Source organism: Humulus lupulus, chromosome 3, assembly GCF_963169125.1.
Source record: "Humulus lupulus chromosome 3, drHumLupu1.1, whole genome shotgun sequence".
Classification (NCBI taxonomy): Eukaryota; Viridiplantae; Streptophyta; class Magnoliopsida; order Rosales; family Cannabaceae; genus Humulus; species Humulus lupulus.
Window position 1 is genome coordinate 19,140,717 of NC_084795.1, and position 71,185 is coordinate 19,211,901.

The 71,185-nt window shown below is 37.1% G+C and overlaps 6 protein-coding genes across 8 annotated transcripts; all 6 read right to left on the bottom strand.

Moving 5' to 3' along the window:
• Positions 1-21,627: 21,627 nt before the first annotated feature.
• Positions 21,628-23,438, bottom strand: LOC133822268 (very-long-chain 3-oxoacyl-CoA reductase 1-like). Its single transcript, XM_062254551.1, has 3 exons — positions 22,744-23,438; positions 22,356-22,425; positions 21,628-22,205 (listed from the first exon to the last, which is right to left on the bottom strand). Exons 1-3 carry the CDS (start codon positions 23,358-23,360, stop codon positions 21,930-21,932), a joined length of 963 nt encoding a protein of 320 aa, XP_062110535.1. The 5' UTR covers positions 23,361-23,438; the 3' UTR covers positions 21,628-21,929.
• A 14,815-nt stretch (positions 23,439-38,253) lies between these two features.
• LOC133822270 (very-long-chain 3-oxoacyl-CoA reductase-like protein At1g24470) lies at positions 38,254-42,521 on the bottom strand. Its single transcript, XM_062254553.1, has 3 exons — positions 41,718-42,521; positions 39,719-39,788; positions 38,254-38,742 (listed from the first exon to the last, which is right to left on the bottom strand). Exons 1-3 carry the CDS (start codon positions 42,359-42,361, stop codon positions 38,491-38,493), a joined length of 966 nt encoding a protein of 321 aa, XP_062110537.1. The 5' UTR covers positions 42,362-42,521; the 3' UTR covers positions 38,254-38,490.
• An 843-nt stretch (positions 42,522-43,364) lies between these two features.
• On the bottom strand, positions 43,365-48,011 carry LOC133822269 (regulator of G-protein signaling 1). Its single transcript, XM_062254552.1, has 11 exons — positions 47,519-48,011; positions 46,454-46,574; positions 46,285-46,348; positions 46,079-46,163; positions 45,910-45,983; positions 45,552-45,743; positions 45,048-45,136; positions 44,704-44,942; positions 44,363-44,487; positions 44,017-44,138; positions 43,365-43,905 (listed from the first exon to the last, which is right to left on the bottom strand). Exons 1-11 carry the CDS (start codon positions 47,593-47,595, stop codon positions 43,708-43,710), a joined length of 1,386 nt encoding a protein of 461 aa, XP_062110536.1. The 5' UTR covers positions 47,596-48,011; the 3' UTR covers positions 43,365-43,707.
• Positions 48,012-48,096: 85 nt separating this feature from the next.
• Positions 48,097-49,344, bottom strand: LOC133822272 (protein NOI4-like). 3 transcript variants are annotated; one of them, XM_062254557.1, is made up of 3 exons: positions 48,939-49,344; positions 48,536-48,742; positions 48,097-48,445 (listed from the first exon to the last, which is right to left on the bottom strand). In XM_062254557.1, the coding sequence occupies exons 1-3, from the start codon at positions 48,945-48,947 to the stop codon at positions 48,419-48,421; spliced, it is 243 nt and encodes an 80-aa protein (XP_062110541.1). In that variant the 5' UTR covers positions 48,948-49,344; the 3' UTR covers positions 48,097-48,418. The 3 variants fall into 3 exon arrangements, with proteins under 3 accessions (XP_062110541.1, XP_062110540.1, XP_062110539.1); XM_062254556.1 differs by having other exon boundaries at positions 48,536-48,745; XM_062254555.1 differs by having other exon boundaries at positions 48,536-48,748.
• Positions 49,345-49,480: 136 nt separating this feature from the next.
• Positions 49,481-57,560, bottom strand: LOC133822271 (uncharacterized). Its single transcript, XM_062254554.1, has 8 exons — positions 57,246-57,560; positions 56,723-56,781; positions 56,377-56,631; positions 55,992-56,052; positions 55,555-55,679; positions 50,322-50,384; positions 50,103-50,227; positions 49,481-49,821 (listed from the first exon to the last, which is right to left on the bottom strand). The coding sequence occupies exons 1-8, from the start codon at positions 57,337-57,339 to the stop codon at positions 49,677-49,679; spliced, it is 927 nt and encodes a 308-aa protein (XP_062110538.1). The 5' UTR covers positions 57,340-57,560; the 3' UTR covers positions 49,481-49,676.
• Positions 57,561-58,028: 468 nt separating this feature from the next.
• LOC133823721 (uncharacterized) lies at positions 58,029-59,330 on the bottom strand. Its single transcript, XM_062256566.1, has 3 exons — positions 59,150-59,330; positions 58,779-59,002; positions 58,029-58,730 (listed from the first exon to the last, which is right to left on the bottom strand). The coding sequence occupies exons 1-3, from the start codon at positions 59,328-59,330 to the stop codon at positions 58,029-58,031; spliced, it is 1,107 nt and encodes a 368-aa protein (XP_062112550.1).
• Positions 59,331-71,185: the final 11,855 nt, after the last annotated feature.

Here is a 71,185-nt window from a genome sequence, read left to right on the forward strand (position 1 = left end):
GTCAGATCCTTTAATCAACATGTTGCATAGGCAATCATTTTTCTTCTATTACTGGGATGTCATAACAATCCACTAACTGATCCTGGTCCATAAAAGACCCAGAACATTTCCTAAGGCACCTGAAATATCTTTACCACCCATGGACACTCCTGTCCTTAAGGCACTCTTCAACCTTGGCAAATCTCCACAGAGAAGATACCACAATACCATCGTCCAAGACGATTACCAATCCCATTCAACTAAACCTTTTAATGCACTATTCATCTGATTCACAAACACTTAGCATTAAACCAATTCTCAAGACATATTCAGCACTCGCAGTGCTCTAATCTCATACCAACACAATCCTTTATATAATTTCCTCTCTGTGATCTCTAACTGGTCCTAACCAGATCCAAGATCTACCTTAAAGAATTCCATCTTACTCAGCAACTAAACCTTTAACTCTTATAACTCCGCTGAGCCACTCAAAACAGTGTTTACATCTGATTCTATTTCTAGCACTAATCCAATCACCATTCTAGTCTTCTTTTATAAAAAGAAGCCCTAACAAACCACCTGGAAACACATTCAAAACCCACAGACTAATCCAGTCTGTCCTGATCTCACTAGCACAGTCTAAGTGGTATCCACCACACTAGCTAAGAGTTCCATGCATCTCCCTGCAGCAGAACTCTAGCTCTTACTATAGATATCATAAACATGAAGAACCATGTACCATACCAACTAACACAAGGCTTTCCGCTCTCAAGCCCAAGAATTACTATACTTTCCTTGCCATTCAAGATTACTCTTTAATTACTTAACCAATCCAAACCCTGGATCAAACCAAAGCCTGTCATAACCAACTTTATCAAGATCACTGATGAGTCCTTTCCATAACCCAACTCATCTCTTAAGTTGCCAATACCATATTGCATTTCCATCACAACATAACCATGTGATCATCATATCATCCTTATGCTTCCATATATGAAACAAACAAAAGGACAGCATGGCACCAAAACCAACCATCATAACTTAAAAATCAGAACTAGAAAACTGACCTGCCACCCCTGAGGAACTAGTCTCAGTCTCTGACTGCCTCGGAATAAACACTCGAGTTGGAATCGAGCTGTCTATCCCCTTTTGCTCAAGCTCTCTTAGCCTTGGGCAATCCTTTTTGAAATGTCCAACTATGCCACAAGCGAAACATGACCTTGCTCGGCATTCTCCCAAATGGCGCCTCCTACACCGCGTACATATTGGACGAGTCTTCCAACTTTCATTCTTACTTGCTTCAATGAGGGGAGATACCACTATCTGAGCTTCATGCTCCCTGGCACTCTTTTTCTCAATTATTATACTTTCAACAGCAAGAGCCTTCTCTACCACCTGAGCATAGGTAGAGACTTCATGCACTGGGGCAACTCTAATGCCCTGAGCTATTCCAGGATTCAATCCATGAACAAACCTTTCCTTCCGAGCTATATATGTGGGTATCATATCAAAAGAAAACTTGGCCAACCCATCAAATTTATTAGCATACTCAGCTACTGATGCCTTTCCTTGAACGAGATTCAGAAACTCATTCATCTTAGCTGTCTTAGCTGCATCACAGTAATATTTCTCATTAAACAGTTGTCTAAATTCTTTCCAATCCATCACAACTGTATCTCGTGTCTGGGACACTACCTCCCACCACGTCCGGGCATCATCCGGCAACACATATGACGCACAGATCACTCTATCGTGACCTACCAGCCCCATACTGTCTAGAATGGAATTGATCATGCCTATCCATTGCTCAGCTCTGAATGGATCTTGGCCTCCCTCAAAGACTGGAGGATAATATTCCTGGAATCTTCCACAAAGGAATTCCCATCTATTCTCAACCCTAGGCTAAGCTAAAGCTGATGCCACTCCTGGCATAACAAAGGAAGAGGTACTCCCCAACAGACTCCGCTGTTGCTTCAAATATCTAATCTCTTCCTCATGCCTCTGTAATCTTAATTGCAAATCTGTAAGCGTCTGCTGAAATTTCATAGGTGCAGACGAAGAACTGATACCCTGGCTGTAACTCCCAACCCCTATATAACCATCACCAGGCCTCATTATCTGCCTTGAATATAAACCTGCTGATTAAATCTGCAGTCAATAACTTGACCCCATTAATCACAATAAGCATATCAAGGGTTTTCCCCCACGGGATAAATCTTACCACACCACAATCACAACCACTTGCAGTGCTAGAAACATACCCGTGGCATTCATACATTATTCATAATCCCTGCTCTTTCAATACTCACGCCATGCCTCCAACTCCAGCATGTAAATATCACAATTATATATTCATGGAGCAGGCAATCATATGATCACAATCATATATATATATTCACGGAGCATATAATCACATAGTCAAGAGCCAAGCTCTATCAGAATCTCATGCTCCCTAGTACAATGTGCAGGTAAAGCATTTACATTCTATTTAAGCAGCTATGCACATATCTACATAAATAGTTACCATCCCATGAGTGAAGCTATTTTCAGTGATGAGTGTACATGCCCAGCTTGTTCTCAGGAACCATAAACATTGGCTCGCTCTGATACCAAGTTGTAACGCCCCAACTCCAGGGACCGTTACAATGTGCCTTGTAAACAGTGCTAAACTCGCTAATCGAGTCATTTGGCCCAAATCGTGTAACTAAGTATGATTAGCGGTTTAGGGATTAAAAAGTTTGGTTAAGATAGAACGTTTCATTAGAACGTTTAACTATACATTGGGATCCCGAAAATATAATTTCAGAGTTTATTACAAGAAAATATTTACAACAGGCCGTTCTATGCGACAAAACAGGGTTTAACCCTAGTTCCCCCTTTAAACCTCGGCCGTGGCGGACGAGCAGCTGCATATGTACACGTCATCACCTAAGCTCTCCAACTCAAGGATGGTCCAGCTTTCTTTTGCCTTTACCTGCACCACATAGCACCCGTGAGCCGAAGCCCAGCAAGAAAACACAATATAACATGATATAATATCAACAGTGATTGCATTAATTAAACAGGACCAGCAGTCCAAACAAATAGGTGACTATTACAAAAGTCAATAATATGGGGACGACACCCTTTAGCCATGTGACGATAGGATCACCAGGGCTTAACAAATAAGTGAGCATCTCACTAGCTTTAACATGATAGGTGCATGGTGATTAGTCACCAACATAACCTTCCTCCTGACTCTAGAGTCATAACTATGGAACAGCGTTCCCTAGCCATGTGACAAACAGTCACCGGGGCCATATGCCCTGGCTCTGAATAACTAGTCTCAGACTAGCCAAGCGCTTATAATTTTCATCGACCCTCTGGTCGGTCCAGCATTAATACCCCATATGAGTCATTCAACGCTGATATCGATTAGATCTAATCTTCATTTGGCTCGGCGTTCATGACGCTATGCCACTTCTGACTCTTAGGTCAGTGAAACACGACCAGTGTCCAACCCATTGTGAACTTGACTAATAAATCACAGCTTCACAGATGGATCTAACACCATTTCCGATTCTGACTAATAAGTCAGTGCCATACACAAGTAAGCCATGCCACTAAACATATATCACATGTCCAACATCCATATACAAGGCATTCAACATGCTTACTTAACAAGTACTAGTACAATTAGGACCATGCACGAACACAGAGGCTCAAGCTCTGAACGATATCATACTCAGTATATAAAGCATGTCCTAATCACATGTTTCTCGTGCATCATATGCATTATATTTAACAATCCAACATGCACCAATAATAGCCATGCATGTCATACTTAATATTCAACCAACATGCATCAAGAATAGCCATGCATGTCACATATACACAGGGTGCAGTTTTCTTGCCTCTGGTCTGAGTGAGAGTTAGAACAAGAACGACCCCTGAGAACGATCGATCCTTAATCCTTAGCGGTCACCTAGTCATAACTAAAACAACCTCCAATTAATGAAAATTACCAAAGATAGGGTCTTAACCTAAGCACCACTCTCGGGACCTCGAAACATGCCCACACGGTGAGTAGATTCGATCCCAGGCATTAAGGATTGAAACCCCAAGTCAAAAACCCTTAAAAACACTCAAAACGGGACTTAGAAAGAACAGGGTAGCGCTACAGCGCTCAACCCCTAGCGCCCCAGCGCTATACTCAGAACCACCAACATGCCAAAAAGCCTCCTGAGGAGCGATGTAGCGCCCTAGGATGGGCGCTATAGCGCTACCTCCAGACCAGAGCTTCCCTGAACCGACCTTCTTCACCTCCTTCGATTCTAACCCGATTCCCAAGCTTCCAAATCCCATTCTTGATGCCAAATGAACCCAAAAACCATCCTAACACACCCCAAACATCACAAGCATAAGAACCCTAGCCAAAACTCCAATCAATTCCCAAGTTTCCAACCCAAAAACCAGCTGAAACTTAACTAAGAAAACAGAGCAAAACTAAGAGTTCTAGTGGCTAGAAACTCACATCAATCTCAGCAACACACCCTCTTCAATGGTGGAGCATATCCTAGCTTGGCTAAGCTTGGTTCCTTGGCTTAATTCCTCAAAAGAAGCTTGAAAATCCAAAGAGAAATGAGGAAGAAAAATCTATCGGGAGAGAAGGAGGAGAGGCTCTGTTTTTGGTTACCCTTCTACAGCCTTAATGGCTGATATATATCCTTTGAGGGGAAAGGACCTAAATACCCTTAGGTCTAAAATAAAACCTTAACAGCCACCAAGGGCAAAACCGTCCTTTCGCACGTATTTCATTAATCACAATTAGCACCCTCAAATTCTCGCTATTCTCAATAACCTCAAATACCAATAATTCATATCCCATTACCCTTTAATTCCCGGTAATGTTCTAATCATTAAACTCACCCCGAGCCTCGAACTTAAGCCCGTTATGACTAGACCGAGCACTTGCATTCCATGATCGTCTCATGCCGAATAGCTCGAACCAATCCACCTTATATGCATGTATTTATCATCATATAATAATATAATTCACATAAACATGCACATGATCATTAAATAGCATAATAATTCAATTATGGCCCTCCCAGCCTCCTAATCAAGGTCCTAACCCTTATTAGGAAATTCAGGGCATTACAGTGTAATTTAAAAGAAAATAAATGAGACTTGTTATTAAATTACAATTTTTTTTTTCTTTTTCAAAATCTGAATTTTTTATGCAAAGATTATCACAATTAAAAATAGTGGTGTGGCTTTGGTCTCCTAGCTTCCAATAGTTTTTTTTTTTATTATTATTTAGTATTTTAAGATTTTGAATAGTTGCTAGCTTAAGGCTCTAGTAAATGAGCTGGGTCCCAGGGGCACATGCTCCCTTTAATTTGTTTTTTAAAAATATTGTATTCTAAATTAATTTATATTTTAGTCATTTGATAGATAATTTATACTAAGACACTTCCTTTAGGCTATGTTTGGTAGGAAGATTGTAGAGTAGGATGGATGGAGATGATAGTGACTCTCCTTTATGTTGTTTGGTATTAGGGGTAAAGTTGGAAGCATAGAGAGAAAATTAATTATTAAAATTATCTTTTTATCTATTTAATATAAATATTTATTATTTTTTTAAAAGGGTGTATATGATATTTTATACATTATTTTTTGTCTTTTTTTTTGGTTCCCTCCAAAAATAGAAGGATTGAATTTTTAAGCTTTGGAGGGAGAATGTCTTCCTCTTCATCTCTCCTCTTCATTCCTCTCTCCATCTTGCCAAACAAAAGAATTCAACCTTTTCTCCCACTGCTCTCTCTCCACCCCTCTTCGTTCACCCATCTCTCATCCCTACCAAACATAGTGTTAATATATAAATATTGACATTTTTACTCATTAATTTATATATTATTCATATATGTACGCTTTCAGTTGACTAAACTCTTGGGTTCGCACTGGCTTGAGGCTTGGGTTAAGACCATAGACTCTAAAGAAAAAAAATTGGAATGGAGTTATCCTTGCTTGAGAATGACATCTTCAATATTCTCATGTTTAGAATGATAGTTTTCTTTTTTTAAGCCCGGGAAAGTAGATACAATAGAAATAAGATTATTTAAGTGAAAATTACATGTTATATGAGATTTTTAATAGATTGTGCAAAAATGTAGCTTTTTTTCAAGAAACGTTATTCTGGTTTTTTTTTTTTAAATTTCACTTTTATGGGTTTAGTTTCTCATATTTTTGTATAAAAGTTTGTTTATGCCATATTTTCACTCTTAATCAAGTTTTATTAATTTAGAAGGGTATGTTTGTAATTTAATTAATTTTTTTGAGCTTATTTGATTTTTTTTATATTAATTTCATATAACTATTTTTATATTAAATTTTTCCATGGTTTTTTTGCAATTTTTGTTTTTTTGGTAATATGAATTGTGTTTATTATTATTTTTTATTTATTGTAAACATTTTTTTTTCAGTATAGATATTTATTCTTTTAACAAGCCAAAAGTAAAACACAATTTTATGAATTGTGTTTATTATTATTTTTATTTATTGTAAACATTTATTTTTTATTACCACGTTTTCCTCAATTTTTAATTTACTAACTTGTTTTACTAGCTAATCTATGCCAGTTTCAATTTTATTATTTTTTTGTGGTTCTTGTCTATTTATTCTTTCACTTATTTTATCTATTTTTCATGTAATTTTATTAATAATTCAATTATAGTATTAAGTTGATGGTTTCTAGCTTTATCTTTTTTATGCTTAATGGGGTGGTGTAATTCAAAATAATGCTAGGCATTTTTATCATTTCAAAATGATGCCAAAAGTTTTGCCAGTACCCAAAATGCCCCTGTCACAATTCCCCCCAGTCCATTTTGATTCTCCTTTCTCTCTCTCACACTCTCTCGGTTCATCTGCCCCCCCCCCCCCCCCCCCCGACCGACCCTAACCAAAACCCAACCCCGTCGAAACCTCGTCGAAGCCGCCGTGTTGCCACCGTCGAAGCCCCCTGTCCCTCATCTCTCAATCTCGCTCAAAGATTCTCCCTCTCGCCTCTCGCCGTCCGTCCGTCTCGGTTCTTCCCCCTCACGAGCTCATCCAAAACCCAAGGCCTCTGGGTTTGAGTTTCTCCCTCTCCACGAGCTCATCCCGTCCCTCTTGTTTGACATTACAAAGGTAAGATCTTATTTTTTATTACATTCAATTTGTGTTTCTAGTGTTATATTTTAGGATTTTTTGTGTGTTTGTGTCTAGTTTTGGGTTTGAATCTGGTTTGTTTTGGGTATGTTGAGAGTGAAGTCTGGGATTTTTGTGGGTCTGGTAAGGTTGCTCGATGGTGGTTCGACGGGGTTTTGATGGTGGTTTGATGCATGCTCGATAGGGGTTCGATAGGTTAAGCCGTTAAGGGTTCCAAGTTTAGGCTCGATAAGGTTCAATGCATGCTTGATTGGGTTCGATAGGTTAGGTCATTTGGGGTTCCAGGTTTATGCTTATGTGGGTTTCATGCATGTTCGATGGGGGTTCGATGCATACTCGATGGGGGTTTGATGCATGCTTGATGGGTTGGGTATTTGTTGGGTTCGATGGTGGTCGATGTTGGTTCGATAGGGTAGGCCTTCGGGTTCGATGTTGGTTCGATAGGGTGGCCCATTATGGGTTCCAGGTTTAAACCTAAGAAATTAGATGCATGCTCGATGGGGGTTTGATGCATGCTCGATGGACTGGGTTCTATGTTGGGTTCAATGGTGGTTCGATGCATGCTCAATGGATTGGGTTTTATGTTGGGTTCGATGGTGGTTCGATGCATGCACTAGGGTTGTTCGATGGGTAATTGATAGTGGTTCGATGGTTCATGTATGTTTATTGATGGGTTTTTTACGCGACTTTGTTTAAGTATATTATTTTTTATTTTTATTTTTTGCAGATACCGAAGTTTCTTTTTCCCTTGACAGATCACTTTCCTGGTCGAGTCACATATAGGGGTAATGGTTACTTTAAAACAATCAAGGACAAGTTTGAGGAGCTCGGGTTGATAGAAAGGGTGAAGGAATCCCCTTTCAAACAATTTTTCGTTGCTGAGAAGTTAGACTTCTCTGCATCTCTCATACATCAATTAATGTTGCGCAAGATCAAGTGCATCAAAGAGGATGAGTTGCATTTTCATTAGGGATCTAGACCCAGTAGATTTGGTAGAGGCGAGTTTGCTTTGGTTACGGGGTTGAACTTCAGTTCCAGGCCATCTGAGACTGATTTAAAGAAACGCTTGACTAGTGACCGCTTAATCAAGGAGTACTTTAATGATGAAGAAACAGTGAAGATAATGCATTTGGAGGCTGCTTTAAAAAACTGCACTGTAGTTGAAGATGCCTACAAGCTGGGCCTATGTTTCTTAGTTGAGGGGGTTTTACTTGCACGAGAGGGCAAGTTAAATGTCTGGATAGATTCGCTGAAGATGGTGGAGGACACTGAGTACTTCTTTACTTACCCATGGGTGAAGGTGTCTTTTAACAAGCTTATGGATGCATGCAAAAAATACATGCATCATCAGAAGAGGAACTATGAGAAGAAGAAGGAAGTTAAGGGGAAACAGAAAGAAGCAAAATACAATTTGTATGGTTATGTCCCTGCCTTGTAGCATTGGGCATACGAAGCCATTTAGTAGTTTGCACGTGAGTATGGTATTAACCATGGAAACTAGTTTCCGAGGATGCTCAGTTGGTTGAACAATAAGGAGCGTCCTATTTCGAAGGTCGACCTTGCACCGATGTTCAAGAAGACGAGTGTAAGTTCTTCTATATTATGTCAAAATACAGTATTCTTTGGTGGTTTCAAACTAACTTAATGCTTTGTATTTGATGCAGTTGATTGTGTTGTCCATGTTGAAGCCCTGGTCTTCGGAGATAGATTATTTTAGCGCTCTGACTGAGGGTGATGCTTCCTTGTATCCCGGGTTGGGCCAAGAAGAAGAGGTAGAAATTCCCACTGATTTTGAGAAGGTGGCGGAGATAGCTGCTGAGGTTGCGAAGACAACCAATATTTTTGTTGATGGCCCTGATGATGATACCCTAATCCCCATCGGCCCCACACCCTCGGCCCCGACCCCATCGGTACACCCCAGTCCTGATCAACCTGATTTACGGGAGGTGTTGGTCAGGTTAGAGCGAGTCGAGAGTCATCAGGATTCCATCCTAAAGAACCAGGCGGTCATCATGGATACTGTCAATAAGATCTTGACATTTGTACAAGATCTTCCAGATGATTCTGATTGTGACTCACTTGACCTCCCAGATGATTTTGTCGTACATGACATAGGCACTCCTCCCCCGATAGTACTCACAACAAATCCTGAGACCCCTGGTGTTGCTATTATATAACCTGGGGATGTTGCTGATGTAGAGTTTGAATTAGCCAAGAGGAAAAGACGCAAACCTAAGAAATTTGAAGACTACACCGACTCAACCAGGAAGAAAGCTCGCGTGGATGCGATTGATGACATGCCATTAGTCCTCGACCCTCTAAAGAAGCCACTTGCTACACAGTACAGGACAGTCGGCAAGTGGTTGCTTGGAGATATTCCAAACAAGACGAAGAGGGATGTCCAAACTGGTGTGTATGGTCCGAGTTGGTTTCTAACGATGAAGACACCACAGTTTTGGATCGATGATGGGGTAAGTAATTTTATTAATATCTATTATCTGGTATTAACATGGGGTTCGATGTTGGTTCGATAGGGGTTCGATGTGGGTTCGATAGGGGTTTGATGTTGATTCGATAGGGGTTTGATGTTGGTTCGATGGTTAGAGGCAGATGGTTTGGTTCCAGTAGCTTTAAATTTGATTCGACGATGGGGTTTCGATGGGTAGAGGCAGATGGTTTGGGTTCTAGTAGCTTTAAATGGGGTCTGATAAGGGTTCGATGTTGGTTCGATGGATAGAGGCAGATGGTTTGGTTCTAGTAGCTTTGAATTGGATTCAATGGGGTTTGATAGGGGTTTCGATGGGTAGAGGCAGATGGTTTGGTTCTAGTAGCTTTAAATTGGATTCAATGGAGTTCGATAGGGGTTTGATGGGGTTTTGATGGGTAGAGCCAGATGATTTGGTTCTAGTAGCTTTAAATTAAGGTCGATGGGATTCGATGGGGTTCGATAGAGGTTCGATGGGGTTTCGATGGGTAGAGGCAGATGGTTTGGTTCTAGTAGCATTAAATTTGGTTCGATAGGGTTTCGATGGGTAGAGGTAGATGGTTTTGTTCTAGTAGCTTTAAATTAAATTCGATTGGGTTCGATAAGGATTTGATGGGGTTTCGATGGGTAGAGGCAGATGATTTGGTTCTAGTAGATTTAAATTGAGGTCGATGGGATTCGATGGGGTTTGATAGGGGTTCGATGGGGTTTTGATGGGTAGAGGCAGATGGTTTGGTTCTAGTAGCATTAAATTTGGTTCGATAGGGGTTCGATAGGGTTTCGATGGGTAGAGGCAGATGGTTTGGGTTTTAGTAGCTTTAAATGGGTTCGATAGGGGTTCGATGTTGGTTCGATGGATAGAGGTTGATGGTTTAACAATTGCTTTCCTAGCATTTTTGCAGCATATTGATGCGGCCAAGCATATGCTACATAGGCGTCGACAGTTCTATCTCGGGGTGTATCGGCAAGATGCTGTCGTGATGAATATTATGTTCTCACAAGTGGTACCAGCCCGTTATGATGCATATCAGAATGCCAATGAAGCGGATAAGAAAAGGTTTTTGTGGGATTCAGATGTGATGTCAATGATTACGCGAATTGACAATCAATTTCTGGCGTCGTGGAAGGGAGTAAACACTGTATATTGGTGCCAGAACTTCCTTCAAGCGCATTGGTTTGCAGTTGAAGCCTCCATTTCTACTTGGACTCTGAATGTTTATGATTCAGACGTGGCAGTGATAAGTGATAAACAAAATCCTTTATGAAGTCATGGTCTACTTTGTTCCCATCGTTGTTATTACAGTCACAACTTTTCAAGGACGACCCTCGGTTGATGATTCCACTAGGAGCTAAAAGATGCAAAGAGTTCAACGTGCACCGCATGCCAGTTGATTCAGTACCCCAAACCAAAGTCAAGTAATCAAAATTCTAGTTTTTATTCAAGTTTTTAAATTAAATTCTATGTTGATGTTGTTACTAATGCAGTTTATGTTTCGTTCACAGTGGAGATTGTGGTGTGTACGCCATCAAGCACATCGAGCACTCATTGGATAGGCTACCACTTCACACGATCTGCGATGACAACATGGAGTTGTTCAGAAACAAATGGACAGTTGACTTATGGTATCAGAATGTTAGGCATTGAACATTCTCTTCTTATTATATTTCTTTGCTTAAAATTTAAGTTATTAAGAATTTTTTTTGTATTGAGCATGTAAATCATTAATGACAATTAGCCGTAAAAATCCAAACAACCAAAATTCATTAACGACAATAAAAAAAAATAATAACCTTCAACTTCAAGTTTAAATAAAATACAACAAAAAATAAACTCAAAGTCGAGCTTTGCATGAGGACTTGTTGTGGCCACGACCACCACATCTACTACACTTACGCATTTTCACATTTTTTTCCCCGCCAGATGGCCAATGGTTTGTCCTTGGTCTTCCTAGCTTTGGCTTCTTTGGATGACCAACTTGTTGTTTCTCTATGAGTACACCAACTACCATATTCTTAATGTCATCTGGAAGTATCCAGTCATCCTCGTTCTCAGTTAGGTAAATAGTTTCTTTGTACGAATTCCTCCATGACTCAATGGTGTAAAACGGTGAACACAAAGAGTAAAGGTTCACCCCACGCTCTATAGCTATTGCATCTGCATGGGGACAATGTGTGCCTATGAGTTGGAATACCCCACTTGAGCATGATTTCATCATCAAATTCACCTCAGCATCGCTGTCTGCACCAGTTACATGAAACTCGAATTGGCCAAGGGCATAGACATTCATGAACTTTCCTTTGTCAACATTGTTCGATACATCTGCCTCCATCAGAGTGGATAATTTGGTGGTAGTCTTCTCTGTCACACTACGTCGTTCAGAAAACCAAGATTGTAGTGTGAACCAAATGAATTCCAAAAAAATTGTAACTGGAAAGGTTCTTGCATCCTTGGTCTTGTTGTTGAAGCTTTCAGCGTAGTTGCTTGTCATTATATTTTATCGTTTTCCTGAAAAGAAAGGACGAGTCCACTTATCGAAACCAATTCCCTCCAAATAGGTAGCTATGGGAGGATCCATTCGCTTAATATTTTCAAAATGCTTTAGAAATTCGGTCTTCTTCCATGCATAGGCTGTTGCCCACATTTCACTGCGACAGTGATCAGTCTTGAACTTAGCTTTCACATTCATACTGATGTGATGGTAGCATGCGCCGTGGTAGGCATCGGGAAAGATAGCCTCTAGAGCATGAATAATACTAGCATGCCTATCTGACACGAAAGCTGTAACGTCCTGGATAGCCAAGACCGCTACACTGTGTACTTATAAAGGTGCAGGACTTGCTAATCAAGTCATTTAGTGGAAAACGTGACACAGAAACCACTAATGAACTAGGATTAAAAGGTTTTGGTCTCAAAATGGTACATTTCATATAACTAAACATTTTTACACATGGAATCCCAAAAAGGAATAGCGTTCAAAAGTCAGTTTACAAAATTTCCAGAGTTCAAACAACCATTAGCCACTCTAAGGGCAAAACAGGCGTTTCTGGTTCTCCTGTTCCTGTCTCCCTCTCAATCGTGGCGGCTGAGCAGCTGGTCATGTACATTCTGCTCTCAGAGCTCTCTGAATCAGGGCTGATCAAGCTTGCCCTTGCCTTTACCTGCACCACGAAGCACCCGTGAGCCAAGGCCCAGCAAGAAAACATATCATAATATATAACAAGCAATAATAACATTTGGATAACCCTTAAAGCATATTCATACACTTAACATACCACAGTAATCACAAAGCATGAAGATTCAACCAAAGAATATGCTAATCATCACTCAGCTATACAACATAACAATCCACCAATCAATAATAACAAAAAAAATCACATAATAATCAGGGTCGACGCCTTAGGTCGCACCCTCTGTTTAGCCCACTAACTCCAGCCCGCTTAAACTGAGCTCAGTGCATAATAAGCTGTCCTCAGCTACCAGTGGCCAAGCCGCGCCCTGTACGCTAGTGTAAACTTCGGCACCCTTAGGTCTTTGGTTTACTATTTACATGGCATAATACCATCCTTTCAAAGCATACAAAATAGGGAACCCTTAGTCCCATTATAAATCCATAACCGGGTGCAGTTTTCTTACCTTTGGTTCCCAAGTGTACTGACTACGAGCGATGCCTCTTGAGCACGATCCGATCCCCGAGCCCTAGCTTAATACCCAGTCACAACCAAGATAAGGGATACCATCAATAATCGTAAAAGGGCTTCTAGATAAAGTTCTAATCTCGGGAACATTGAATTCCACCAAACACGGTAGTAGACTCAATCCCGAGCACCCTAGGTAAAATTCCCATGCTTATAGTCCCAAAATCCCAAAATCCCTTAAGGGCTATGGCTCAAGCCACCCATGTCGCGGCATAGCCCCCAAACAGAGCCCATCTAGGCTCAGAACCAGACACGGGCCGTGGCCCTACTCAGACCATGCCGCGGCCCGCCCTCCATCTCCAGCATCCATCAGCTTTAGAGGGTCGCGGATCACCAAGAACTATGCCGCGAACCGACCCCTTCAAACCCAGAAAAACCACCATTTTTTACTCCTAAACCTCACTCAAAACCATCCAAAACTATCCCAATTCCACAACTCAATTATCCCAAAACTTCTCACATGAATCCAGCAACACAACCCAGCTGAAACCTAGTTTAGAAACTCATTAAAAACTCACTTCAATCTCTGAAACTCACATACTCAAAAACATCAAAACCAGTCATGCAAACTCATAATTTAAATTCTAAATTATGAATTGAAGCTTACCTTCTTTGATGAACCAACTTCCTTAACAATTTCTGAGCTAAAACCCAAGCTTTCAAGCCTCAATTCTGCCCTTCAACACCAAAGTTCATAAACACTTCAAAAACCAACTATAACATAGAATTTTAATCACCATGCACAAAGCTTATAACTTACCTTAACTCTGATTGAACTCCTAAGCTGAACAATGATTTAATCCTCTAAAACTCCATCTCAATCCACTGAATTCCAACTGAGTTTTCCCTAGGTTTTATGTAGTGCTCTTAGAGAGAGAAAGGGAGATAGAGGGAAGGTCGGTTCCTTGGTTTCCACTGAGTTCTGAGTTTCTATTTAGTCTATCCTTAGGTAATTAAGTTAATCTCGAGGCTCGGGGTACCGGAAACGTCCCCGAGGGCAAAATGGTAAAATTCCCCAGTATTCCCACCTAGACTTCCTAACCTCAAATATATCTCCAATTATTTATTTCCATAACCCGATAACCTAAATAACCATCCAATACTTAAAATACCCCTTGACTTGCCCAAAGTCAAGTATTAAGCCCCGTTGTGACTTTCCCGCTACCTAGCCCCCTAGGATCGCCTCAAGTCGCATGTTGCAGATTCACCCACATAATAATGTGGTTCTCACAAATATAACATATAATCACATTAACATTTACATAATCATAAAAGCATGCTTATCATATAATCATGCATTAAATCAATAAATTCACACATAAACCAATTATGCCCTCCCGACACACTAATCAAGGCCCTTAAGCCATATTAGTGATTTTGGGTCGTTACAAAAGCCCAGTCATCAACGTCCCCAATGGCTTCCTTCAACTTCGTCATGAAATATTTCCTCGAGTTGTGGTTCTCACTATCCACCAACCCGAACGCAATTGGATATAAATGACTATTCGCATCCAAAGCAACGGCACATAACATATGGCCACCGTACGTATTCTTCAGGAATGTGCCATCCACACATATCACAGGACGACAAAATCTGAATCCCCTCCTACAAACTCCAAGAGAAAAGAAGCAATATAGGAAACGACCATCTTGAGTGACAAAATCAGTAATTGTACCTGGATTCTTTTGCTGCAACATGTGCAAGTAGGATGGAAACTTGCAATACAAATCTTCATATGTCCCCCTAACATACGCAAGTGCCTTCTCTCTACACCTCCATGCCTTTTCATAACTCATATCAATACCAAATTTTTTCTTTATATCCTCCTTTATGTTGTTTTCCATGTAACTGGTCCCATCAACTGCGTATTTGTTCTTTATGAGGTGTCCAACGACCCACGATGCAGCTTGACGATGACCTTTTTGTCGCACTTCTAGTGAGCATGTGTGTACGTTCTTGTATACTGTGATCTCAAACATGGGGGACATTGGTAGTTTTTTCCCTCTCAGTCTTCAACAACAGTCAGGATCTTTGCATGTGATATACCACACGTCAGTACCAGACTTTTTCACCATATACTCAAAGTTATTCTTCATTGCAAATAGAACAACTTTGGTTTTTAAATCAATCTTGTCCTCAAAATTCTTCCCAACATATATTTCTTCCATTGGTGCACCAGATGATGAGGAATGAGTTTTAGCAGATGCCTCAATATCTTCTTTTGTAAACATTGGGGCACTCCATCTGGCGTGATCTTCTCTTGATACAATTGTCTCCTTCCACCCATTGTTATCTTCTGTCCTAGCAGGTTGATAACTGCTTCTAGCAGGTGCTCGGCGTCCTTGAGTTGGGAGGTGTGCTTGTGCAAGAGGCAGTCCTGACTCTTCTTCTACTTGTTGGGCTTGGGAAATGTCTAACTCCTCATTTGAAACATCTGCACTATAATATGAGTCATCCTTGGAACCATCATCATCATCTTCAAAGTAATTACCAACTGGATTATCATTCACATAGGGATCGTACTCATATGCCTCAAGCACACCTGTGGGACCTCCTTGTGGTATATCAAGCTTAATAGTAGCCATCAGATCAGTAACTGGAACAAAAGTGCCCACCTCGCTAAGATGCTTGTAACTGTTACTTGCAGGAGATGGATCGACACTGGTCGTGTCTTTTTTGTTCACACTAGGAGAAGGATCTGATATGACATTCTTCTTAACTGGAGTCACACATAAGACTATCCGTTCTTTCAAGCTTATTCCTAAGAATACACGAACTTGACGATCATTCCTCAATTAAACCGGTGCAAATGGTTGGTCGCCGCATACGTATGACACCTCAAGTTTCAATTCATACACCTCTCTATCCACCTAAAATGTCTCTGCAGTATGTCAAGTAGTTGCAAGTAAGTGACTCATTCTCTACTGGTATCACTTCACCTTCAACATCCTTAAAATACCATTTCCTACCATCTGTTTCCCAAACACCGTTGTAAGAAACAAATACGTAAACAGTAGAACCTGAAATAAAAAAAAACACAAATACAATTAGCTGAAAAGCAGATGGTAGGAAATGGTATTTTAAGGATGCTGAAAACATGACCATCGAGCCTGCATCAAGCAGGCATCGAGCCTCCATCGAGCATGCACGAAATAGTGAGAATGCACATTACCATCGAGTAACAATCAAGCAAGCATGCAACTGTAAAAAATGATGTGCCATCGAGCCTGCATCGAGCAGGAATCAAGCATGCACGAAATAGTGAGAATGCACATTTCCATCGAGCTTGCATCGAGTAGGTATCGAGTACAACATGCAACGTAAAAAATGATGTGACATCGAGCCTGCATCGAGCATCCATTGAGCATGCATGAAATAGTGAGAATGCACATTACCATCGAGCACCCATCAAGTAGGTATCGAGTAACCATCGAGCACAACATGCAACCGTAAAAATTGATGTACCATCGAGCATGCATGAAATAGTGAGAATGCACATTACCATCGAGCACCCATCGAGTAGGTATTGAGTAACCATCGAGCACAACATGCAACCGTAAAAATTGATGTGCCATTGAGCCTGCATCGAGCACAACTCAAACCAAGAAAATTTCCAGAAAACGCAGATCGAAAAAAAAGCCAGAAAAAAACAAAAAATATGTGCAAATATTGCTCAGATCTATTTGAAATGCCCAAAAAGTTTAAAGGAAACATCACTAATCCAAGTATTTAAAAAAAAATTGCTTACCCATAAGATTTTTCTCCAAAATTTCTCAACCCTTACTTTGGTCTTGATCTCTACAAATGGCTTTCGTAGGGGGTTCCTTCGTAGGGGGTTGCTCGACTTCCTTCTACCGTGGTGCTCTTAGTGGCGGTGTGAGGTAAGGTGAGTGAAAGAGAGTGAGGAAGAAACAAGAAGAAGGAAGAGAAGAGGGAAGAGAGGAGGGAAGAGATGAGATAGTTGTGATAGGGGTATTTTGGGTACGCTAAAATGAATTGGCATTATTTTGTAATGATAAAAAGACCTAGCATTATTTTGAATTACACCATCCCATGAAGCATAAAAACTCAAATTTCCCTTTGCTAATAAGGCTTAAGGCCTTGATTAGCGTGCTTGGAGGGCAATAAGTGATTTACTATCTTAATATGTGAATTTGATGAGTATGTGATTAGAAATGCATGTTTAGGTGAATTAAATATGCATGTGGGCCCCATTTGGTTATTAGGGGCATATTTGTAATTTTAGCTCATTGAGGGCATACATGCAATATTTGTGATTATTGTGATCTTTACCACGTGTAAGTGGTGATATATTTGTGATGCACGATCCGAAACAGTCCTGGGGAGCGGTTTAGCTAGAACGTCACAACGGGGTCGAATACTCGACTCAGTGCAAATCAAGGGGTATTTCGAGCATTAGACATTTTACTGGGTTATAGGGTTATGAAAATAAATATTTGGAGATATATTTGAAGTTAGAACGTTTAGGAGGGAATATCGGGGAGATTTACCATTTTTCCATCGGGGACGTTTTTGGTACCCCGAGCCTTGGAGGTAACTTAAGTGACCTAGGATAAGTAAAACAAAACTTAGGAAACACTCAGAACTTGGTAAACCGACCCAAACACCCTTTTCTCTCTCTCTTATTTTCTCTAAACCTTACCAAGGGAAACATTGAAGATTAAGCAAGGAATTTGGGCTCTAAACTTGGGGATTAGCTCAGTTTCAACTTGTGGATTCAAGCAGAGGTTAAGGTAAGCTTTGAACTGTGATTTTAGCCATTATATTATGTAATTATTGGCTGAGTTTTTAGCTTTCTTGAGTCTTTGAAGTTGAAGATTAAATTTGGGATTTGATGAGGTTTTAAGCTAGTTTTTTGTTAGGTTGTGTTGCTGGGACTATTCTAGAACTTTTGTGGTGATTAAATTGGGTTGTTAGATTGATTTTGGGGTAAATTGGCTTGGTTTTAGTTGTGAAAATGGGGAATTTTTCTGGGTTCGAATGGTTGGGCCGCGACATTGTTCTTGGTGAGCCGCGGCCCTCTAGAACGTTTTGGAGGCCAGGAAGAGGGGTGGGACGTGGCGCCCTATAGGTTGGGCCGCGACGCGCGTAGGCTAAAATGGGGGGTTGGGTTTCTGGTTGAGGTGAGCTGTGGCACAATGCCTTGGGGCCGTGACGCTTAGTGGGTTTTTGGACCCCGAGAAAGTTTTAGGCTTGGGAATCCAAAAGTTAAGGCTCGGGATGGATTTTATCACCCAGATTGATAGAATTCAAGGTCTCGGAGATTAGAATTATAACCCAAAGTTATTTAATGGATTAGAACTTGATGGGTGAATGTTGTTGATACTTTGTGACTAGGTTTTCAGCGAGGCTCGGACTAGAGGATTGTGCTCGGGAAGCTTGGGACACAAGTAAGAAAATTATTGTACCTGTAGAGCAGGGCATGGCCCTATAGCTTGTATTGCAGGGCATGGCCTTATGTAATTATGATGTTGGGTGTAGCCCTATTGTGTTATCTTTATATTTGTTTAAGTATTTGTTAAGCTTATGCTATGTGTTGCATATCTATAAATATACGGCAAGGGCCGAGAACGGCAAGGCCGGGTACGACAAAGGGTCGAGAACGACATCAAGCACGTGGAGTGCAAGTCCTAGTACGGCAAGGGGCCAGGAGCGGCGTTAAGCACGCGAAGTGCAAGTCGCTAGGGTGAGACCCTTCTCAGATGCCTGGGACATCCTCACGATGTAGACCGCGAACCCAGAGCCTGGTAAGCGCCTGGGACAGCATGGCCGTTTTTTGTTTAGCCTGTTGGCGGCTTTGTTATATGCTGATTGATAGTTGTGCAAATGTTGATTGCTTGTGTGGAGTTTTCTTGCTGGGTTTCAGCTTACGAGTGCTCTATGGTGCAGGTAAGGGCAAGGGAAAGGCCGATCAACCATGAGTACGGAGAGCGTGAAGCGGTGTGTACATATTCGCCTGCCTGGCTGCCACGACCAGGGGTATTTTTGGGAGATGATGTGTATTAAACCTAATTTTGTCGTCTAGTCGACTTTAATTATATTTTGAGTTGTAAATATTTCTAAACAGTGTTTTGGGATCCCAAATGTATAACGCTTTATAATTTCAATAAATGATTACATTTTCAAATTATATGATTTTTATTACAGTTTAGCTACATTTTTACCTAAAACATCGATTAACGAGTTAATTGCACATTTTAAACTCACTTAGTAATGGCTCTAAGAAGGTCGGGCGTTACGGTTACCCTTTGACTCTTCAAATGTCTTGAACAATGACTTGTCATAGGTGACATGGACGATGGCACATGTGTCATACCACCACCCTTTCACCTTGTCTTGGACCGCATTCACCTCGCTAAGGGTAGCAACTATATTCTCCTCTTGAGTTGCATTCACCTTAGGTCTTTGTTGGTCTTTTCTATGCCTACACTCTCTAGCATAGTGACATTTTTTTCCATACACAAAGCAATGATCTTTCTCTCCCTTAAACTTGTTTGGGTTGATTTTGAACCCAAAGATCTCTCATTACCTTTCTTGCCTTTCCTTTTATCTTTGAAATGTTTTGGTTGTGACACCGCATTTTGTTTAGAAGTCTCTCCATTAGACTCCTCCACAAGTTTGTCTCTACATATAGATTCCTCATTGATTCGAATATGTTTTTGGATTTCCTCCAAAGAATTATCCTCATTTTTTTTAAAGGATTATTTTCCTATAGCTCCTCCAAGTTGGTGGTAATTTTGCCACTATTGCACCAACTTGAAAGGCATCGTGAAGCTCAATCTTCAAAACTTTGAATTTGTTAACAAATTATTTGAAGCTCATGAATTTGAGGAAGAATAGGTTTATCACCTAAAAAGTTGAAATCAATGTATTGAGAAATCAAAAACTTTTTGGTACCTTCCTCCTCCACCTTGAATTTTGTCTCAAGTGCATCCTAAATCTCTTTTGTCGACTTGGTCTCGGTATAGAGGTAATAGAGCCTATCAGATAGAGCTTTGAGGATATGACCCCTGCAAAGAAGATTGTCCTCATCTCTCTTCCTTTTTTTCTCCACCTCTACGGGAGTGTCTTTGTTGGATGGCGCCAGGAGAGGTTCAAGGATGGACTCTAGGATGTAGGCGATCTTGAGAGTGGTCAAAATGAATCTCACTTTGTCTTTCCACCTAGTGAAATCCATCAAACCTATCCAACCTCACTAGGTCTTGGTTCATGATCTTGATGGTCTCACATTCCATTGAAACAAACAAAAGATAAGCTTTTGAATGTTAGAGATATTTAAATTGTCTCAATGGAAAGATGTAAAACTCTTACAACTCTAAGCAAAATAATACAAAAAATAAATTGATGGATTAAATAATATTACAACTCTATAACAAAAAGTACAAGTATATATAGAAAATGATAGATGAAGGAAATACTAGAGAATACAACTCTAGACAATAGATACAAATAAACTAAAAGATTAATAACAAAAGATGAAAATGGAAAAACAACTCTATAGCATAAAGATACAACTAAATATGTAAATAGACAAAGAAGAGATGAAAAAACAATAGAAGAAAAGGAAGAACAAGAACAAAAGAAATACTCTCACTCACACAACCAAAGTGAAGAGTTTGAGGATCACCAACTTGAACAAGGTTTACAACCTTTGTCCAAAATCTTATTTCTCCTATCTCAAGTAGTAAGGGAACTCTCACAAATGAAATAACTTTCTGGAATAAACAAGTCTATGGTGAATTTCTAGCAAAGTGCTCTAGTGGATAGAAATTGATGTGTCCTACAAGTGAGCAATAAGCTCTTATTTATAGATTTTTGAGACACCTTTTGAATTTCAAATTCCATCAACCCTCATGGTTGTTAGCAATGTTTAATGGATGTTTTATGCAATTAAAATAGAGATTTGAAATTTATTTGGTTGTTGGAAACGTTCAAAATTAAATAAAACCGAAGTTTGGAAAAGTTTGTCAACCTCTTTGGTCGCGGCATGGGATAAGCATGCCTGTAGCCGTTGGCTTCTGTTCCCCATGCCGCGACCTGGGACAAGCACTGGCTGCGACCACTGAGCATTTCAGCCACCCGAATTTCCAAACTTTTCCAAAGCATTCCAAACTCATTCCCACTTGATTTTGTAACGTACATACACATTATGGGAGTTAAAATCACATCTCTAACAACCATATCTCTTATGACTTTGACAAATTCAAATCAAAGTGTGTAACATCAAATCTACACATTATTGGATAATATTTAGGAGTTACAAATTCGTAACTGTTTTTGTAACCACAAATATGTTACACATTTGAATATTCATATTATCCAAAAATATAACTCTCATATATATTATGTTATAATATGTGACACATTTATTTAATCTCAACATTATATTATTATATTATAAAGTGGGACACCAAAAAAACCAAAGAGTTTAAAGAGTCCCCCATAATGGGTTTACCTAATCCTTTAAAGAGCTAAAATTTAAAAACAAAATATAATAAAAAGAGCAAGTAAATTCTCATGAAAGTAGGTAAGACTTTCTTTATCATCCTCTAATTTGACTCAACAAGAGTTTTGTGCTGCTGTGCTTTTTTGTTTTGTCTCTTTGAGTTTTGCCACCTTGTTTACGGCAACAAAGTAGGAAAATATGCCCCAATTGAGTAAGGTATCAGGCAATGCATTTGATATGAACCACTGCAAAGAGTGAGACCAGTATGGGGTGCAGAGATGCTCATACCCTATGCTTCTTACACTTGCTTTGCTGTATGTTTCAGGGGATGCTATGAGTATTGATGTTGATTTTAGCTTTGTCATCTTTGTGGCCACAAATACTGGAATCTGCATACATACATAGTTGAAAGGTGAAACCATTTCGAATTATATTCTATTAATATCTGATGTGACATATCTCCTCATGACTTGGTCAATTTGAATCTGTAGCCATTTATTTATTTATATTGATGTCAAGAGAAAAGTAGATGGATTAACCTGACACTGAATGTCAATTCCGCTATGCTTGTATTCTACATAGATGCATCTTGACAACATGGCCAGGTATCTGTGATGAAGCACAAGATTTAGACATAAAAAAATATCAACATTGTCTCACATCGAACAGTTGCGAAGGCATTAATCACATCTATAATACTACTATGGTTAGTATACTCATTGTCAAGTGATTTTGAAATGAAATCATTGATCTAAATATGCTACCATAGTGTTCGAAAAGACCTACCATCTTCCACACTTATTTCCAATTAATGAATCTTAACAAAAGTAAGGTGAAAAAAAGATTGTAGCCAGAAATTAATAGATCAATTTGATAAACCCAGTTATGTAATGGCAAAACAGAAACAGATGAGATGAGAAGACATACGCTTTTGTAGCAGCATAGATGGTGAACAAAGGGTAAGAAGGAACAATAGTAGAGGAAGCAGAGCCAATGTTGACAATGGCACCTTTCTTCTTTCTCAACATACCAGGAAGAACCGAGAGAACCATCCATGTAGCAGACTCCATATTCACCTTGAAAATGTTCTCCATTAGCTCCAAATCGACCTCAAGAAAGAATCTAGGATATGGGTAAGCTAATCCTGCATTATTGACCAAGATTCCAACGTCTAAGCCCTTTATTTCCTTGTCCATAATCTCAACTATTTCTTTCCCACTAGACTTGGCCAAATCAACGACAACGGTTTTCACTTCAACGGATGATGATGATGAGATGATCTCCATGGAAGTGGCTTCGAGTTTGGATGGATTTCGACCCACCAAGACCAAGTTAAGACCCTTTGAGGCTAGCTCGAAAGCCAGGGCTTTGCCTATTCCGTCTGTGGCTCCAGTGACCACGGCCCATGAGCCGTATTCCTTGAGATTCTTTGGGGGTCTCAAGAACATGACCCATACCCACCTCAGGATTTTGATGGAGGACTTCAAAAATGAGATGAAACCTATAGCAGTTACTATTATTATGGTGAAATCTTGAAACTCCATTGTCTGTCTTCTTCTTCTATGTAGTCAAAGATTATAGAGGAATATATCTAGGAAGGAAGAGCACATTAATAAGCTGGGCCTGGGGTGGTTGATGGCGTTTGAGGAAATTACATCATATGTGGGATATGACAGTTTTTATTTTCTCAACTTCCTTATGGTATTTTTTTTGTTTACATTTTTATGGTATTTTTTTCCTGACATTTGTAATATTTTAATTATATACCATATTTTATTTTTTATAAAGTTTAGTAGTTAGTTTTAATATGTTTTGAGGTTATTTTTACAATTTTAATCTATTTGTATTATTTTTTATCATTCATATTTTATAAAGCATTTTTTTACATTATTTTTTGAAAGAAAAAAACAAAGACCTAAGCAGAAAACAATAAACGAATTAATAAAATGCTTTCAACGAATACAGAGCAAGCTTTAACATTTAGTGGAAATTTATATTTCCAACTTAATCTTAGAAACAAATCAATTTTTATCCCTATATATTTAGCAAAAAACTAAAAAATAAATAAATCAATCAGTAAGACCATTTACACGAAAACCACAAAGGTATCATTCTTGAAGATAAAAATTAATGGATGTAATGCTAATCTCAGCAAATTTAAGCTCACCAAAAACTAAAAATTTAGCTAATTGCAGTCATATATTAACCATGGTACTTTATCAATCAACAAGATAAGTTGGTTGCGCTACACATCAGTCAAAGAAAATGTGTGAATATACAATCACATAAAATACCCAGGAAATAATCACAACTCTAGAATAATCAAGCTTTGCAGTACCAACATCCAGAAGCTATTATGATAATCGTATATCAAACAAACAATTTTATATATAAATAGAAGACAGAATGAAATCCAGAAAGCATAAATGGTGAAAGTTCCACAATAAATTGATATATAGGTCCTTCTATTGCAATAAAGATTTATATATATATATAAATATATATACTAAGTATAAAATACTTGCAAATGCATATTATATTTTATATTTTTTTAGAAATGATGTAATATTCAAAAAAATTAATTAGATAATAAATAGCATGATTATTAAAATGTACAACATGATTTAAGTAGAAAGTTGTTGTCGTATTACGTGAAGAATTACTTTGAGGTATCTTTTCAAATAGTGATTGCTTCAATAACATAATATATTAAATCTATAACTGTTTAAAACCAAATTAAATGAAATAATTGAGCTCGACAAATGAAATAATATATTATGTAGTAGTTTAGTTTATGTATAAATAATAAATTGGAATTTGTTAATGTACTGAGAATAATAATAATTTCACTAATATTTGGATTGTTCCTTAAAAGTTCTTGAGATGAAATCACAGTATATTATAACAAAACATTTGAGAAAAATAAAATAAAATTTTTAAATTGTCAATTTGTATAAATATAATATATATTTTTTTAATATTTTCGTAATTTTGTAGGCAAAATTCCAGTATAATAGTAAGCAAAATCCTAATATTACGATCACAGTAAAATTCCAGTATAATAGTAAGCAAAATCCTTGATAATATAGCCATCAAAGTTTCTTGTCATGTAACGATGCAGATTCTGGTGAGAAGTTTCACAGACCTTGTAGAGAATAGAGGTCATGAAGCAACAACTATTTATCAACATATAACACAAAGATGCCAAATAGTGTTGGATTCACATGTTCAGACATATAAATTCAGGTGATAAATCTGAAATATATTCTTTTACAGTGGCAATCACAACAAACAAATAATAAACGATCAATAAGCCAAACTTGACAGCTACATGAAGTTTGGTGCTACCTCAAGTCAGACATCAATGCGTTGAGAAGAGATTTTCTCTTTTCCTCTTTCCTACCTTTTATTGCATAATAAGCTAAGGTAGGAAAGACTGAAAAGGGTGATCAATAGAGATATTGAAGATAAAATCGTTTCTTCAGATGTAAAATAGAAATATTTGAAAGCTCCCCTGCTCTCAGCCAAAATAAAAAACCAAAACACTAACTAAGGCTTTCCCTTCCCCTTTACGGATTTTCCATCGTGGATACTGGACAAAACCATTGAAAACAAGCAACATACAATTCAACATAGTTGCGAACACGTTTCGAAGCAATTTTTCTAAACCATACGCTATACATACAAAATTCTTTTAAGTGAAATTACATAACTTACAAAAGATATCACATATAATTGGCCCTATAAACAAAACGAGAACCATTTTACAAGTCTGTGATCTTTATATACATACAATTATGTTGGATTAGCTTATACAGCATCTTTATGTATTTTCATGTATATCTAATATTAAACAAATTAATACGAGATAGCCTAATACATGTTTTTAAAATTAAATTCAAAGATAAACAAATAATAGAATATTTACAGTATACGCAGCGGAATTAAAGAGTCATTCTTTCAGTTTCTCTAACTCTTGTATCCTCTCTGTCGCAGAGTATTATCAAGAAACTGAACCGATCTTCTATTTTCTTCACAAGAAAATCTTCCAATGTATCCTTAGAACCACCTAGACTAGTGTGTGCAATTCTCAACACATGAGATAGATATAGAAAGAAAGAAAATAACAAGGAGGCTTAGAAAAGGACTTGTGTTTAGAGAGAATCTAAAACTATCAGAAAATCTGACTTGTGACTTATCAAACTTATCTCTAAGCACTCCTTTTATAGACTCAATTAGGTCATTTAATTTAATTAAAAAATCAATAAAATAACAGTCATTTTGAAGCCTTAGGTCGAAATTATCATGGGCTATAGGCCCGTGAAATTTCCCATTTGATTATAAGCCCATTGGACTTAAAATCAAGGCATGTATTATTTTCTATTGATTTAATTAATTAAATAATTATTTAAATCCTTTATCAAATTAATTATTTATAATTTGAACCTTGATTTAAATTTATTTATTAGTTTAGATACCAATTTATCTTAATTAATAAATCTGCCATAATTTCTCTTTTCTTCTCAAAATTACACAACTCTTTGAAACTATCCAAAATTAACCTGGTCAACTTTGATTATTTTAAATTGATAATTAAATCAATTAATTGAGACTATCTAGATGATTTTATCCAGGGTACAATGGGGACCATGGGCCTATGAAATCAAGCTCCAATAAGTTATCATAAATCTAACAAATAAATTTACTAACTTATTAATTCCTCGTGACTCCACTATAGACTTGGAATTGCACTCTTGAATTCATAGAACACTTGTAACACCCCAAGTTGCTAATAAGGTTTAGGACCTTGATTAGCGTGCCTGGAGAGCAATAAGTGAATTAACATATTAATATATGAACTTGAATGAATATGTGATTAGAATGCATGTTTAGGTGGTATAAATATGCATGTGGACCCCGTTTGTATGTTATGGGTAAATTGGTAATCTTAGCCCGCTGAGGGCATAAATGTGTTAATGGTATTATGTGATTTGTACCACGTGAGTGTGGTATTATTAATGAGATGCATGTGCCGAGACGGTCCTAGAGAGCTAGTTAACTCAAAAGTCACAATGAGATTTCATACCCGGCTCGGGAGGAGCCTAGGGGTACTTTGGGGAATTTCGTGAGTTGAGTTGAGAATTTGTGGTTATTGATGATTGAGTAACCTGAGTAACCATTAGTAACTGTTGAGAGTAACAAGTTTAGATGGAAAAATGGTAGAATTGTAATATAGGAGAAAGGACAAGAGTGCCCTTGAGGTTTAGTTAGGAGAGGATAATTATGGGAGGATAGAATAGCAATTTGGCAGGGATTTAGATCACTTCAGCTGAGGGAAAATGATCATTTACGTTATTTCACTTGGGCATGTTTTGTTTATGCTGAAAATTGGGAGAAACCTAGAGGAAAAGAGAAGAAAAGGAAGAAAGCTGAATTTGAAACCTAGGAGGAGGAATCAAGGTGGTTTGAAGTAGTTAAAGCCAAGCAGGGATCAAGATTTGGTCAGAGGTAAGTTTCATCTCTGAAATTTCTGTGTTTAGTAAGATTCTATAGAATTTAGGTTGAAATTGAAAGATGGTTTGTGGCTGGTTTGCTTGGGAATTCAGCTTGTGAAATTAGAAGGCTTAGCTTGGAGCTGGAAGCAAGGTTGAATTCTCCACTTAAGGTAAGGATTCTGTGCAATTATAAGGTTTATTTCTGTTATGGTTTAAGGAATTTGAAGTATGGTTTAGGTTTTGGTCTAAGTTTCTAACTTTCTGGTTTGAACTATTGAGGCATGGAACCAAAGTGTGATTTATGGGAGTGATTGTGTAATTGAGCTGGTTTATGATGTTTATAGGTTGTTAGATGGTTTATTTGTGGTTTTAAATTGGTTTTGGGGTTTAGGTATGTGTTTAGGTTGAATTGGGAGTGCTTTGGCTCGGGGAAAATGCAGGGGAAAACCCAGATTTCTGGGTTCGTGAAGGAGCACCGTGGCCTTGTTCTTTGACGCCGCGGCGCGAGGCTGCTTCAGGGCTGGGGAATGCTCTCTGACTTGCTGGGCGCCACGGCGCTAGGCTATTTTCAGAGCAAGGAATTTTGCAATTTTGAGCTTTTGCTCCGAGGGTTCGGGGGATGTTTCCGATGTATTGTTTTAGGAATTTGGGGATTCCGAGAGTGTGGGATTGGTCCCGGGAAGTGGTTTTGGATTGGTTAGTATTAAAGGATGTTTTATATGTGTTGTGACTAGGTCTTCGGAGAGGCTCAGGTTAGAGGACCGTGCTCGCGGCCTTGGTGCATCGGAAAGCTCGGGATACAGGTAAGAAAACTGTAGCACCCGTAGAGTAGGGCTTGGGCTCATAGTATTGTTGCAGGGCGCGGCCCTAGATTATATCATTGCTAGGACGTAGCTTTAAATGAATGATATATATATTTGAATGTTACTTGAGAATGCTAAATGTGGTAATAGCAGTGTGAACGGCAAAAGGGCCGGGAACGGCGAAGGGCCGAGAACGGCGAAGGCCGAGAACGGCAGTGGGGCCGGGAATACCACTTAGCACATGGAGTGCTTGTGGTTAGGGTGAGACCCCAATGGATACATGGGATATCCTTACGGTGTAGACCGAGATCCCAGGCTTTGGTAACGCTTCTGGGACGGCATGGCCGTATATGTGTTTAAATCTTATGGACTGTCTGATTAGAAATGAGTTATCTGCTATAGTGATTGTATGACATGCATATGTTATGTGCTGTTTGAGTTTTCTTGCTGGGCTTCGGCTCACGGGTGCTCTGTGGTGCAGGTAAGGGCAAAGAGAAAGTCAACTAGCCATGAGTACGAAGAGCGTGGGGGCGGCGCGTACATGTTTGGCCTACCCGACTGCTTTGGTTGGGGGCATTTTTGAGAAATGGCTGTACTAAACTCTGTTTTTGATAATTTGTCAACTGTAAACCTATTTTGAGTTGTAAATATTTTACAAACCTCGTTTTGGGATCCCAAATGTTAAACTATTGGAACTTTTAGTGAAATGGAGTACTTTTAAATATTATAGCCTTGTCTTTTTGTTTAATCACACTTTTGTTCTAAAAACCTCGCTGAGCGAGTTAATTGCACATTTTAAACTCACTTAGTAACGGCTCTAAGGTAATAGGGCGTTACAACGCTCTATAACAAATATAGATACGCTATTAATTATCCATTATTACAACCATAATTGTCACTCAACCCTCTATAGACGGTCTACAATGAGATAGGACTAAAATACCGTTTTACCCCTCATTGTATTTTATCCTTAAAACACTTAGTTCCTTGTAAATGATATTTCAGTAAACTAATTTAATTACTGAAATGAGATCTCTATCATTTAACACCTTGAACCAAACTAAAAGGAAACCATCGTTTTACTTCTTCATCAGATGCTATAAATGTTCATATCTATGATTAACACTCCCACTCAATTATACTACCGAGTTCCCAAGATGTAAGTATGGGCTAGTCCGTAGGGTAAGCTGGTAACGAACAAGTCAAAGAACTCAAATAATACAATCAATTAGAATACTAACCACTCAGAATTGAGATTGAATTGACCTATGGTCAACTATATGATATGACTAGAATAGATAATAACAGTATGTTTACTTATCTTATCAATTGTCAATATCGGTCCAGTCCGATGTAACAAATACATCCGATCTTATCTACTTTGTTAATGTTCTGGAAAGAACATAACACTATAATGTGTAAGTAGATCATATCGTAGATTGGCAAGTCAGTGTAAATCATGGGCACTGACTAATCTTAGGACTAACTTATTTTGAACATATAATTATATTTATATTCCATTGTGATTACGTCACTATAAATAAGATTAGTTATATGCTCGGTATTTAATAGAAGTTTATATTAAACAAATAATCATGAAAATAAAACATGTGAGCAAAGTGATTGACCAAGTAAAAAAATGATTTCTATTATTTCATTGATAATAAAATGATATTACAAAGAATTTGGGTTTTAATTAGGGCATAAAACCCCCCAACAAATGATACATCATTTCATTTGAACAGTTAACGTTTAAATTCGGAAGAATTCAATATCAATTATTTAAACACTTTCAATGCCTCCTTTAAATGCCTAATTGATAAACCCATTTGGGTCGGCGGAAAAAGCATGAATAACCAGCGCATTCAAAGTTAAATTACAATTAAACAAAATTCACAAACAACATTATAAATATGAAAGACTTCAGAACACAGTATAGGAAAGTAAGCACCTTGTCTTCCATAAACCGCTTTACAAATCCAGTATGAAATTATATTGATCTCACAAGATCATTCGGCAAAAAATTAGAGGTTATTTATGCGGAAACGATCACCACCAAACCAAATTCAGAAGGAAAGCATTCTTATTATGAGTTTTTTTATTGATGATTAGAATGCTAAGATGACTTTTTAGTATTTGTATTGTGCCTGTGATTGTCAAATGTTATATCGTTTTGAGTGTATTGTGCCTATAAATATCAAAAGTTGTGTCGTTTTGAGTTGTTGTGGTTTTTATTATTTGAGAGTTTATATTGATGAGAAGAGGTTTGATAAGATAATATTTATGTATTTGTAATGCGTTAGTCAATGCGAAAGGTTGTGTACTCTTGAAAGGATATGTACTTCTGAAGTGTTGTATTGTTTAATTTTTTTTAACATTAATCATTTGATTGTGTAAAGAGGCAATTATTGTATTTTTTGGGAATAGAAGCAATTGTTCAGTTTGAATGACTTATCTAAACTTTAACTTTTTTAGCATATTCTGTTAAATTCATACTAAATTCTGTTAAACATACGAAATTCTGTTAAGTAGACAAAATTCTGTTTGATAGCCATTTATATAATAGGTAAGATAATTCTATACTTCTATTGAGAAAAGTATCACCATTCAAGCAAACCACATTCAAGACAAGTAGAAAACAAATTTAGCATTTCAATACTTCATTAGCTACACGATTACAATCCACATGCCTCTTATATTTGTCAAATCGTTTGCACTAAATAAAACAATCCAGAAAACTCAAGAAAAAAACAAATATACCTTGCCCCAATCAAAGTCGTCACTGTGAAACCAGTACGCCGTCAAGCATGTTGTCGTCCCCCTGTAAAAGCGTGTTTCCATGAAGCTCGGAGCCCCCGACGAAGCTTGTTGCTATAGAGATTTTCAATGCAAAAGTCGTCTCAGCAAAGCCTGTCGACTAGGGAGCTGTTACTCGAGGGACTAGAGGCTAGCGCAGCTGCTGGTTTGCACGCGTTGTAGCCTTTCGAAATCGTCCTCGAGCCCCTAAGTCACGTCCCTCTACCGCTGCAACGTAGAGCCTCGCCTGTTCTGATCGAGCCCTTGCCACCAGACTTTTGCCAACATATCGGTGCCATCCACCCATTAGCCTCTTCCTACGTCCTCTCGTTGTCTATCCTAAGTGAGGGAGAATGAGAGATGAACTCAAAGAAAATGAGAGATAAGAAATTCTTTATGTGGTTGTCGCTGGTAAAATGAGAAAAGAGAGGTGGTAGGGTTTGTGAAATGGTCTTCGGCTTTCACAACTTTTTTTCTTTTTTTAATAATAATAAAACAAAATGAAGAATGAGAATGGGAACGGGCATTCTTCTTTTTTTCATTTCCTATTTAAATTATTAATAAAGCTTTATTTATTTAATTCAATTATTAATTTATTATTATTTTTTAGGTCCTTCTTTGAGCGTCCTCGACACTCTTTTAGGACACTCAAAGTGTGCCCTTAAAAGACTCTATTAACTCAAATTTCCTCACAACCTTTTAGGACCCATATCAGTCATTAGGACTCTCATTGCGTGTCCTAAAAGGTATTTTTTAAGGACTCTCACCGAGTGTCCTAAGAAGTCTAGGAGATGTTTTTAGGGCTCGCATCTAGGCGAGTGCCCTTAAAAAAGTGTCATAAAAACTATTTTTTATAGTAGTGTTAGCACCCACAAACTTGCCCCAAAACGTCTCTAAAGCCTCCAAACTTTTTGGGTACTCTTATACACTCCAAAAAAACACTTTGGATCGAAAAAGATAATTTATAGATGCCTATACCAAAAGTCAACCCGCTCATGTTGACTTTAGTAAAATTGTTATGGTTTTCCACCTCTTTGTGCTTAACTAATTTCACTAGCTATGTATTAAATCAATCATAATAATTCCCTCAATATATTCGTCGTTAATCCCCTAAGTCTATTCGTCGTCCGGTGATCATAAAACAACTAACACCACCAAACAATGATGTAAAAATCATAGGTTTAAGGCACCCCCACTACATTGCCGAACCCGAACAACACCAAGGCAATTAAACCAAATTTCTAGATTTGAAATTTTTTATTTTTTGTCAAAATAGCAACAAAAATCATGAATAGAAGAATCATAATTAAATATATTTATGTTTTAAACATACATACAGTACTATATAGGGTCACAAAGTACATACCCATGAATTTTATATTCAAATAATGATAAAAATATTATGTTCATGGGTTTAATGGGTTAAATTTGTAGGTGAACAACTTGATTCTTGGTGTTGTTTCATAAAAAAATGTAAAAAAAAAAAATTTGATAACAAGAATGTGAAAATTAAGGTTCTATCAGATTTTAGATATAGTGTTTGATAGAGAATGTGAAGAGAGTAAGAGAGAGAGAATGTCCAAAATGGAATTTCAAAAATATAGTTTTGCAATTTTGGACATTGGGAATTATTTTTTAGAAAGGGGTATAAAGAGATGGAGGTTTATGTATAGGATAAGGGAGAGACCTTGGCCCCATTTATTTTTTAAATAATAATTTTCTTTTAACTATGTTTGGTATGGAGGAAAGAAAAATAGAAAGATGGAAAAAATTAAAGAGATAGAAAATAATAGTGATAGAAATGAAAATGTGTTTCTCTTATTTTGGTAGGGGGAGGGAAGTAAAATAAAATAAAAGTGAAATTATAATTGAATAATTTTGTATAATTTTTTTGAAATAAAATTGGCAATTAATTATCATGTATATTATAAAAAGTTTTCTCTCTACTTCTCTCTCCATTTTTGGAAGAACACAAATTGGTGGGTCCCATTACACTACAAGAAAAACAGTCTTTAGCGGCGACCAAAAGTCGCTGCTAATAATACCAATATTAGCGGCGACAAAGCCTGATCGCCGCTAATATCAGACCAGTTAAATCTTTTTTATTAAAAATAGTATTAGCGGCGACATATGTGTGTATAGACTATATATATGTGACTATGTGTAGATGTGTATGTGTGTGTTTATATATATATGTAAATGTGTATATATATATAAGTATGTAAGTATATAGATATACATGTGTGCGGGTGTGTATGGTGTATATGTGTGTGATGTGTATATATATGTTTTATGTATTTAATTTATACGTGTTATAATTTTTTTTTTCATAACTTTGTTTTCTATTTAGGAGAAAATAAATTGGTGTAATTTTTGGAACATTTGTTTTTGGAGCATTTTATTAATTGGTATGTGTCTTTATTTCTTACATTATTATTATTATTATTTACTATTTTTAGATGAGTTTGAATATCCTAAATATTCATCCATAGTGAAATAGGTTATAAGATACACATTGTGTGTTGTGGTGATAAGGGAGGTTATGAACTTGCATGTATTAGTGAAGTAGGTTCTGTGAAATTTGTGTGTGATGCGGAGATATAAGGAAGAAACTTATAGTTTGTTGTTTTAATTATTTGTTTAAATTGTTTAAAAATGGCTAGGGTTTTAGTATAGGGAAGATGCTGCCCAATTTTGTGTAGATTTATAGGGTTGTGGGTCGGGATAGGGTTTTTAAAGGGTTGGGGGTTGGGATAGTGTCTTTATAGGGTTGGGGGTCGGAATAGGGTCTTTATAAGGTCGGGGGTCGGGATAGTGTCTTTATAGGGTCGAGATAGGGACAGTGGCTTTATAGGGTCGGGATAGGGATAATGTCTTTATAGGGTTGGGATAAGGTCTTTATAGGGTCGAGGGTTGGGATAGTGTCTTTATAGAGTCAGGATAGGGATAGTGTCTTTATAGGGTCGAGATAAGTTCTTTATATGGTTGGGGGTTGGGATATGGTCTTTATAGGGTCGGGGGTCGAGATAGTGTCTTTATAGGGACGGGGTTCGGGATAGGTTCTTTATAGGGTCAGGGGTCGGGATAGTGTCTTTATAGGGTTGAGGGTCGGAATGGGGTCTTTATAGGGCCGTGGGTCGGGATAGAGTCTTTATAGGGTCGGGGGTTGGGATAGTGTCTTTATAGGGTCGGGATAAGGTCCTTATAGGGCCGGGGGTCGGGATAGTGTCTTTATAGGGTCGGGATAGAGATATTGTCTTTATAGGATCGGGATAAGGTCGATATAGGGTCGGGATAAGGTCTTTATAGGTTCGGGGGTCGGGATATGGTCTTTATAGGGTCGGGATAGTGTCTTTATAGGGACGGGGGTCGGGATAGGTTCTTTATAGGGCTAGGGGTCAGGATATTGTCTTTATAGGGTTGGGGGTCGGAATAGGGTCTTTATAGGACCGAGGGTCAGGATAGGGTTTTTATAGGGTCGAGATAGGGATAGTGTCTTTATAGGGTCGTGGGCTATAATACAGTAGCTCCACCAAAGAGAAAAGGTTGTGGGCCTGCCGCGGGAAAAAAATTAGACGATAGAAGGCGAGAAGCTGGACATCCATTCACCATAGTGGTTGACCCTATCACGTACAAGGTGGTGGGAACGGAACATGCTGATTTTGTCCATCTTTTGGGCACCCAAGTCACATCAACGGTTCCAAGATATTACAAGGATTGGACTAGTGTCCCAAAACGGTATAAGGACAATGTTATTAGTAAAGTGAAGGTAAAATTTTTAGAATTTAATTTAATAATAATTGTATTATAATTCTAGCACAATTAATATGTTTTCTCTTTATTGTAGCACATCTATCAAATAGATGGGCGACCAGATTATACTGCCCTCATTGACAGTATCGATGTTGAGATGGCTTAGAGATACCGAGATAGGAAAACTAATGGGCATGCCCACTTCAAAAAGTTCTACAAATGACCAGATAATTGGGATGAGGTCCTAAAGATGTCAATGCCGATGAGTGGAAACAAATTTGTGAGTTTTTCAGGAGTCCAGAGTTTATTACGCGCTCCGTGAACAAAATAAACCGAGACCAAATGAAGTACTCTACAACACAAGGCACGAAATCATTAGCGGCCACTCGTCACGAAAAAGTAAGTGAAAAATATTAACTTAATTAAGTTGTATGAATTTATAAGTTCTCTAACATTCTAATTTTATTTATTAGTTGAACCTAAACCTAATTGAGGAATGGAAGGAGTATCACTGGACAAAGAAGAACAATAATTTTGTCAATGAGGATGCTGAACGAGATTATGTAAGTTTAACTTTATTATCAATTCAAATAATTATAATTTCTTTTGTCGCCGCTAATAATCGACCTTAGCGTTGAAATATTACCGGCGACTTTGGATATTATTAGCCATTTTTCTCTTCCACCTCTTTTCTCTCTATCGGAAGAAACATTTTTTTTTTCATTCTCTTCACTTCTCTCCCCAAACTTTTATTTCCTTCATCTTTTCTCTTCTACCAAACATAGGGCATTCGACCCCTAAAATCATATTATTCTCTCAATAGGGCTTGGTTGGCAAAATTTTAAAAGACATTTTTTTAATTTTAAACCTAGAAGCTCTTATGGAGATTAGTTGGATTAACTATCTAAAAGAGTTTTTTACTTTAAAAAAAAAAACTACTTCCCAAGAAACAACAGCTTCTACAAGAAGAACTCCTGGAGCAACAACAATGGAAGCAACTTTAGTGGTGACTTAAGTGACTCCACTTTCGTTTTTTTAATAAATCTAACCAATCAAAAAAAAAGAAAAAAAAATTGAAAAAAAATAGGAAAGCAATGTTGTCTATGCTGGGTAACGTTGCTTGTTTTCTTCTAATAAAACCCCTTCCACCTCCACCTACCTCACTATCTGACAAGCCACTATCTTAGCAACTCTCGTTAGAGTTGCTATGATAAGCCCAAATCTAAAATTGGAAGTTTAGTCAATCACACTCATAAAGTACAAAAACTTTTACATCTGATGAGGTAAAGTAGCTCAAGCTTTAAAATATGGTCTTAAATTAGACCTCCTTCATATGACATGTATAATTGCTTTGTTTTTTTTAACATAATGAATAGTGCATCACTACATTTAGAGAAGACTGTAGCTTTTTCAAAATTTTTTTTTAATTATTTCTCTTTTATTTTCTTTTCTATTTTTCATTTTACATTTTTATCTTTTTTGTTTATATGAATACTTTTTTTAAAAATATATAATATTTAAATAATGTAAAGAAAATATAAAGAAATCTGATTGGTTGTATTCTTTTAAAACTAACATATAATAATGTTAGAATTTTTTTGTTTTGGTGTATTGTAAATATTATATTAGAAGCTCTTTCCTATTAAATTTATATAAATCAAGAACTACATATTTATATTATTGGCGCGGTAATTTCTCGTTTCTAATTTTAAGGCGGCATTGAAGCAGCAGACAAGTTGGCTGGCAGAAATTAATTTGTTGTTTTCAAAATTTTAAAATATTTATCGTTTAAATTATAATTTTATTAAATTTTGTTTCTTTGGCATTATCGTATATGTCCAGCCTATTGTCGTTTTCAATATATGGTATGTAGTTTTCTCTCAGCTATTGGCCTAGCTTCTTCTTCGAGAGTAGTCTTTCTCTCAGCTATTGTACATATATATATATATACACGAGTAATAATATGTGTACCTATAGGAATTTTACTGTAATAACCCTACACCAAACAAAAATCACTCAGTAGTTTCAAGGTCAAAAACCTTTAACACTTCTGCTTTTTGACTAAGAGTCAAAAGGCAAAACGACACAGTTTAATATATATCAGATATAAACCAAAACAAATCAATCTGAAAATCAAAGAACCCCTTTTCTATTGCAACCCGAACCCTAGCAGACCAATACCCCTAAGATCCCCAATCTGAAACTCAGTCCCAAACCCCAGAGATGAAACCCACGAAATTAATCAACCCAGAAAAATTACTCAGTAAACTTAGTTCAATCAAAACCCAACAAACAGAAAAAGAAAAACAGAGAAGAAAACACCCAGAATTTTTCGAGGTTCACCCAAAAATTGGGTTACATCCTCGTTGAGCTGCTCCTTAGATGGAAAGCTCAGATCTTCACTATGAAGTTGCTGTTACAAGGTTTTGGCAATGGATTCCAAGTCACAGATGAATCGACAAGGTAATCCCTTCTCACTGAGCCCTCTGAGTATTATTGTTATTCTCTATTTCTCTTCTTTACAAAAACTCTCTCTAACTCTCTCTCTTGTTTTCTCTGTCTTCTTTCTTTCTCAACTTTCTTTGAGCTCTCTCAGATCTGCTTTCAAGAAGATGATGATGATTTTTTGTACTGCTTCTAGAGCTGTCATAAAGGTATATATAGGGTAAAGTCTTCTGAATAATGTATCTGATAAGACTGTTTTGGGTTTGTTAGAAAAACTGTTAGGATCTTGAGTTTGTTTCTTTGTAACTAATATGTAACAGAGCATGTGAAAAAGTTTCCTCTTTTGTAAGCCTTCGGGCAAGTGAGTTTAAAACTTGTAACTGTATTTTACTTGTAACAGTTTAAGTGGGGATTTATCCAACAGTACCAAAAATATGCACTCAAACACTGTGTATAATATTTGGGTGTATATTTTGGGTGTACATATCATTACTCATATATATACGAGATATAAGCATACAAACAATATAGAATATACACGTTTGTTTAGTTTTATTTATAGAATTTATTGATTATTTTTATTAAATTTATATTAATATCATATAAATTTTAAATAAATATCTTATTTTAATTAAATAATTTACTTATTTTTGTTTAAGTTTATATTTGTTCTATTTTTGAATTTGAGAATGACAACAAGAGATTATATATATTATATGTTTAATATAATATTAAATATTATACATGTATTTTAAATTTAAGTTTCTTGCTAGTTTTTTAAAAAAAGTAATTTGTTGCTAATTCACATTAGATTATGCCCTATATTTAATATGATATTATTATAATAAGTGAGGTTAAGTTTAATTGAATTTTATTTAAGTTATAAAATGTATGATTTTATTATTTTTGAATAATTATCATTGTAAAATATCTCAAAAATATCATATTTTAATTTGTTTAATTATTTATTATTTTAAAATAATTATCATTGTAAAATATCTCAAAAATATCATATTTTAATTTTTTTAATTATTTATTTTATTTTATTTAAGTTTATTGTTTACAAACTATAATTAAATATAAGAATAATCTGTTAAATATAAAAATATTCAATTAAAATTAATATTAAAAAAAATAAAAAACCGTTAAAACCAATCACTTTCGTTATCTCCACATTTATTAGAAGAGATATAATATCACGTGGATTTTACATTAAGTAGTTATTAATTATGAGCATTAATATAAATAACACACATGCAAGTAGTGCGAAGTGTTTATATATATATATATATATAAATATATATAAAATGGATGATGATGATGATGATGATGTGTTATAATTGGTTATTATTAGAGATGATGGATGAGGAGGATGAAGGTTATTATTGTAGATGGATGGAGTCCCTTCTTCTTCGAATAACAACGGCCAAACGCCATGCATTTAGGATATCATCGGAGAGGAGTGAAGCAAAACACCATTGGAGATAGTGTGACCAATAGGGTGTGCACCGATATTCATACCCAATTCTTCTTACTCCAGCTCTTGCATAATCCTCTGCTCTTGGTATAAACATCGATGCTTTCTCTATCGACGCTGCCTTCGACACCATTTGTGTTGCCACATACAATGGTACCTATTATATATACACATATAACATCATCGTATCATTATCATACAACCATACATACATATATATATATATATATATATAATCTCACACATATATGTATCCTAGGTAGAAGCATCCTACGTTTGTTTAGTTTTAAAGTTGTAAACATTGTCAATAATTTTAATAAAAATTAGTTCATTATTATTTTTAAATATATATATAATAGAATGAATTATAGTTTTATAGTATATAGAAATATTTATGTCAATAATGTCTACATATATGACATCTAAACACAATATTGGTATATATATACATATATATATATATTTACCTAGCGTTATACCATATATATAAAATACAATAATATTTAAAAAGAAATTAATAATATAAATAAAATAAGAATAGAAAAGTCATAGTGTAAACAGTAGTATATGTGCATCAACTATTTTTAGTTTCTAATATATCTCGTAATGTCTTTTGGTGAATTTGATGAAAAAAAAGAGTTTCAGTCACTTGATCTATCACACAAATTTATAAGATAAAAAATGATATTACGTCTTTATTATTTTTAAATAAATATGATTTAATTATTTAAATTATCATAAAAATATCATATATATTTTAGTTAATTAATTTATTTTTGTTTATATTTGTTCTAGTTTTAAATTTAGTAATGACAACAAAATATTATATATTATATGTTTAATATAATATTAAGTTTAAGTTTAATTAAATTTTATTTAAGTTAAAAAATATATGATTTTATTATTTTAAAATAATTATCATCGTAAAATATCTCAAAAATATTTTATTTTAATTTTTTTTATTATTTATTTATTTAAATTTAAATAATATTTATAATCTACCATTAAATATAATAATATTTTGTCAAATATAAAAATATTCAGCTGAAATTAACGGAAAAAAAAAATAAAAAACCTTTAAAATTAAAAATTTTCCTTATCTAAGCACTTATTAATATACAGAAGAGATATACCTGACACTGTACATGGATTCCCATGTGCTTGTATTCCACGTAGAGACATCTTGATAGTTGGTCCACGTAACTATACGTAATAATCCACACAATTATTCATGTAAATGTTATATATATATATATATATAGTATATTATGTCTCTGATTTTATATAATATATAAATATTACACAAAATAACGAGTAATTAGTACACATGTCATTACTCATTATATATAGTAACACTTCGTAAGAGCACTCCCATTCGGTGCTCTACTTCATCCTTTAAAATACCTCCTCAAACCACACATTTTTCTATTTTACCTCTAAGTTTTACATTTTACCGTACATCAGATTCTCTATTTTTTTCTCTATATCATTTAAATATTATATTTTCAAACATTTTTTATTCATTTAAAATATTTTTTATAACTATCAATAATATCCTAATATATTTTAATATTATAATATTGGGTTAAAGGATGAATAGTGTACATTAAATATAGCTTTGTACTGTAGCTATATCTAAAAATATTTGTAAAATACATCATCTAATGTATCCCCATTTTTGTTAGTTTTAGCTATTTTTTACATATTTTGGTAATATAACTCACCCAATGTGAGTGCTCTAAGTATTATAATATTTGCACAAAATGTATATAATTCTATAATCTCTTTAACTAGCTCTCTTTATATAATTACTTGCTCATTATTTAATATTAATATTTTTTTATTCTGACACATGTACAAACTTTTATATTATGATTTTCCATTTTCAGCTTAAATAATCACTACTACAAGCATAATGCACACCTAATAATCCTAGATTTTTGTGATTTGATAATATTCATAATAATTATAATAATGCATGCATGTATATTATATGGTTTCACCCATATTGTATACGGCCAGACATAAATTGGATACATAAGTTGGCTGAGAGGACATAGTGTATTTATATATATAAATATTTACAGTACTTGACATTACTTATGGTAGTTGACAACTATATAATAATAATAATTATAAATTATCAGAGAATGAAAAACAAGACATGAGAGATAAGATGCAAATATATATAGAATAATATAATTAATACCGATATATATGTTTTACTAGACAGAGATCAATTTTTTTAACCATATATCACACAACTAATTGGGTACACCTAATAAGCTCTCAAATATTTATTATTCCTTTCTTCATTTTAAATGTTGAGATATGCGTGTCATGAATATATTATGTATATGGTCCTAGCTAGTTCTAGAAAGTATATATATATACATATTTATATATTATGCATATGGTCCTAGTTCAATTTTAGTGGGTATATATTTTCCTCTCTTTTTTTTCTTACACCAATTAATAATCGATCATTAATTTCGAAAGAGAGCTTTTAATTTATGAATGTAGGGCTACCTCATTTGAAATAGATACTAAATATCAATTTTGGAACTAAATTTTGTCCAACTTAAAAAAAAAAAAAATCAATCTCTCGTTCATTCCACAATGGTTAGATCAAAAATTGATCCAACAATTATTAATTATTAAAAAACTAAATACATCAAACTAAAATATTAAAACTACTTAAAATATTTATTCCAAAGCGTACAAAATCCAAAAACCCTTGTATATAAGCTATAGTTTCACTTGAAAACTATTTACTTATTTTCATCATATATATTATCAATTATACTTTCACAAAAAGGCTATGACAATTTATTCTAAAGTTTAAGCAATTCGTTCGGTGCATTTATGATCAACCTGCTCTGCCACTACACTCTATGAAAGTTTTGATATTAACACATATATATAATAATGCATGCAGTTAAAAATTGACTAATTGAAAATAAATAAACAAACAAACAAACAAAAATTATATGTTAAGGAAACCAATAATCTTGTTTTGTTTTAATGGTTCCATACTGATACCATAGAATTATATATATAATATATGCTATACAATATTATGAGAAATTAATAATGATGATGATGACATAGGAGAGGAGAGGAGGGTCTTACGCTTTTGTAGCTGCATATATTGCGTAAAGAGGATGAGAAGGTACAACAATGGCGGCACCAGAGCCAATATTAACGATTGCCCCTCTCTTCCTTTCAATCATACCTGGTAAAACAGCTCTTGTAACCCTAGTAGTACCTTCCAAGTTCACTCTGACGATATTCATCCAAACTTTCTCTTCCACCTCATGGAAGTACCTGGCTGCCGGGTACGTTATGCCAACATTGTTGATCAAAATTCCCACGTCCAACCCTTTCACAGCATTCTCTACAGCCACCACGCCGGCCGCGATATCGCCGGAGAAGTCGAAGACCACCGCCTTTATCTCGGTGCCGGGACATCTCAGCTGAATCTCCTTGGAGACTGTTTGGAGCTTGTTTGAGTTTCGGCCAACTAGAATCAAGTTCAAGCCTTTCTCGGCAAGTTGGATGGCAAAGGCTTTTCCTATGCCGTCAGTGGCTCCTGTGATCATGGCCCATGAGCCATACCTCTTTAGGTTTTTGGAGGATCTGATGAATGTAACGAACACCCATTTGAGCAAAGAGGTGACCCTTTTGAGGGCTATGAAGATGCCTAGACAAGTTATGAGAATGAGCCAAAAGGGCTGTGTTTTGATCAGTAGATGAATATTGTGTATCATCAACATCTTTTCTTTCTTTTTTTTTTTTTTTTTGGCTCTCAACCTTTGATCGGTTTAGAATAACAATAATAATATTAACGATAGTAATATAAGAGATTGGTTGGGGTTTGGTTAATGATGGTGTTCAGCTTCTTTCTATGGATCGTTCTAATAGCTAGGGACCATATAAAAGAAATATATATTTATATATATACTATAACCATGGCAATGCCAACTGTGCTGTAGATAATAAATGCTCTAATTAATAATCAGCATGCAATATACATGTTTATGGTCCAGACCATATATATTATTTAGGCTTTTGATATAGATATATAGTCTATGGATAAAGAAAGATTGGTCCATAAGATTTAATAACAGCACTCTTGAAAAGGAAGAAGAAATGGAAGATTTGTGATGGCTGTGAATGCCACAACAGTTCAGAAGAGATGAGATGGGATTCTTGAACAGAACTCACTAGTCGATAATGACCTAATTACATCAAGTTCGTGCAATTTTTGGGACCAGAAGAAAGTAGGTGGGCAAGTAAGTTATTCACTTGTACGGCTTTCCAAATGTCTCAAGGCAATGAGCGTTGCTATAAAACACCTCAACGTGTTTGACACAGTTGCTTAGCATACAACTTTGTGTGGTGTTGTGTGTGGTGTTGGACATTTTAAATTTATGTGGTGTTGGACGTTGTAAAGTACTCCCTTCCCTTTAATGAGATGCATATAAGATTAAATACAAAAGTGCAGGGTAGTAAGTCCTGTACTTTAAGTAACAATGCTACAGAATGTAGATGTTTGGTAATGGTTGAAGTTGAAGTTGAAGTTGAAGGACAAATACAATTCAATGTGACCGACCAAGTCTTGCCTCATTGGTAGAAATAATTTAGTAGATCCATCACTAAATTGCAAAGCCTGTCAAGTTTTTTTAACTTTACTTTTCAGTGCAAAAGTGTTGTCAGAAACTCTAATGTACCACCACCTATACATGTAAAGGTAAAAGACAGAGAATCAATGCAAAATTTAATACCCAACAGAGACCATCAGGCCAAGTGCTATTATATATGTGAGCATGGTCATAGATGTATAGTTTAATACAGTTCAAGTGGCCTTAAGCTGTATAATCAAGTAATCAATGTTAAATAATCATGTCTGCACAGTTTTTATACATAAAAACATTTTCTTCTTCTTCCTCTTCTTGGTTGCAGGGTTGAGTTCAGTCTCCTTTCTTAGCATTAATCCTTGTTTAAACTTCTTTTTCACCTGTTTGCTTCAGTTGCTCCTGTTGTTGCATCAATCCATGTTATGAAGCCAAATAGAGAAATTCAGGTGAGCTTTGATCATAGGAACTCATGATTTTTGGTGTCAATGATAAGTATCACAACTAGAGCCCTTTGACAAATGTTCTTGATGGAAGGGGTCATCAACTCCATGCACTGCACTCAACCTGGGAGAGTAGCTCCATCCTGTCATCTGCTCTAAATCGCGGTCATTTGATCTCATGCTAGTTTCTTCTTTGAACTTCATGAAGAACATTGATGACCAGTAATCTTTTCCCAAGTTCTTTATAGAGAGGAGCCATAAAAAAAGAGAAGTTTAAACCCCTATTAATAATAGTACTAAGCTTGTTGAAAGAAATGCAATAGAAATTAATGACCAACAGAAATAGTCTACCATTTTCATCAATTGTATTAGCTCATTTAATGCATTGCCAAAAAGATGTGGATCTGCCAGATTGGACGTAGTCAAAATTTCTTGTCGACATCGATGGGATATGTTAACCTCCATTGTTGCTCCTGTATGAGTGATGAAAGTGAAGTGCAACTGTCAGATGAAATATGCCCCGAGGTACTTTGGATTATCAAACAAGGAAGAACACAAAAATCCCACTAAGAAACCAGATAATGCAGTAAAACAACATTTGGAAACTATCCTCAAGAGCAAAACAAATTTGCTCATGAAGTACCAAACAATCACAGACAATTTCTTGCATAGGAAAGATCTTGATAATGCTATGTACCTGGTTTTATGTACTTTTCAATAATATGTCTTGCCATGTAAATCCTTCTAACAGGGTCCTCTACAGGTATTTTACCTAGTTCATGTACCTCATCGTAAAAATGCACACTCTCCCCTGCCAAACAACTGTGGATCAGAAGGAAAAAAGAACAACAAGAATTACATATATGTTCCAGAAAATTTGTCCTTCATTTTGTGTCTTCAAGTGTTTAAGCAGGATCATAGATCCCTGTGTGGTTACATTAAGAACTTCTGAAAACTATGAACCAATGTCTTTCTCTTTTCATCTCAATATGACTTTCCAAAACAAAAACAAAAAAAATTAGGGAGAGAATGTAAGACCTGTCTGCAAATGCCATGAAGGAATGGCGGAACCTTTTGTTAAGAAGAAGTTCGTCTAGTGGCTCGGAAGGATTTATTACTGCACTCAGTTCCCTTTGCAACAGTAGCCCACTGTCAGGTATGCCCAGAGCTTTGCCCATTGAATCAAATTCTAGGGGTTCCCTCCTTCTTAAGCTGATTTGTGAGAGCAGAGGTTGTGAGCTAGATATAGAGAACAAAGTCAATACAAGAATACCTGCCTGAAAAATATACACAATATGTCAAGAAAATACACAAATCGAAGGACTTGAAAGTTTTAAAAATACGGAAGGTACCAAAAGGGGGATAAAAAAGAGAAACCATACCGTAACCAGTAGAAGGAATCTGGAAGCAACTTGAAGCCATGAGATATCATCATGAATTTCATTTAGAATGTAAGCAGCAACCCAAACTCCTGAAACCAATAAAGAAACTAGTTACAGTTAGAGGCCAACATAATAAATTAAGTTACTCATCCTACATGCTTGTGTTAGCACAAAGAGCAATCTTCTCCTTCAAAAATGCTCAATATGTCTTCTTTAAAGGCCTTGTGGTCTCTGAAGCCACACAACAATTTATGGGTTTGAAATTTGCTTCATTTTTCAGACAATATAAGAAAATATAAATCTTGCAATGACCTAGAAATGTCAACTTAAGACCCAATTAGAAAACTTCCTATAACGTAATGTCCTTCTATCCTTGTCTTTGTAATGAGACTGTCAGTGACATTTGATTCCTTGGGTACCACAATTGATTTAGACTAAAATCTATTTGACTATGTTACCAAAAGTAAAAAAGAATCTAGTATGGAGCCAAAAGTAGAAACCTACCGATGGAAGAGGCTGAAACAAGTATTCCATTCCAGAGATCTTTGAGTTCATCAAACCTGAACTCGATATGTCGGATGGCTCCAGTGAAGCCAACCAAAGCAATAACGTATAGAGCGTGGAGTGACGCAACTGGAACTATCCATTGAAATCCCATGTGGCACCGATCATTCAAAGGTTTTCTGATATGCATAACTAGGGCAGAAAAGAACATAGACTTGTTAGAGCCTAGCAAATGTCATGAAAATCATGAAGAAACTAGAAAACATTCATTTCAAGACAAAAACAGAATGGTAATCTTTATAAATTACTCAAGAAACTCTAAATTTGTGAGAGAGAAATTCATCAGAAATATTCTTACATGCAGCGCCAGCAATCCATGGCAACAGAATTAGTGGAAGGAAATTATAAGATCTGATAGGTGGTAGACACCTCCTGAAATTAATATCAGTGATTAAGGGGCAGGTGATCTCAGAGTTCACTCATACAATCCAACAATCATTTCTCTAAGTAGGTAAACAAGTGCTTACTTGACAAAAATGTAATATAATTGGAAGGCCTGTGTTATGCGACAACTCAGCAACAAACCAAAACCAAATAGACCCTCAATCCAGACTGAAAGTAGAAGAGAACTTCAGAAACTTAGGTACAAAAGTAGAAGATATTAATGCAAGTATAACAATGACAAGTAAACAAATTTGAAAGGAATATGGTAACAAAAAAAGCAGTGGTTAACCTGCCCAGACATAGCAAGATTGCCACCAATATCTCTTCTTGTATCTCAGAAAGCTGTCTGAAAGCTGTGTAGAACACAAATTAAGCTTAATATTGTAACCAACATTTAAGGGATGAAGACTATGAAATGATCAATGAAAAAGGCAGCACAAAGAAAATTCATAATGTACCACTATTGACAATATAAGATTAAAGCTAGCAAAAACTTGAATGGTTGGAATCCAGAATCCACTGCCTTTCGAACGAGGAATCTTGTGAACAGCAAAGGGAACAATTAATCGAGACAGAAGCCTGGCAGAAACACCAATAAGTAAAATAAATAAAAAAAGAGATAGAAATTTGGTTTCCCACTTATAAAAAATGATATAGGAGAGCACCCCAGATGATTTGAGCAAAAAAGAATCCAATTCCCAAACATAAAATTGATACTCTTTTTTGCTGAATAACATAAAATCAGTACTTAACCAGTTGTAAAACGTTACACTGCCTTTTCCTAACTGATGATTACAGAACAGAAACTCAAAAGTAAGAAAACAGTAAAATATTTCTTTCTCATGCCAAGTTCGTTTGATTATGGAGTAAAGGATTGTTTTTATCAAAAACCAACCAAAGCCATTACTTTATTTGGTAACCTTGTCCAAATTAATGACCCTTAAGGACCTTAACTTGTTTAACTATTTTTGCTATCGCCGTATTACTATTCCTTTCACATCATCCGCTTTGCCCAACTACATGGCTGGAAGTAATACCACCAAAACATCATCAACGCTTCTTCTGACTAATCTAATCACTTCTTCAAAAACTAGATTTCCATTTTTCTTTCGAAGAAGAGGGTCCTCTTTAATCTAAAGAAAACACAGTAACTAAGTCCAGAACAAATAGAATATTATAAAATAGAAAAATTGAACCACCCTAAGTCCTAACCAACCGCCAGGATTCATAAAAATGATTCAACAAGACAGACCCACTTGGAATAAAAAATCATCTTTGGTGAAAGAAAAAATAATGATAATCTTTATGCAGTCAATTCGATATACAAACACAAAGAAAGAAGTTTCTGCTCAGAAAAAACATAAAAGGGGCTTCTTTTTTCAATCACCAGAATACCAAGAAACCTATTTGGAACTGTTCAGAGGCGAATTTGACTTGATCAGAGAAAGACCCAATTGAAGTTTGTTGAGTTAAACAATAAACAAAGAACACAAAACTAAAACAGTAGAAATAACAAGACGTACAGAATCATGCAAAGGGTCGATATAACAATGGCTATGTAGTCGCTGGGACAGCCTCCTTCAACCGCACAGCTTGCCATTCTATTGCTTTTGAGTTATTCCATCTATGAACTCCTCCTTATCTCTACGCTTCTCTGGTCTCGATTTGATCTAAAACGTGAATCACTCATTGGTTTCCAACAACTTTAGGGAGGAGACCACTGCCCTTTCTCCAAGTTCAAAGCAGCCCAATTTTCAAAACTTAACTTGAAAAAGTGAAAAGAAAAAAAAAAAGGTTTTTGAGCAACCCATTTACAAGTCACGTTTGACTAAGTGGAAAAGTGGACAATACAGTGGGTTTTTGACGACATATGAACATAAAATATTACTGGCCAACCTTGTCTACATGGCTCATTGGAATCATCAATTGACCTTTTTCTTTTCTTTTCAACTTTTTAATATGTAAATTATTTATTTATTCCAAAATCCCAAAGCTTGGTTTGGTTCTTCCAATGGGGGTACCATTTTTTTACTAGGTGGTGTTTGAAGATGATTGCATCAGAAAGCTATCCCATTTATCTATTATAATATGGCCAAAAGGGTAGCACAGGAGAATAAAATATGAATTGAAAATTGTCCCTCATGATCATCATCATCCACATGGCTGATCCTCATTGAAATAGAAAGCAAGAAAGTACAATGTTTGATTTCCCTGACAAAAAATATTCGTCTATTTACATTACTCTCTTCGTATACATTCAACGAAAAGCCTATCAAAAAAATAAGCAATTAACTTCTAATTCATGTAGGTAGAAGCTGTAAAACTTTTTCTGTTTTCCATCTTGATTCCATTGCATTATTTATGTACTCAATATCCCCACCAAGTCTCCTCAGTCGGGGGATATTGCAGGAGGAGCTGACTCATTAACCGCAGCAAAACCACCATTTGCTCTGCATTTCAAATGTACAATTCATCAGTTCAGAACTTCAATTAAGATACCCCTTTGTGAGGTTTTAACTAAGCAATTATAAAGTCATTACCTTTTTTGAGTACTTTGATTCGTGGCTTTGTTTAAGGTCAGCATATTTGGGAGGTAATGCCATTGCTCCGTTCTTGGAATTCCCACCAGTCTTCTTTTCATCTCTAGCTTTGTTGAATATGACAGTAAACCCTTCAGCCGAGGCTGGATCATTCACATCCCATTCCCCAAATTTTGGAAGAGGCCTCCCATTCCCACGCTGCTGCTGCTGCTGCTGCAAATTAACATTAATCAGATTAATGAAAAAACCAGGAAAGGTCAAAACTTTATCATTTTTATCATAAGCCAATCAGACCCTTATTCAATATTCTCTTATATAAAAAAAGTTTAACTTTTTGATCAACATGAAACCAACCAACCCAGAAAAGGTTCCAAAAGAAAGAATGAAGGGAAAAGAAGCTTACAGTTGCCATGATTGGAAAATTGGAGCTGATTCGAATCTTCAATTGGGTAGAGGAAGAAAAGAGCAAAATGATTTAGAAAGACACTGTTTGATTGAAAAAGATAGAGAAGGACAGTCATTTTATAAAGGGCTTTTGGAGGCTTAACGTTCTGTTTTTTTCTTCTGTAATTTTTGGATTCCCACGATATGTACTCGTCTTTAACGCGGGACACAACCTGTCTTCACCACTAAAAATACAATACCACACAAAACAGCAATAATAAAACCAAACAAAGATGGAAACTTTCAAACTATGCGTTTCGAAAGCCATTTTGAAATCCATTGTTTTATTTTAATGAAAAGATTAATGAGTAACATAATAAACGGCCCCACTTTCTTCTACTTCTAACGCGTAAAGTTGTAAGTGAAACTACGGTCTAGAAAAGTATAATACTAAGAAAATTTCATAAACAACGTGGGTTTTTTGTTTTTTCTATGTGATGAAAAGTTAGTCTATGACTATTCTAGGAATATTTTATCAGGGACCAATAACAGAAGGCTAAGTTTGAAGGAATGTAAGACTTGTTTTTATATAATACATGTTTCATGTTTGTGTGTACAGACAGCTTTCTTTGGTGACAAAATGAACAAAGGTTGCTATACATTACATACAAAGCAAGGATGCACTACTGACTGACTAGTTCGAAGCTTGATTTCTTTGCTTTAACTATGTTGTACGCTTCTTGAAATGATTTTCTCACTATTGCTCTGATGAATTTGATTCATTTTCATAGCGCCATAAAATTCCGCCAACCAAGTTGTTCATTGCGTGTGAAGCCATAGGTACAATCAAGCTGGAAGAAAGAAGGGTTGCATAGCCATACATAAGCCCAACAAAAGTTGCCCTGAAAAGCATCAAAATATATGATCGAAACTAGAACTGTGGAAACTTATTAGAGTTTGCAACACTTGGTTGGCATTTAGAAAGACAGTAACACATGGCCTAATAAGATGAATACTCTGTAATTTGACAGTGGCTTCACCTGTCATTCCACAAAATTATAAGAACTAAGGGGACCAGAGACAAGTAAAGCTAAGTGAACTAGCCAATATATGCAGCACAGTCATGGTTTGATAAGGGGAAAAAAAACTACTTCATTATCACTCAAGTTATAAAGATAAGTACCAGACAGCAAACGAATACTTCCGGCCACCTCCAATGTGCAGAACTCCAAACAGGGCAGCAACCACCAAGACACTCTTCCAATCAAATCCGAAAAGTGGCAATAATGCACCACGAAAAAGAAGTTCCTGCACAACCTCATTTCATTATTGAGTATCTATTAAACTTCATTGTTAAATAAAGAAACCAAAACTATTAAAGAAGATAACTTTTTTTGCTTGCCTCGCTAATCCCAGGAAAAAAAGCAACAACCAAGTAATCTAATGGCTGTAGTGATGTAAGGACCTGTATAAGAAAACATGGTCCTGTCAGAATATACACAAGGATGACCAAAAGCAGGAGACAGGAATAAGATGCAGCTATTTAAAATTGATCTCAACTAGGATATGCTTGTTAGAGTTATTATTTGAGGGTATTTTAGTCTTTTCTTAATCATTGTTATTTTATATCTTTTGCCTTATATAAAAGGCTTGGCTTATAAGTTTTGTAACCTAGAATACATTCTCTCTATTTTTGCAATACACTCTAGCCTCCCTTTTCTCTCTTCATCTTTTTGCTATCTCTCATTTGGGTTTTATGGATTGTATCTTTGCATAATTATCATGGTATCAGAGAAGGGTTTATGGAATTGAATTTCTTAAGCGTAACCATAGCTTTTGCGTATTGCAGCAAATTGGGTCGAAGCATCTTTGCAGTAACTCGGTATGTGATTTTCGTGTTCATACTGAAATTTTAGGGTTTCGTCATATTGCAGAATTTGGGAACTTTTGTCTGAGATAGCATTTGGAAATTTGTTTCTGAAATGGCAAGTAATAGAGATGATTCCCTTCAATCCATTAGTGTGAGGTTAGATGGAAAGAATTATTCTTATTGGAACTATGTGATGAAAAAAATTTTGAAAGGGAAAAAGATGTGGGGTTATGTTTCTGGAACTTTGGTTAAACCAACAAATGACAAAGCGGATTATGCAACTTTGCTAGAAAATTGGGAAGTGGATAATTCAAAAATTATTACTTGGATAAACAACTCTGTAGAACACTCCATAGGTACCCAACTAGCCAAGTATGAAACAGCGAAGGAAGTTTGGGACCATCTTGCAAGGCTGTATACTCAGTCTAACTTTGCAAAGCAATATCAATTAGAATCAGATATTAGAGCTCTTGAACAGAAAGATATGAGTATTCAAGAGTTCTATTCAGTTATGACAGATCTATGGGATCAATTGGCCCTTACTGAATCTGCAGAATTACGAGCTTTTGCACCATATATTGCTCGTAGGGAGGAACAACGATTGGTTCAGTTTTTGATGGCACTTCGTGATGACTTTGAGGGACTCTGTGGCTCTATTTTGCATCGTTCTCCACTTCCTTCGGTTGATTCAGTAGTTAGTGAACTATTGGCAGATGAAATTCGTCTTAAGTCTCAAGCAGGAAAAGGCATCCTCCCAGCACCCAGTCCCTCTGTTTTGGTAGTTCCTCCTCGACACTTTACTCACCATGAGAATAAACCTCACACAAAGGTTGGAGTTGATAAATGCAGCTTTTGCAAACAAAAAGGTCACTGGAAGGCTCAGTGTCCTAAATTAGTAAATCGTGCACCCCAGCAACAAAGACATCAACTCAGACCTCCTCAATTCGGTAATCAACCGCCTCATTATGGTAGCCAACCACAGTTTGGCAACCACTCACAACCTCGACCATACCGTCCTCCGCAATTTAATGCCGCTGCTACTGTACCTCCATCTGACTCGTATGATTTTGGGGCCTCATCTTCCAATCCTGCTCTTGCTGCCCTCTCAGAACAGTTTCAGAAGTTTCTTACCATGCAGCCACATGCCATGTCTGCCTCTTCTTCGGTAGGTCAGCCCCCTACTAGCTCTTCAGGTATGACATCCTCTACATGGATTTTAGATTCTGGAGCCTCGCACCATATGTCTCCACATTCGAAATCTTTTGTTTCCTTGTGTCCTGCATCATCTGTGCCTGTCATGACTGCTGATGGTACTCCTATGCCATTAGCAGGTGTTGGTTCTGTTGTCAGTCATCATTTATCGCTTCCTAATGTTTACCATATTCCTAAGCTTTCACTAAACCTTGTATCTGTTGGTCAATTGTGTGATTCTGGTTACTCAGTGTCTTTTTCTTCTACTTCTTGTCATGTGCAGGATCCGCAGTCTCAGAAGCTGATTGGGACCGGCCGTAGGCGGGGGGGTTTATATGTTTTGGATGAGCTGAAATTACCAGTATTTGCAGCTCCTAGTGTTGATCTGTCTTCCTTTCGATTGTCTCCATCATCGTCTAGTTTTTATTTATGGCACTCTCGCCTTGGTCATGTTTCAGCTTCCCGTTTAAGATTCTTAGCTTCTACAGGAACCTTAGGAGATTTGAAAGTTCATGATATTTCTGATTGTAGTGGTTGTAAACTTGCAAAATTTTCTGCTTTACCTTTCAGTAAAAGTACTTCATGTTCTGTTGCACCTTTTGACTTAGTTCATTCTGATGTGTGGGGACCCTCTCCTATTGCTACAAAAGGAGGGTCTAGATATTATGTCTCTTTTGTTGATGATCACACTCGATTTTGTTGGGTTTTTCTAATGAAATGTCGTTCTGATTTCTATGATATTTATGATCGTTTTCGAGCTTATGTAAAAACTCAACATGCTTCTGTTATTAAATGTTTTAGATGTGATCAAGGTGGTGAATATACTTCAAATAAATTCTGTAATTTGCTTGCTTTAGATGGAACTGTGTATCAAACTTCTTGTACAGATACCCCTGAACAAAATGGTGTTGCTGAAAGAAAGCATAGACACATTATTGAAACTGCTCGTTCTCTTTTATTGTCCTCATCTGTGCCTAGTCAGTTTTGGGGAGAAGCAGTTCTCACTGCAGTCAATCTTATTAATAAGATTCCATCTTCAATCACTTCAGGTTTGTCCCCTTTTGAAAAACTATATGGACATATTCCTGATTATTCTTCTTTGAGAGTCTTTGGTTCTACTTGCTTTGTTCTTCGTCCTAGTGTAGAGCGTACAAAACTGTCATCACGCTCTGCACTTTGTGTGTTCCTTGGTTATGGTGATGGCCAAAAAGGATATCGTTGTTTTGATCCAACTTCTCAAAAATTATATGTATCTCGCCATGTTGTTTTTCTTGAGCATATACCCTTCTTTTCTATTCCTGGCACTACTCACAACTTGACCAAATCAGATCTTATTCATATTGATCCTTTTTGCGAGCATACAAGTACCTCTTCTCCTCAAGTTCCTCAAATTGTAGAGTCTGAATCTTCTCCTGCTCCTATAGTCCCTTTTCCACGTCATTACTCTCGCAGGTCTCGAGCTATTGATACTGGTATTTCGCAGGCTGACATTTCTGAAACACCTCCGCCTACAGCTGTTCTAGATCCTTCTGATACTGTAGATCCTCCTCGCTATCATCAGCGCACTCGTAAGTCTACTAAACTACCACATTTTGTTTATTCGTCTTATTCTATCCCTTTCACTTCATTTTTAGCGTCTATTCATTGTCTCTCTGAGCCTTTATCCTATAAAGAAGCAGTTACTGACCCTCTTTGGCAGCATGCTATGAATGAGGAACTTTCAGCTTTGCACAAGACAGATACTTGGGATTTGGTATCTTTACCTCCTGGTAAACATACAATTGGTTCTCGTTGGATTTATAAAATCAAGACCAAGTCTGATGGGTCTGTTGAACGCTACAAAGCTAGATTGGTAGCTAAGGGATTTTCTCAACAGTATGGTATGGATTTTGAGGAAACTTTTGCTCCTGTTGCAAAAATGACTACTGTCCGTGCTCTTATAGCAGTTGCATCTGCTCGTCAGTGGAATATATCTCAGTTGGATGTTAAGAATGCTTTCTTGAATGGCGATTTACATGAAGAGGTCTACATGGTTCCTCCTCCTGGGGTCCCTCACAATCATGGAGAAGTTTGTAAGCTTAAGAAAGCTCTGTATGGTCTCAAACAGGCTCCTCGAGCATGGTTTGAGAAGTTCTCCAATGTTGTTACTTCTCTTGGGTTTCTCTCAAGTAATCATGACTCAGCACTATTTGTTAAGTGTACCAATGCAGGTCGTATTCTCCTTTCCTTATATGTTGATGATATGATCATTACTGGTGATGATTTAGATGGAATTGCAGTGTTAAAGTCTCAATTAGCTTCTCAGTTTGAGATGAAGGATTTGGGACCTCTTCGGTATTTTCTGGGTATTGAAGTTGCCTTCTCCCCAAAAGGCTATCTTCTTTCTCAGTCAAAATACACTTCTGACATTATTGACCGTGCTCGTCTTACAGATACAAAAGTAGTTGCCACTCCTTTTGAGCTCAATGTTCAGTATTCTCCTTCTGATGGCACTCCCTTGCATGATCCTACTTTATATCGCACTATTGTTGGCAGTTTGGTTTATCTCACTATCACTCGCCCCGACATTGCATATGCTGTTCACATTGTTAGTCAATTTGTTGCCTCTCCTACTACTGTTCACTGGGCAGCTGTTCTTCGCATTTTGAGGTATCTTCGGGGTACTATCTTTCAAAGCCTTTTGTTTCCCTCCACTTCTTCCTTGGAGCTGCGTGCATACTCTGATGCTGATCATGGTCGTGATCCCACGGATCGGAAGTCTGTTACTGGTTTCTGTATCTTTTTGGGTGATTCTCTTATTTCTTGGAAAAGTAAGAAACAAACTGTTGTCTCCCAATCTTCCACTGAAGCAGAGTACCGCGCTATGTCATCTACTACCAAAGAAATTGTTTGGTTAAGATGGCTGCTTGTAGATATGGGTGTATGTCATTCTCAACCCACTCCTATGTATTGTGACAATCAGAGTGCCATCCAGATTGCTCACAACTCAGTTTTTCATGAACGCACCAAGCACATTGAGATTGATTGTCACTTCACTCGTCACCACCTGAAGCTTGGCACTATCACTTTGCCTTTTGTTCCTTCTTCTTTACAGATTGCTGACTTTTTTACTAAGTCTCATTCTATTTCTCGTTTTCAATTTCTAGTTGGCAAACTCTCGATGCTTATTGTTGCTGCATCGTGAGTTTGAGGGGGGTGTTAGAGTTATTATTTGAGGGTATTTTAGTCTTTTCTTAATCATTGTTATTTTATATCTTTTGCCTTATATAAAAGGCTTGGCTTATAAGTTTTGTAACCTAGAATACATTCTCTCTATTTTTGCAATACACTCTAGCCTCCCTTTTCTCTCTTCATCTTTTTGCTATCTCTCATTTGGGTTTTATGGATTGTATCTTTGCATAATTATCAATGCTTATGGCTTTCTAAGCAAGTTCAAATTTCTGCAGAAGCATCAACTATCTACAATGGAAATTTAACTATCTGACAGCTGTACAGATTATTGACCATAAACCACATATAATAAGCTCTCATGAGTTTTTCAATAGGGAACTGCTATAACATGTCATGGAGCTACCTGCCGATTGGCAGCTTCACTAGACTCAGCAAAATCTGGCCATGTCTTCAATAAAAGATATCGGCTTGACGATATCACTACAACTAATCCTGTAAGCAACTGAAGATGCCACATCTCAAAATCAACTGTACACAAGGGAAGAAAAAGTGATGCTCTTTAAATGGAAAAGGTTATTCCACTTACTGTTCAAAGGAACCTAGCATTAAACCAGAAGAAAAATGAAAAACCAAAACAAAACAAGAGTTCCACTTGATTCTGCATCAGCCCTGAGTTCTCAAACTTTACTTACAACTAAATAATCAATATCTAGTTAATAAATATTCTCTTATATGTAGTCTTGATTTTTGTCAACAATGCTGAATGTCCCCTCTTATCAAAGAGGATTAAAGTGAATTTTTAAACCAAAAGTTTGCAATAACAGAAATAGTAATACATACATGATACTTTCGAGGAACAATCAAGTATTGGCAATCCTTCTGTTGATGCAAAATGTGATACCTACCCAGTACAAAAGAGGACATTCCAATTAAAAAACAGTTGGTATAGAAAGTCATACCAATACTGCCAATTTATTTTACTCTGAAAAAAGAAAGAAAAGAAAAGAAAACTGTGTAAACAAGAACTCGTAAGCAAATAAAATTTAATTATCAATGGTTAAAAAGAAAAAGGGCATGTTTGGTTTTGCAATTAGCTTTAAATAGTTACCTATGATTGCTTAACCAGGTAAAAGAAAACTCTTTCAAGATGAACTCACGGAGTTGGTCCACATATTATTAATAGAAATTACATTGGATTGTAAGGATACTTGGTAAAAAAACGTACTTGTCGAAGCACTACACCCAAAGCAGCTATCAAGCCAGATGTAACAGTGCATGCCTGAAGTACTGTATCCCTCGACGGAACCATATTCAGTTTTTGTACAGCTGAACTATCAGAAGGGTCAAGTTTTGAGTCATCTTCTAGACCAAATTCATCTTTAGGAGAAATGTCAGCAACACTTTGAAGTGGTTGCCTATTCTTTTTCAATTTCTTCACTGAGTTTCGTCTCGCAAATGCCCTGGGATTACAGGTAAGGCCCTGCAATGCAAGCATTACAGCACATATTTTAAAGAGGAAAATTTAAAAGTTAGAGAAATTTACAAAGAAGATCGGGAAGTTAGAATCTCACTCTGTGAAACCTGGGAAATAAAGCCTTTTGCACATAATAGCTTACTTTAAAAGTCCCACCTGTTCAACTTTCAATCAACTTAAAAAGCAGTCCTTTACCAAAGTAACAAGAACATGTCCATACAGAATAAAGCATGACTATCACACTAGTATTAAAACTTTTATAAGAAAGGAAACTCTACGAGCTACTAGAATGCAAATGAAGCTTACATAGAAAAGACATCCAAAGGTTCAAATTTCCAATTTCTAAGTGAATGTGTTAAAAATACGAACTTTGAGTATTGTTGAGCCAAAACAAGTTCAATAGAGCCATTAAACGTAGCAATTTCCACAGGGACATGCCTTCAACCACACTTATATTTTGTGAAAAGAATTAGCTAAGAGAATTAGCTTAGAAAGGAGTAATCTGGCTTCTCCTACTATTGGACTGGTTAGCTAGCTAGTTAGTTAGTTAGTTAAACTCCTTAAAAGTTAAAACCAAACAAAACCCAGAAAACAAAAAGTAGGGTAATCAGAAAACTGACCTATGAAGGTAGAAGTTATACAATGAGGTGGGTTTGTGGAAGCACCCATGGACATGGTACTGGTCGCCCAATAGTTAAAAGTCAGTGACCTCATACTGAAAACAGCTTCGGGGATCCAAATGGGTTCTTCAACTGAACCCAAAAAAGGAAAAGTAGTCGGACGAGGTTTAAGAAAGAAGAAAGCTGCTTAGTCTCAGAGGTAAGCCGAGTAATGGAAATCTCAGAGGCATTGAAAATGGCTGAGGAAACAAAACCAACGACAACATAACATGAACAAAATTTTTATTAATGTCACATTAACTTTAGTTTATTTGACTGAAATGAAATGAGAGGCCTCAAATTGTTTCTGTTGAATAATGATTATCATATGTCTGTCGTTCTCGTTGGTAGTTTGGATAATTATATAGGGAAATTATACATTAGGGTGTCAAACCAACTAGTAAGAGCATCTCCAATCCAAACTAGTCAAACTATTGCCTAAAATGTTTAAATCAACTAAAAAAATATAATTTTTTATTTTCTCTCTCATCCACCTCACTTTTGGTAACATATTTCTTAAAAATACTCCAATACAATCTACCTTAAAAATTGTCAATCATGGTCTCACATATTATTATTTAATATATCATTTTATAATTATAAATATTATCATACTAAATTTTTTAAATTCATATATTAATATAAATAAATAGTACATGATATTTAAATTAGACTAAATTAAAAAAAAAAACTTATAAAATGACATAATCGTAATTAATCAATCTAACATAATTAAAAAAAAAACTAATTAAAATAATTTCCAAATTTTGACCATATGTGTTCCACCAAGTCTGCTTGAAGATTGCGATGAATATTTCTATCACGAATTTCAGCATTTCTTTGCAGCATTGTCGGGAAGTCAGAAATAGGTCCATGCAATACTTCAACTGTTGGGGTGTCTGTAGGGCCGTCATCATAATTAAAATCAACCAAACTCTCATATGCATCTCTTTCATCCTCGATAATAATATTGTGCAATATGATACATGCATACATAATATCTTTGAGAACATCTCTTTGCCAAAAATGTGCTGGTCCTCGTACAATAGCAAAACGAGATTGAAGTAATCCAAATGCTCGCTCAACATCTTTACGTACCGCTTCTTGGCATTGAGCAAATAATTTTATTTTCTCTCCTTGAGGTAGTGGGATAGTTTTAACAAATGTACCCCACTCTGGATAGATACCATCTGCTAGATAGTACCCCTTGTTGTATTGTGTGCCATTTATTGTAAACTCAACTCTTGGAGCTTGCCCTTGTAAGATTTCAGTGAATAATGGGGATTGATTTAACACGTTCAGATCATTATTGGATCCCGGAACACCAAAAAATGCATGCCATATCCAGAGATCTTGTGATGCAACTACTTCGAGCATGATTGTTGGCCTGCCGTGATCACCTCGCGTGAATTGTCCTTTCCATGCAACTGGGCAATTTTTCCATTCCTAGTGCATACAATCAATGCTTCCCAACATGCCTGGAAAACCACGCACCTCCCCTATTTGAAGTAAGCAACGAATGTCCCCATCATTGGGTCGTCTCAAATATTCAGCACGAAAAATCTCATTCACTCCCCGAACGAAATTTACTAGACATTCAATAGCGGTGGTTTCACCACTTCGAACATACTCATCAACATAATCAGCAGGCGCTCCATATGCTAATATTCGCATTGCAGCGGTGCACTTCTGTAATGGTGAAAGCCCTCTTCTACCGACTGCATCAAACCTCATCTAGAAATACTCCGAATGATTTTCTAGAGCTTGCACTATGCGTAGAAATACGTGTCTATGCATTCTAAATCTTCTTCTAAATTGATAGTCTATATACATCGGTTCATCAGAAAAGTAGTCATCGAACAAACGTTGATGTCCTTCTACATGACCCCTATCAATATGGGCTCTCTTTCTTCCTTGCCTTGTTGAGCTACCCCCATCCTTGAAAGCTTTGAAATATTGATCATCATGATCGTCAGTACACTCTGCAATTATGATATCCTCTAGACTCATATTATCGTATGAATTCGCAGAATTTGGCGAATCCATTGTCGAACTTAGAGTATATGATAGGATTTTTTTTTCTTTGTGATATTGATAATTTGGAAGAAAAATATAATGTGAAAATGAAATTAAGTAAGTGAGTATTTATAGAAAAAAAAATTCTAACGGCAACAAAAAAAAATATGTATATATATTTATATAAAAAATGGTAAGAAAATAAATATATGTATATATATAAAATTATATGTATATATATATTTATATATAAAAAAAAAGAGAAAAAATGAAAAAGAATCGTTGCCTCTGTGAGGCAACCAAGTTAGGTAATGGTCAAAAATTTTAAGAGCTCCAATGCATAAGTTACACTTTGTGTCAGATTTTGGTCAATGGCTACTGCTATAGCTCTCCCCATTGGAGATGCTCTAAGGGCATCTTTGTTTTTGTCCCTTGCGAAATTATAACTAAAATATTTTTATATCACTCTATATATAATAATTACAGCAGTTTTTGAAAAAAATTTAATAATTTACCATGTCAAAAATTAAAGTTAAAAATTGGTAGTTGCAGGAATATATTAAAAAAAAACACGTATAATTAATTATTTAAACTCTATTTTTAGCATTATAATTATTCAAAAAAAATTGAAAATTAATAATATACTGACACCTTATTATACAATTTCCCTAATTATATAATCAATTATAAATTCAAAATATGATTTGATTTTTATTCATTAATTAAAAATGAAACTTTTACTCAATATCCACTTTTTTCACACATCTCATTCATTTGCTTACCATATTTGTTTGTATACTGTGTAAGTTTTTGTTGGGGATGCTTGATTTTTTTACTAAACCTTTTACATTTGAAATTTGATTCTTGTGAGTGGATTTGACAAAACTTTTGTAAATATAATCCTTTTTGTTTATATTCAGTTTAGTTAAAATAAAAATTAAACATTTCATAAACTAAATGATTTAAAAAATATCTTTGTTTAGTTTTAAACTTATCATAATAGTTACATAATTTTCAGCACATCTTTAAACTATAATAATTTAACTAATTATGTCTCGATACTTTTTCTTCTCAATGGAGAAAATAACAATGTTGCTTATGAACTAGCTAAGGAGACACAATAGAAATGAGTTTGTACTTCATGATTATTATCTATGAGAATTGGTCTTTTCTCAATACATATATATGGGTTTATATTTTTTTAGACCCTGTATTTTATCTCATTATCTATTTGGACCTTATGTTTTGACAAATTACTTTTTAGACCCTATGTTTTGTAAAATGGTTGAAATAGAACCATAAACTCAATTTTGATGAAGAAAAAATTGAATATAACAACACAGTTTTTAAGCAAAATGATTTTATTTTTGTTCTGGATTGTTAGTTTGGTAAATTATTTATGATTTTAGTTGAGAAAACATTAACTAAAATCAGAATTAGGGTTCTATTTTAACAATTTTACAAAACATAGGGTCCAAAAAGTAATTTATCAAAACACAAGGTCTAAAAAATATAAACCTATATATATATATATATATATACTGAAAGTTAGTTAACTACTGCTACTCAACTACTCAATCAATTTATCAAATTAAAATCATATTTGACTCATAATCAAGTGCAAGAAAAGATAAAAATGACACAATCATTTTTACATGGTTCGGCCATGATTTCTCACAACCTACTCCATGAGACCTTGTCCAGAGGTGAACCAAATTCACTAAAATAATCAGAGTTATTACAATTACAAACAACAACAAAAACTCAAATTAAAACTCCCTCCTAATTTGATTTATAATCAACAAACAACTCCCTATTTTGTGAAAGTCTTCAAGCAACCAGCCTCCCACTAGTTTTGAACGTGGCAGAACTCCCTCCAGTTGCTAGACTCCCTCCAGCTATTGCTCAAGCTCCCCTTGAGACTTGTCTTGAAATCCCTTCAAGGTTTACACCAGAAATCTTGAGATAAATGGTGAGGAATCACCAAAACGCCATAGGCAATGAACAATGAAGCATCAAGTGCTTCAGACCTTTTACAGAGTGTGTTTCTTGGAGAAGACATTTTTTGGCTACACAAAAAGGTAAGGGAAAAATGAAACAAACGAATATATATGCTAGGGCTAAAACTAGAAAACCAGCTAAGCAAGACATGTGCCGAAAATAGAAATCACGTGCTATTGGGCTTTCAGTGTTATAACATGAAAACAATGTTTAAACATGAAAAACAATGCATGACAAAAATAACACTTACAAACTCCCCCTTTGGCATGCATATGAACAGTGAACTGATTTATATTTTTAGCACACAAAGCTGACAAGAAATAACAGCAGACAGATTTGATAACAGCAACTAACGACTTTAGATAAATTGTCATATCAGGATACCAATAACGAAACCACCTGCTCAAAATACAATCAGATACCAACAAAGAGAATTCAAAAGCAGCAAATAGTAAAAATAGTTCAAACTCAGCTAAAAGGACAATAGACAATGTTAGATAACAAAAGAGAATCTAAAGAAACTCCCCCTCAATGTTCAGAGGGCATGCCAAAGCTGAACCACAACTACTAGGAGGAAGAAGGTGGCTTCTTCTTCTTGCGACGCTTGAGGGTGCCCGGCGGCACAACAAACTCCCCCTGGGGGCAGCAGCAGGAGGCACGGACTGGGTGACAGCAGGCTGGGAACCAGTGGCAATAGTACTAGGGACTTGCTCCCCTTGAGATGGTGGTGCTTCCTCAAAAGAGTCATCAGCAGCGGAGGATGGAACTGAGAGAGGAGGTAGACCAAGGTGACTAAGAACTGCAGACTGAAATGATTGATTCTGAGCTTGGGCCAATCGGAACTCAGATTTGAAGGACCGAAACTCAGTGCTGAGAGAATGAATCCAGTCAAACAAGCGATACTTCCATGAGGATGGTTTGACACCCAAAGAAGAGGCAGCCATAGGATCCTTGACTGAGGGACCTTTCTTCTTAGCCTTGGACCTAGTGGAGGCCAAGTTGATGGCCTTGAGAGAGAGTCGGGTGTCCAGGCTTTTGGAGGGGACAACAGAGAAACAGTGAGCAATGCGTTGAATCAAACAAGGCAGGGGCAACATCCTAGAGACCCCAGGCCACATGGCAGCCTCCAATATAACCTGAAACAGACAGTGAGGTAAATGATAAACTGGCGAGTACCCACAGCAAAGAGAAAGCGAGCCAGATCAGCCCCAACCGTGGACTTGTGAGTTGTGGGCTGCCAATTGAATATGGAAACCACATGCAAAATGCAGTAGAGAGGGGTCAGTTCAGCAGCAAGAACTGCATTCAAAGTGGGCCAAGTCGAAGAAGGGTTGCCAGTGAGAGTGCAAGCAACCACATCCATGTCCATATTAAACTCAGCAGAGAATGTAGGGGCATCAAGCAAGGGCAGGAGTAAACATTCTGAAATAACCGATGGAGTAAACGGAATCCAATTGCCACGCAAAAATACTTTCCCAAAATTTTCATGAACCGAATCAATAACATCAGCAGAAAGGTTAGAATAAAATTAATGGACCAAAGATGGACAGGGCACACGCAGAGCAGACATAGACTCTTTCCACCCATGAAACTCAATAATGTCATACAAGCCCAAAGATGTAAACTCCGTGTAATCCAACAATCGTTCAGGCAGCAATTTTCGCAAAGAAATAGTCTCAGTGAACCATTTTTTACAGGTGTCATTCAGAAAGATTGTACCTTTAGATGATGAGGAGGCAGAAGCCTTGCCTTTGGAGAACCGAGAGGAAGACGGGGCCTTTGGTGCAGGTGGGGGCACGAACTTGGGCTTCTTGGCAGGACGCGATTGAGGCGGAGAGTCCGGGGTGGACTCGGGCATGACAATGGGAGAGGGCTTCCGTTTGCGAGCCAACGTCTTGACCCGACCAGGAGACTTGGGCTGGGCAGGGAGTGAGTGGCGGGTGCGGGTGTGAAAGGCGATGCCAGTGGGGTTGGGTGGAAGGGAGGGAGCACAGGGAGGAGAAGGGATAGCCGAGATTTTGGGTGGAGGAGAGGGTTCATAGGTGGGTGGGTCGAGAGTTGGGGGTGGAGGGGAGGGTTCATGGGGAGGGTCGAAATTTTGGGGCGGAGGAAGATGGGTTTCAGGGAGGATGGGGTTTGGGTTAGTGAAGGCTGGGTGGTCAGGAGAGGGAGGGGCAGAGGAGTCAGAGGTTTCAGGAGACGGAGTGGGGAGACGATTGCGACGACGAAGGATGTAGTGGCGGTTGGCATTTGGAATCGGCATCGGAGAGGAAAGGGAAGAGACGGGCTTGGGGAGAGGGAGAAAAAAACTGAGACAAATAAAAGTGATGACTTTTTTTTTTGAAAAATTTTTATTTATAAAAAAAAAACGACAAAGAACATACATTATATATATTATTTATTTATTTGAAATTTTTTTTTTGTATATTATATTTTTAAAAAAAAAAAAATTGCTTAGACACTAGAGAACATACAGAATTTGAAATATTTAAGAGAGAACAAAGAGCATGAAACTAAACACAATATAAACAGAGATAAACATCAACTGAAAAGACACAAAGCAAAATGAAAGACTTTCTACACATTGTTGAAACAGACATATAGCATGTTGTAACATAGACCTAACAGATGCAAAAGTGAGTCTTAGCAAGACACAATGTCAATCTCAGCAAGACAGATGCAGAGAAAGTCAATCTCCATTTGTGTGTGAAGTGTCCTCATGAGCTGCCTGCTATAGAAATACCAGGCAAACTCTCCCTCAAAATGATTATTAATGTTTGTATATTTTCCTTTTCTTTGTTGTTTTTTTTTTTTTGATTTTTTTTTTTGAAATCCCCTCAACAATTACCAATTAGAGAGCGAAGCACATAGGTAGCCCTCTCCACGGGCACACAGTCCTAAGTGGAGGAGCAAACTACACAGAGCAAAGTGACCCAATGGTAGCTTTCACACTAAAACATAAGGCATCTCTAATAGGGGAGACAATTCAATGCAATAACCAAGACTAAGAAGACAAGCATCAAGTAAGACTACTGTGAATGCCAAAAATTGACCAGAGCCATAGTCAACACTCAAGAGAAAAATTGAGGGTTACCCTCATTAGCCTTGGGCAAACAAAGCAACCCAATATCTTGCCCCACGCGAGACCCATGTCTCATAGGAGGCCTTAGCGAAAATTCCCAGAAGGACCCAAGGGCCTCGCTATGCGAGGCTGCCCTTCCCGCGCGCGCGCCTGCCAAGGCCACAAGGGCCTCGCTATGCAAGGCTTCTCTCGCCTGCTCGCCTCGCGACCCAGATGCCCGCCAACGCCTCACACAGCGAGACACACCTCACCACGCCTGTGTGTGTCTCGTTAAGGAGCCTCGCGCCACCACCGTCTCGTGGCCCTCATGCAACCCCATCACACCTTGTGAGACCCATCCCCGAGCCTCGTGAATGCCCGGGTCACGCATGGGTACTCACTTAGGCATCAAGGGTCTCGCCTTGTGAGACCCATCCCCAAGCTTCATGAATGCCCGGGTCACACATGGGTACTCACGTAGGCACCAAGGGTCTCGCCTTGTGAGACCCATCCCCGAGCCTCGTGAATGCCCAAGTCACACCTAGATACTCGCTTAGGCACCAAGGGTCTCGCCTTGTGAGACCCATCCCCAAGCCTCGCACATGCCTATTTCCAGGCCTCGTACCTGGAGGTAAGGACGGGATAAAAGAAGTGTGGATCGACACTTACTAAAATATAAAGAAACCTAGAGCTGATATTTAGGTAAGGGGGACCACTAGGCATGAGATAGATATACAAGCACGGTATGTACAACCCTGAAAAAGGGCAACGACATGACTCTGACATCTGTGTCCTAATAGTAGTGGAGGTACGGATTTGTACAGAGAGTGGAAGCACTACATGCATACCTCTGACTATGTACCAGGCCGACACCATAGCTTTCTGTTCCACCAGGACCTGTTTCACTACCCTGACAATGTACCTATGTACAATCTTGTCCCCTGGGACCACAATGTATGGGGAGCCATTAGAGCTCCAGTATAAATAGATCATCACCCCTCTAGAAAAGGGGTTGGGAAAATTCATTGTATGCTGAGGCTGTTAAGCAATATACGAATTTTACTCCATTGTAGTTCTGCATATTTACTCTTTCAAGTTCTCTCAATCTTCTTCTAAGATATCTTTGGCAATACAGTCTCAGTTTTCTAACCTTATATCATTGACGAGATTTCACCGTCAACAGTTTGGCGCCGTCTGTGGGAAGAACAAGCATCAAGCCAACGTTCTTTCATCACTTCCAGAAAAGAAAGATGCCAAGGTGTTCACAACGCTTGCGGCAACTACAAGACGTTGAGGTTCACCTGAATGGAGAGCGAATGAGGGCTTCCAAGAAAGACCCACCTCCGCCTAGGTATGGAGATATGCCGGAGGAATGTCCTCCCCTAGGGGAGGAGAATGAAGCATCATCCCCGACTGTCCAGCCCGACGGAGGTCACTCAGAACCGCCAGTGTACCCATATCCCCGGTCCCCGGTGGCATCATGCTCAGGCTACCAAGACACGGGTCCCTCGATGCACAGGCCAGGCAAGAGTCCCTGAGTACACCCGGTAAGTCCCAGCTCAAGGACTCGCCTCTACGAGGATGAGATTCGTGAGTTGCATAAAAAGACTCGAAGGCTGGAAACCACGATAGAGAACATGCAGGAGGTCTTAAATGACCTCCTGCAAGGAAAGTCGAGCATACCCCTTCCTAAGCGTAAAGAGAAGGAGCGTGGAAAAAGGGAAAATATTGTCCCCGCAAACATTGGAAGAACCCAATTTTCCACCAGTAAAACTCCCCAGACAAAGTACCATGGGGGACCTAGGCTGACAAAATATCCCCAGGAGCAAAGGCAGAGGGAAGAAGATGGTCGTAAGTGTTGGGGTTTTATGCCCTAATTAAAACCCAAATTATTTGTAATCTCATTTTATTATTAATAAAAGAATAGAAATCATTTTTTGACTTGGTCAATCACTTTGATCACATGTGTTTATTTTCATGATTATTTGTTTAATATAAACTTCTATTAAATCCCGAGCATATAGATAATCTTATTTATAGTGACGTAATCACAGTGGAATATAAATATGATTATATGTTCAAAATAAGTTAGTCCTAAGATTAGTCAGTGCACTGGATTTACACTGACTTGCCAATCTACGATATGATCTACTTACACATTACAATGTTATGTTCTTTCCAAAACATTAGCAAAGTAGATAAGATCGGATGTATTTGTTACATCGGACAGGACCGATATTGACAGTTGATAAGATAAGTAAACATACCATTATTATCTATTCTAGTCATATCATATAGTTGACCATAGGTCAATTCAATCTCAATTCTGAGTGGTTAGTATTCTAACTGATTGTATTATTTGAGATCTTTGACTTGTTCGTTACCAGCTTACCCTACGGACTAGCCCATACTTACATCTTGGGAACTCGGTAGTATAATTGAGTGGGAGTGTTAATCATAGATATGAACATCTATAGCTTCTGATGAAGAAGTGAAACGATGGTTTCCTTTTAGTTTGGTTCAAGGTGATAAATGATAGAGATCTCATTTCAGTAATTAAATTAGTTTATTGAAATATCATTTACAAGGAACTAAGTGTTTTAAGGATAAAATACAATGAGGGGGTAAAACAGTATTTTAGTCCTATCTCATTGTAGACCGTCTATAGAGGATTGAGTGACAATTATGGTTGTAACAATGGATAATTAATAGCGTATCTATATTTGTTATAGAGCGTTCTATGAATTCAAGAGTGCAATTCCGAGTCTATAGTGGAGTCACGAGGAATTAATAAGTTAGTAAATTTATTTGTTAGATTTATGATAACTTATTGGAGCTTGATTTCATAGGCCCATGGTCCCCATTGTACCTTGGATAAAATCATCTAGATAATCTCAATTAATTGATTTAATCATCAATTAGAATTATCAAAGTTGACCAGGTCAATTTTGGATAGTTTCACAGAGTTGTGTAATTTTGAGAAGAAAAGAGAAATTATGGCAGATTTATTAATTAAGATAAATTGGTATCTAAATTAATAAATAAGTTTAAATCAATGTTCAAATTATAAATAATTAATTTGATAAAGGATTTAAATAATTATTTAATTAATTAAATCAATAGAAAATAATACAGGCCTTGATTTTAAGTCCAATGGGCTTATAATCAAATGGGAAATTTCACGAGCCTATAGCCCATGATAATTTCGACCTAGGGCTTCAAAATGGCTGTTATTTTATTGATTTTTTAATTAAATTAAATGGCCTAATTGAGTCTATAAAAGGAGTGTTTAGAGAGAAGATTTCAGGGATGACAAATAAGTCACAAGTCAGATTTTCTGATAGTTTTATATTCTCTCTAAACACAAGTCCTTTTCTAAGCCACTTTGTTATTTTCTCTTCTTCTCTCTATATCTATCTCATGTGTTGAGAATTGCCCACACTAGTCTAGGTGGTTCTAAGGATACATTGGAAGATCGTGAAGAAAATAGAAGATCGGTTCACTTTCTTGATAATACTCTGCGACGGAGAGGATACAAGAGTTAGAGAAACTGAAGGAAGGACTCTTAATTCCGCTGCGTATACTGTAAGTGTTATATTATTTGTTTCTCTTTGAATTCAATTTTAGAAACATGTTTTAGGCTATCTCGTATTAATTTGTTTAATATTAGATATACATGAAAATAAATAAAGATCTTGTATAAGCTTAATCCAACAGTAAGAACGAGGCAGAAGTCACCTCAAAAGAGGTGCCCCTGGCCTAAGAAAAGAGCTCCATGGGAAGAGGTCAGAAGTAAGAAACACACCCCCCGCGGCTCCCCTGAGGAACACAACCAAGGCAAGGGATCAGCCTGAGAACCCGTAAGACTCCTTATGCAAAAAGAGGAGGGGACTAGACATCAAAATCAGCGCCCTCAAGGCAAGATTATCACCGCACCTTGGGGGCACAGAGATGACGAAGAATTTGACCATGACTCACCCTTCACAAGGGAGATCCAGGCTGAGCAAATCTCTGCCAACCTCAGAGAGCCTCGCATGACTCCATACGAGGGTACTACGGACCCAAAGTATCACTTAGACTATTTCAACAATTTGATGAGGTTAAGAGGGGTCAACAGCAGAGCAAAATGTCATTTCTTTGTTGTTACACTTAAAGGTGTTGCATACAAGTGGTTCAAGAGGATAAGGCCGGGAACAATCAAATCATGGCAGCAATTCTCTGGCGAATTTCTTCAGCAACACTGTGCGGTCTATGATTACGTTATGCCAATTACCAGCCTCGCTAACATAAAGCAAGGCAAAAATGAAAGTCTGAAGAACTATATCCATAGGTTCAATATGGAGGCAACAAAGGTGGGAAGTTTAACCAAAGCGGAGCTCAAGATGGCTATTACAGCCGGAGTTCGTCCAGGAAGCAAGTTATGGGGTAGCATGCTCAAAAGAGAAGTTTCGAATTTAGATGATTTCTTCGAAAGAGCACAGAAGTACATATGTGTGGAAGAGGGCCATAAGAACTTGCATGTTGAAGAAAGCGAACCTTCCTCCAGTCGCACTGCTACCAATACGTCTGAAGATTCCATATTGAAGGGGACATCGTGCTAGAGGGGTCACTAACCAAGGTTAAAATTGGACGAGGACCATCTAGCCATAAAATTCCCAACCCGAGGGGGGATCACCTCAAAAAATCGTAAAAGGGTCTCAAGGTAGACGCTTGCAAAAAGGGTCTCAAAGGAGACACTTGCATAAAGGGTCTCAAAGAAGACACTTGCAAAAAGGGTCTCAAAGAAGACGCTTGTGAAAAGGGTCTCAAAGAAGACACTTGCAAAAAGGGTCTCAAAGAAGACGCTTGTGAAAAGGGTCTCACAGAAGACGCTTGCAAAAAGGGTCTCACAGAAGATGTTTGCAAAAAGGGTCTCGAATAAGACGCTTGCAAAAATAGTACTATGCCTAATGAAGAGAAGGACGCTTCTCGCAAGAAATAATAAGCGCGCGCAAAAATACATAAAAGGATAGCAGGAACCCAAGGGGTCAACATATCCTTACAAGTAATCAAAGTGCACCAATGGACACGGATCACCCAGCAGTACCACCAGAGCATAGTGAGTGTAGCATTATTATGAGTCTACCAGGAAGCCTAAAGACTTCCTAATAGACTGGGGGGCAAGTGTGAATGCCAAAAATTGACCAGAGCCATAGTCAACACTCAAGAGAGAAATTGAGGGTTACCCTCATTAGCCTTGGGCAAACAAAGTAGCCCAATATCTTGCCCCACGTGAGACCCATGTCTCATAGGAGGCCTTAGCGAAAATGCCCAGAATGACCCAAGGGCCTCGCTATGCGAGGTTTCCCTTCACCCTCGCACATGCGAGGCTGCCCTTCCTCCGCGCGCGCCTGCCAAGGCCACAAGGGCCTCGCTATGCGAGGCTGCCCTTCCCCCGCGCGCGCCTGCCAGGCCACAAGGGCCTCGCTATGCGAGGCTACCCTTCCCCCGCACGCGCCTGCCAAGGCCACAAGGGCCTCGCTATGCGAGGCTTCCCTCGCCTGCTCGCTTCGTGACCCAGATGCGCGCCAATGCCTCGCATAGCGAGACACACCTCACCACGCTCGTGCATGTCTCGCGAGGTACGACCACATTAAGGAGCCTCGCACCACCACCGTCTCGTGGCCCTCATGCATCCCCATCACACCTTGTGAGACCCATCCCTGAGCCTCGTGAATGCCCAGGTCACGCATGGGTACTCACTTAGGCATCAAGGGTCTCGCCTTGTGAAACCCATCCCTAAGCCTCGTGAATGCCCGGGCCACACATGGGTACTCACTTAGGCACCAAGGGTCTTGCCTTGTGAGACCCATCCCCGAGCCTCGTGAATGCCCAAGTCACGCATGGATACTTGCTTAGGCACCAAGGGTCTCGCCTTGTGAGACCCATCCCCAAGCCTCGCACATGCCTATTTCCAGGCCTCGTACTTGGAGGTAAGGACAGGATAAATGAAGTGTGGATCGACACTTACTAAAATATAAAGAAACCTAGAGCAGATATTTAGGTAAGAGGGACCACTAGGCATGAGATAGATGTACAAGCACGGGATGTACAACCCTGAAAAAGGGCAACGACATGACTCTGACATCTGTGTCCTAAAAGTAGTGGAGGTATGGATTTGTACAAAGAGTGGAAGCACTACATGCATACCTCTGACTATGTACCAGGTCGACACCATAGCTTTCTGTTCCACCAGGACCTGTGCCACTACCCTGACAATGTACCTATGTACAATCTTGTCCCTTGGGACCACAATGTATGGGGAGCCATTAGAGCTCTAGTATAAATAGATCATCACCCCTCCAGAAAAGGGGTTAGGAAAATTCATTGTATGTTGAGGTTGTTAAGCAATATACGAGTTTTACTCCATTGTAGTTCTGCATATTTACTCTTTCAAGTTCTCTCAATCTTCTTCTAAGATATCTTTGGCAATACAGTCTCAGTTTTCTAACCTTATATCATTGACGAGATTTCACCATCAACAACTACTACTGAGCATAAGCAAGCCTACATCACTTCAAGACATATGACTATGAAAAGCAAGTTGAAGAAAGACTCACACATGCAAATAGTCAAGTTAGAAGATGAAATCTCAACCTATATTGCTTATTTACAAATGCCACATGCGATCACTCAAACATACAAACTCCTATTGACTTTCTCAAGTGAACAAAAGTTTGGGAATTCAAAGCCTTTGTAAATAAATCAGCAAGTTGCCTTTCAGATGCAACATGAGATAAGACAATAAGTTTAGACTCAACTAACTCACGAAGAAAGTGGTGGC

What these genes read in the sequence shown, in the direction of transcription:
- LOC133823721 (XM_062256566.1), bottom strand. Translation starts at nt 59,330, where the DNA reads ATGGATTCGCCAAATTCTGCGAATTCATACGATAATATGAGTCTAGAG. An exon ending in TCATGTAGAAGGACATCAAC is followed by an intron (nt 59,003 to 59,149) that starts GTTTGTTCGATG and finishes GGTTTGATGCAG; the next exon opens with TCGGTAGAAGAGGGCTTTCA. An exon ending in GCTTACTTCAAATAGGGGAG is followed by an intron (nt 58,731 to 58,778) that starts GTGCGTGGTTTT and finishes TGTATGCACTAG; the next exon opens with GAATGGAAAAATTGCCCAGT.
- LOC133822272 (XM_062254555.1), bottom strand. An exon ending in AATCAAAGTACTCAAAAAAG is followed by an intron (nt 48,446 to 48,535) that starts GTAATGACTTTA and finishes TTTGAAATGCAG; the next exon opens with AGCAAATGGTGGTTTTGCTG.
- LOC133822270 (XM_062254553.1), bottom strand. Translation starts at nt 42,361, where the DNA reads ATGTTGATGATACACAATATTCATCTACTGATCAAAACACAGCCCTTT. An exon ending in ATATATGCAGCTACAAAAGC is followed by an intron (nt 39,789 to 41,717) that starts GTAAGACCCTCC and finishes TATTACGTATAG; the next exon opens with TTACGTGGACCAACTATCAA. An exon ending in GAATCCATGTACAGTGTCAG is followed by an intron (nt 38,743 to 39,718) that starts GTATATCTCTTC and finishes TATATATAATAG; the next exon opens with GTACCATTGTATGTGGCAAC.
- LOC133822269 (XM_062254552.1), bottom strand. Translation starts at nt 47,595, where the DNA reads ATGGCAAGCTGTGCGGTTGAAGGAGGCTGTCCCAGCGACTACATAGCC. An exon ending in TGTTTCAGCCTCTTCCATCG is followed by an intron (nt 45,137 to 45,551) that starts GTAGGTTTCTAC and finishes TATTGGTTTCAG; the next exon opens with GAGTTTGGGTTGCTGCTTAC. An exon ending in TAATACAATTGATGAAAATG is followed by an intron (nt 43,906 to 44,016) that starts GTAGACTATTTC and finishes CTCTCTATAAAG; the next exon opens with AACTTGGGAAAAGATTACTG.
- LOC133822268 (XM_062254551.1), bottom strand. Translation starts at nt 23,360, where the DNA reads ATGGAGTTTCAAGATTTCACCATAATAATAGTAACTGCTATAGGTTTC. An exon ending in ATCTATGCTGCTACAAAAGC is followed by an intron (nt 22,426 to 22,743) that starts GTATGTCTTCTC and finishes GCTTCATCACAG; the next exon opens with ATACCTGGCCATGTTGTCAA. An exon ending in GAATTGACATTCAGTGTCAG is followed by an intron (nt 22,206 to 22,355) that starts GTTAATCCATCT and finishes GTATGTATGCAG; the next exon opens with ATTCCAGTATTTGTGGCCAC.
- LOC133822271 (XM_062254554.1), bottom strand. Translation starts at nt 57,339, where the DNA reads ATGAGGTCACTGACTTTTAACTATTGGGCGACCAGTACCATGTCCATG. An exon ending in TTGTTCCTCGAAAGTATCAT is followed by an intron (nt 55,680 to 55,991) that starts GTATGTATTACT and finishes CCTTGTGTACAG; the next exon opens with TTGATTTTGAGATGTGGCAT. An exon ending in TTTTTCCTGGGATTAGCGAG is followed by an intron (nt 50,228 to 50,321) that starts GCAAGCAAAAAA and finishes GAGGTTGTGCAG; the next exon opens with GAACTTCTTTTTCGTGGTGC.